Here is a 69,571-nt window from a genome sequence, read left to right as displayed (position 1 = left end):
ATCTCTTCTTCAGCTATCATTAAGATGCCAACGTGACAGAGTTCGGAAACAATACTAGTGCTAGTGGTAGTTTTCATTCAAAAGTTAGTCTCCAGATGAACTTTGTTATAAAATTCATTCCAAACAACCAAATCCACTGAGAGAAGAATCTTTTTATTTACATATACTAGTATTTTAAATTTTGTATAGATCTATGAACAAGAAGTATTCATATTATTGATCATTGGTTTTAACTATATAGTCTATTGAAATGTCTTTCTGTGGTGAATTTTATTCATTTTAGGTCAGTTGAGTCACTTGGTCACATTTAAACTTCTTAAAAAACTACATGATCAATTGATACCGTTTTTGTTTAAAAGCAGCTCTTGGATACGATAAGAGATATCTGAATTGCGAAAATAGGGCCTTATATCATTGTTGTGGCCTCCTGAGCGGGGCCAAATATGCAAAAAAAGTCAAAATGTCAAAAATATTTTTATCTACTCCTACACATTTGGGAAAAACTAAATGCATATGGTTACAATGTCCATAGAGCCTCTACCAAAATTATGAAATTCGTTGCCATTGGGTCAGGGTTTAATGCCCTAGAGCCGGGCCAATATTGTCATCTATGAAACTGTATCTGAGAATCTTAGAATATTTTCTTTTCTACCCCTATATACATGAATATTTGAGAAAAATTAAATGCATGGTTATGATGTCCATTAAGCGCAGCAGGAAATTGTTAAATTCCTGGCCCCAGGCTGGGGGTTCAGGCCCTTGGGTAAATCCAATATGGCCACATAGTGAAAATGTATATTACACTGTATAATTTCTTCCGTAATTTTACAGTCGTGGGAGATCAATTAAATCCATGGTTATAATGTCCTCTTCCAAAATTGGAGGCAGAGGTTTTGGTTTTTTTGGGGAGTGGTGGGGGGTGGAGGATGACAAGGGGTTGGGGGGGGGTGGAGGGTAACAAGTATGGCCATTTAGTGAACATTTAACATATATTTTTTAAGGTCACTTAGGTAACATATTAGTATACATGTATATTGCTGTTGGATATGTGTAGTCTAATAAAATATTTTACAATTTGAACCTCATCTTATTAACTTTAATTACCTGTGTGTTGTATGCTTTAACGAAACATAAGTATTATAAAAGACATTTAAAGGCCTACTGGTCTCTTTTTACAAAAAAATTACAAAATGTTGGCCCTTTGAGCTTGTGTATAGATAATTGAAAAAAAAACCTCTGATCGACTGTTTCCCACTCCCGCTATTGTTTTAATGCTTTGATGTTTACAAACATCAAACAACACAAGAGGAGGTAACAGTCGGAGGAGTCTCGGATTAGTGTTAAAAACATGAAAGTTAAAATACATGGGTCGCCTTGACAGGTCCATTTAAGGGCTATGATCATTTAGTGACTTTCAAGGCCGTGGACCACTTGTTCTATTTCTTTTGGACTCTATAAATAAAAAAAAGATAAAAATTTTGTTCTGCTTTTTGTACTGGGTCAATTCTGATCGGCGTATAATTCCTAAATCCGCATTTATCAGATGTTGCCAATCACGTGATACAGGTAAACAGACCAGGAAGAAAAAAACCCCAACAGATTCTAGACTCGCCATGTTGGATTTTAGGGTTGGTTTATTTATGTTATTTTATTTAAACAGAAACAAATTTTGGCAAGCATAAAGACTGCAAGCTATGAACGAAATTCTCCCGATAATACAAAGGGTTTTAACGTTTATTTTGGATTTCTTTTTTTCAATACTATTACAAATAGTAAATGTAGGTCAGATGGTAGATGGGTCAAAAATAAGTACTTTGTACTTTGTTTTGGTCGGTCGAGTATAGGCCATTTTATCTGTATCATACCTATAGTTCATAGATCATTTTACAATTACGTCAAAAATTAGAGTGTGTTGTCTCTATATAAATACACAGGTATAGACGTTTTATGGATGCATTGAACATTGATATCAATCAAGCATTTTAAGTGTCAGTGAATCAAATTATTCTGCTTGAAAATTTATATTTCGTGATTTTTTTCCAGGGATGTCTTTAGGTAATGTGACCATGGACGAGAGTTGGGCCCAGGATGTGTTACGTTGTCATCTTTGTGAGAGCCCGGTCCCCCCTTTGTACTGTGACATTTGTCACATGCATCTGTGTAAAACATGTGTGGGGGAACATATCTTAGATACATCCAAAGAACACAAAGTGCTGTCGTTTGAAAAGAGAGGATCTACTCCAAAATGCTCAAAACATTCTACAAAACAATGCGAACTACATTGTGAACAATGTAACATTCCAATATGTACACTCTGTGTTTCGACTGGGAAACATTTAGGACACAAACAGCTTGATTTTACTCTGAAAAGTCTAGAAACCAAGAAAGAAATTTTGCAAAAAGATTTACAAGAACTAGAGAAATCTATTTATCCTAAATACATAGAGATTGCATCTAACATAACAGTACAGAAAACCGAACTGAAGAAAAACACACAGAAACTGACAACAGCTATCGACAAACATGGAGAAGACTTACACCGTAAAGTAGACACTATGATCCAGAAATTTAAATTCGATCTTAATGAAATAGACTCGAAAAACCTGGCTGTTTTAAGTAAACAGGACGAAAAAATCAAAAGTACTATTTCGGAAATGACACAGAGCATTGTTGAACTGAAGAAGTTACTGGACTCCAATGATGTCAGCCGTGTCTCTGCCTACAAATCCAGAAATGATGAATTCAGAAAATTGCCTATTAGGTTCATATTGTCCGTACCAAAATTTTCTCTTAAGAAGATAAACAAAGAACAGCTTTATCAACAGTTTGATTCTCTGTCAGCGTTATCTATCAAAACAGAAACACATGGCTACCCCATGGAATCTCCCGGTGCTGAGTCCTCTCCCCCAGACAGACCGCTGAAAATGTAACCACCGTATCCACCGTATCCACATCCTGGATCAGGACGGGCAGTTCCTCCGCTTCATTGACAATTGTCGTTTACAGAGCAGCAGGGGTACATTACAATACATTAGCGAGAACAGAAACCTAGATATCTGTGTGTCAGACTTTAGAGTCAGTGCAGTAGTGGTGGTCAATCAGGCCGGGAAACTCCGGTTTACCTACACTGGTCCTCCCTCTACTACCAAGGGAGAATTTGATCCATGCGGCATCACAACAGACAGCCAGGGTCGGATCCTGACAGCAACCAGCAGATATATTCACATCCTTGATCAGGACGGGCAGTTTCTCCGCTACATTGACAACTGTCGTTTACAGAGCATCTGGGGTTTATGTGTAGACACCAGAGACAATCTATTTGTAGCTGAAAAGAGAAAGACAGGTATAGTGAAGAAAATCCAGTATTGCGTACAAAAAATCAGTAAAACAATTAAACTTTTTCAATTTGATCAATTTGTTGCCGATGCAATTGTAAAACCGCGATTAAATAACGTTTAACAAGCTGTGCATAAATTTTGTAAATCAAAGATCGTTTTTTAATAATAAAGCTATATATAGAATGTTGTTACAAATTATTCATGGTAAAGTATCAAGTACAGTTCAGCAGATATCTACACAAGTGCAGCGTCATTTCCCGCCATATATTTGAGAGAAGAGACGTAACTGTTAACATTTAACTTGTGGCAATATAAGTGTGTTTGTGTGTGTTTGCTACGGATATGAAAAACTATATACAGCGATTTCTTTACAAGTTTGGTGTTAATATCTTTAAAATCAGCTGAACATTGTAAAAATTCAAGTAATTTCAAAGTCAGATATCTTGAATACGGGATAACCCATTTCTATTTTTGCTTACAGCGGGGGTCATTTTTCTACGGGGACCATTTTTCTTCATGTTAAACATGAAGAAAAATAACCCCGGTTTTTTTTTTCTTCAGAAAAATCCAATTACTTTACAGCAAGGGGGGGGGGGGGGGGGTGTGGGGTCATTATTCTATGTCGAAAAATGACCCCGGTCATATTTGTACGGGGGTCATTATTCTTTTTTATACTGGCAGACACGGAGAAAAGCATCAAATTTATTACAGATTAGGCGTCCATGACAACCCTCCTTTTCATTAAACTTATATAACTTTATAAATCCAACATTTAACGATCTGTTGAAATGTGAACTAGACTTCATTAAAGTCAATGATATACCCTAAATTATACCACAGAAGCGACTTAAAATGATGTCTAGCCGATACTCATTTTAATGGGAAGCGACTCCATTATGTATAAAATTCTAACCTCCGGTAATGCTAATATATTCGAGGTGTTTTTTTATCGTTCTGGAAAGGCCTGAGAAGTTGCGATTGAGGTGTAAGCGAAGCCTGTGTTGCACGACCTCTGGTGAGAGAATGCATGCTTCAGTAACATATTTTGAGAAATTTCTCTAATATCACCAGATAAGCTATACATGCTAATGGTCGTGCACCCCCAATTCGGTCGAAAGATAACTTAAGGTCTGTAAAAGAAAGTTGTAAGTTATCAAGCCCTTTGAATGTAATTCACATTATAACCGTATTTTATTGATTTTGTTATTTTTCGCCAGGTTAGCTATATATGTGAACTATTGTTCTGGGACCCCATTCTGACAAAGGATGGAGGTTTAAGTGTGCGATTCTAGATTTTAAATTTACGTTATGCGATGCTAGATTTTAAATTTACGTTACTAGAATATTCACAGTTATATAAAAAGTGAACCGACCACAGAATAGTATTAGTAAATAGAGTTTGCTAGTGTACTTTTACTTCTGATTTCCCATTAATTTAGTGATTTACAGAAAATCGATGATTCAGGAACATGTATCAACAAAACTCCCCCTTTAACAGTACTCGGTTTGATGGTACTTTTGTCTTTGCATTAATATCAACTATTTGATATGAAACACATTATTAGGCTTATTAAAGTACATTGGGCGTACTACGTGTATACTTTTCATCCTTTTGATCTTCTGAATCTCATTCCTTAGTTTAATATTCAATTAATTTGAAGTAGAAAAAGCATTTGTGGTAAACAACCTGCCTCCTCGGCAGTTCAGAAAAGTCAAAGATGACATTTCACAGATTTCTGCAAAGTTTGTCATTAAATTTTTTTGTCTATGTCCTGTCTCCAAAATTGCTGAAACATAATACCATTTGTTGATACAATTACATTTAATTTGCACTGATTATGATTGTATAGAATATACCTAGTAAATGAATATTAAGATAAATAAATACACATATAACAATAAACATGTAAATAAACGCAGAACAAAATGAATCAAACATGCACCTTATTTTTTGTCAATAGGGGAGGTAGAAGAAAATTACTTTGCCGGTGTACGATTAATTCATCAACATCATCAATGAAAGCAGTACATGATATTTACACAATTGCAATTGTATTATACACAATTGCACTTTTAACTTCGGACTTCCAGTTTTACATGTATCCACGTACCTTAGGGTTATTTATTCGGAAAGGGAACATATCCAAGATATCTTCATAGACGTACTGTTATTTTTCACTCGAAAAATTCCATAGGATCGGAAACAAATATCCTGTTAAGTAGAGCGGAATACCTCGCACAATTTCAATGTCTACTGCAATACAAAATCTCCGTAAACATAATGTTTTTAGCCGTGTATTGAAACCTGTTTAGCCAGTGAGGCGTCTTGGATTTTTTTTTAATACTTTTGAATAAACGTTAATTAACATCATTTAAACTCTGAGGTATTAAATTATTGTAAGAGGCCATAAATTCGTGCCCCTTTTGTTTTCCTCGCTTACCTCGCAAGATTTAGTCCAAGATTCGTGAAAAAAAAAGATGAATATAATTTAAAATCATAGGAAGATATGTATGTTATTATTAATTTAGCGTAGCAAGTCTAAATAATCGTCCAATGTGGCACATAATATTAGGGAAACGACTCATGGACCTCTGAGGATAAGCAAAATGTAAATCGAGGATAATAAAAGAAGTTGATTTTTTTTTTTCAAATAAAGCTGCATGTACACAGGAGAGCTCATTAAAACGTTTTGACATTATTGACCCCATATTAGACGCATCCACTATACCAATGCGTAAAAATTATGAATGACACATTACATCGTGAAGTCCTGCTTTATGCTACCATATCCGATGGTTTGAACGCACCGGTCCATGTATCCATGGGAAGGAGGGCAAATCAATTGTTTGACATTGGTATGAAATTTCTTTAATTTGAGGTCAAGATTTAATAAATGATTCCAGACTGTCTTTTTGGTGCTAGAACCATTATGACGTCATTTATATCTTGAATTTCATTAACCTGTATGCACCTTTCATTTACGAGATCCTTAAGATCGATTATTTTAGAAAGAATCTATCAAATTAACTTCCAGACTTATTTAACGTTCATTTCATATGTTGCGTGTCCAAGTTTTAATCCACTTGTCCTTGTGTCTGGTAGCGTAAAGTAAATTTCTCTCTCTCTCTCTCTCTCTCTCTCTCTCTCTCTCTCTCTCTCTCTCTCTCTCTCTATATATATATATTTGTTTGCCATACCACCTTAAACCAAAATAAAAACATATCACAAAATCCTCATCCATACAATACTTTCAATGATACATTTCTGATACCATTGAATGTAAAAAGTTCAAAAGAACACACCTAAAGTTAAAATGTTATTTATTTGCTCATCTTTTTCCGGTGATATAAAGCATCAATTTCACTTTCAAGGCAATTTGTATCAAAATACTTTTATTTGTATCAAACTACTTTTATTTTGGTATTGTATTGAAAAGTAATGGGAAGTTTAATTTAGCAACATCCGTGCTTGTTGAAAAGGCCAGAAAAGCATATTTTAAAATGAAAAAAATAATTGGTATTAATTGGTATTAATAATCCATATAAGCTCTTAGAATTTTTTTTTTTTTGATTCTATTATCATTTAATATTTATTCGTTTGATGAGATATCGGCGCTTCTGATTGGTTGAAAAATTTCTTTGATACCTGCATCAATAAAATTTTGCCGGATCTACTTTTCTCAACTGTTCTGATCTAACACTATTTATAGAACGGTAATTTCCAAGATAAACAATGTCAACAAAATGTAAAGTTGCGTCTGTTTTATTGTCAGCAAACAAAATGCAACCTTGTGAATATAAAAGCTTGAAAGTTTAACCTTCAAAAATAAATAAAACACATTGTTTGATTCACGAAATAGAAAATTAAGCGTCTTCTCACGATTTCGTCTGCTTGAGATCAATCAACATTTACAGCGAGGGCGGAGGCTGGCTGTTCCTTTTTGCAGGAATATTATAACGAACATATAGGCCTATAAACTTTCACGGTAACACTGCTGTTCAAATTTGGTAACGATAATTTTTAAATTTACATACGTAGATGATCGGTCATCAGAATAAGCGTCGTAAAGAAAAGCTATGAGTACTCAGTAATGCATCAACTCCTTCGGCGCATTCCAAGCGGCATATATTCCATTTAAGTACATCACTTGCTATCTAGTTACCACAGCGTTTACAAAAGTCGCTTATACATACTATTCTTTGTCGACATATCAGCTATTTTCGTCCACGATCGCCTTTCCTTGGATGGTTATGTCCAGTTGCATATTCCAGCGATCTCACATGAAAACTAGTTTTATTACGAGTTTTTCTGCACAGTGAATAATATCACAAGCTATCGCATGTATTTTCCTTTCGTTTTCAATTCAGTCGGTTCAGATTTTAACTCACTATTTGTGTTTAATCCATTAATTCAGCACAATAGCTCTGCATTAGCTGAAGGCGAGTCCATTTTGAATATTGTTGCTGTTGTTGTTTTGTATTCATACGCGCCGCTTCATTTACATTATTTACATTTCTGATCAATGACACTTAACAATTTTTTATTTGAAAATGTTTTATTAAATGATAAGAAATGAAGACAATAATTTTTCTATTGATCGACGTATCAAAGAAAAAATTGACCGGAAAACTTTTTCATCAATGCGCTACGCGCATTGATGAAGTTTTCCGGTCAATTTTTTCTTTGATACGTCGATCAATAGAAAAATTATTATCTTCATTTCTTAAGTACTTCCTGTACTTCTTTATTGTTGTGAAATATGGGGAGTGGATCTCTCATTGAAAGATATTTCAGTTATCGAAAAATTTTATGTACAATTTCTTAAAGATATACTTGGATTACATTGCAAAGCATCCAATGCTGGTTGTTTGGCAGAATTAAACAGGTAACCACTTTGGTCTAAAATCTCATTCTCAAGCAATAAATATTGGAATCACTTGATAACGTCTAATTCTTTGGCATTAAAATTATATCAGGGAACGATCAATTCCAATTCCTGGACTAAGAAAATTTATGGCATCGATATCCTAGATAATTTGGGATTCTCAAAAATTAGTAATCATAAAAGCACAATTCAACACTTTTTACCAAACATAAAGCAAAGAACCATTGACCAATGTATCCAAACATTTTTAGTTCAGAAAAATTTCATTTTTTCAAAAATTATATATGAGAAAAAGAAGTCCTTATGTTGATATACTCAGGAAAAGATCGGAGAGATCCTCTATTAGTAGAATAAGATAAGTGCACATAAACTTGCAATAGAAAGTGGTAGATATAATGCCACATTTAGGAATGAAAGATATTGTAATGCTTGTAAAACTGGTGCAATTGAAGATGAAACTCATTTTCTTTTTCAATGTAAAGCCTATTCTCATCTAAGGAACAGCTATTTTAGTAATTTTTATAAGATAATTAAAATAAATATTGCCAATAACTTGGACAAAGAAGGATACATTTTACATGTATGTTTAAATAGTGAAATACATACTATTTTAAAAATTACTGTTAAATTCATTAATGACTGCTTTGAACACAGATGTCAATTAGTCTAAGGAAATGTTTAACTGGTCAATATAGATCATAAAAATATATATACTGTACATGCAATTATTGTAATCATACAATGATGTTCCTATATATCCATTGGGCCTTTGCCAAATATTGTAATTGTGTTTGTGCCAATAAAATATTTGTATTTGTATAATAAATAATTAACAGTAAACTGGCTTGTATTCCATTTCTTATTCCCAGTTTAATGATATCATATGTTTACATTTATCTTAAGTTGCTAATGAAGTGTAAAGACGAGATTTTACGTGCACTTCAAACAACCTGTTTGCAAAAAAAGATCTTTTATGGACAAGTTGTTAGTGGGTATTTAGCAACGATTGCTTTCAAACCTTTTGTAGTTATCGTAAAAAACAAAACTTCATAATTCCGAAAGTTAAAAGTACTTAAAATGAGTGATCATTTGCTAGCATTTTTGTTTTGTTAATTAGAGGAGAAAATGAAACAAATTGGTATTTACTTGATAATGATTGGGATGTTTCTTCAAATAAGTTTGGTAAGTACTCTTCTTACAAAACGTTAGTTCCTTTATTAAACAATGGGTACTACATTAGTGTATCATTATAATGGTAAGGTATAGTATATTGATCATATTTTACAATGCTCAGAAATAGGTTTAATAACGAATAAGGAATCATTCTTTGAATATTATGAGGTGATAATTTTGGTCGAGGCGTGATCAAATCCAAAAGAGCCCGAGGGCTTTATGATAGATTTGATCCAACCCGACCGAAATTATCATCTCATGATATTCAAAGAATGATTCCTTATTACTTATATTTATATAATTTTAAGCCATTGTACGATTAAATATTTAAATATGAATAAGCAAAACCCCTGGGGCCCCAATTATACGTTATTTGAAGTTATGGGTTATATAGTTCCAAATTGATACGTAGTGCTATCATAGGCAAAGACATTGGAAAATGTAAATAGTTTAAATTAATAATCCTGATAATTGTATTATTAAATTGTATTAAACGAATAGCTTTCTTTCAATGCATAACACATACGTACAAAGAAAACCGTGCTGTTAAATCTGAAGTTCTATTATTTAAAAGTCACATTCTTATATTCTAAAAATTCGATTAAGAAAAAAAAATCAAAAACACGGTTTTGATACATCATTTCTAGTAATCTATACATTTTCCCGTTAATGTTTTACATGATTTGTTAATGTGGAAAGCAAAGTCAGCATGCCAGTGAACTTATCTGAAATTTCCTTATAATTATTCAGTTGTCATTTTTGGAGCCCTTTACTGGGTTATATTATACACGGATGACAAAATCTTCTTTTCAAGAACTACTGCACCTGAAATGCCAATAATTAAATCAAAGCCTCTATATAAAGTGAAAACTCTAAATAGCGAACGATGTTTCAAAATCTTCTCAAAAATTACAATGCTGTGCGTCGTGATATTACTATAATATAATTTAATTCTGGTTGTAACGCCTCATTTGAATGGCTAAACAAATTCAAATATATCGTATAACATAACTTGCCTACGTCACAATACGACGCGCGTGCGAAACGTATTAATCTGCTTGACGTTATGTTTAAATTTTGTACAAATTAACATATTTTAACTAATTAATGGGCCTTATTATCTGATTTAAATAGTAGAAAATAAAATTATAAGGAAAGAATTTAATTTCTACCTATGTTATACGAGTATAGCATAACTTGGAAACAGTTTACGCTTTTTTTATAAACCGCTTCCCGGTTTATAATGCGTAAAATGCCCCAAGTTATATTATATCGTATAACATAGGTAGAAATTAAATTCATTCCTTAAGGAAGGAGTCTTCTCGTTATCAAACATACTTCTTATAATAAGAACTTCCTGAAATTCTGACACAGTCAAACGGATCATATTACCGATTGAATCAATTTAATCAAATTTGACCTTTTTGTTTTCGCATAAAGGTCAAGTCAAGGTCACTACCTTTTTCCTCAACGTAAAGGATGATAAAAATAAGTGTAGCTCTTTGTAGTCCTGTAGACATTTGTTTAAGAAGACTCTATACTTCAATGAAATGATAGAATATCAGAATGTTTATCAGCTTATACTACTAAATTGGAATAAATATTCATACTAAAATTGATATTGCTTAGCCCGCATTTCCTCTAATTTTCTTAAATTTTTAAGAAATTTTGATTATTTTTTTTATGCTTCCAATAATAAAATATTTCTGATTTTTATGTATAATGAAGACTTTATATAAAGATATTAATTGACAGAAAAGCTAATATGTTGACCATTTAATAAGAGAGAAAAACTTATTTTTTGTGATTTTTTCACAAAAATCAATGTATAGAATGGGCGCTTTAAAAAGCTTATAAAAATGTAATTTGATAGAGAAATCATATTTTAAAAACATAATCTGAGACCCAAGTATCATATCATTTGTTCACATTAGTAAAAAATCCAACAATAAAGTTATTGTTTTTAAAATGCTAAAACAGACTCATTAATCTGCAGCAATTCTGAATTGCGAAACATGTGATATTTTCCTACGCCAATATTATGCCAAAAATATAGTCCTTGTTAGATTCTAAACATTGATTACTTTTTCTATGCCAAAGTTGTATGATATTAAAAAAGAAAGAAAAATGTACTATTTCAATTTCCTTTCATCTTGATTTAATGAACAATTAATCAAATTTACGTTTTACAAGTCGAAAACCAGAAAAGACTACTTCCTTAAGTGTAACGTGGATGAGGCAGGCGTTCTCCAAATAACAGTGAAAACAGCTTCAATTTAATAAATTTGTTTACAAATGAACAAATGAAATATACTTACAATACCACTTTCACCTCCACACTCGCTCACAACCAATACTCATTCAATTTGACCTTTAATTGATAAACCTTACTTTATCAAAATCATGAAAAATATAAATATTGAAAAAAAAATGACAGACAGAGATGCTTTACTGTTATATAAAATTATAATAATTAATTGCAAAATTTGTCAACACCTCACGTGATCTCTATTTCTTAACTGTCCAGGTTTGTCATTACGATATTAATAATGATTATCGAAATGTAAGATGAGTAGATTCTTTTTAACTGCACAATTTTCAGGCAATATCAAACTGAGGAGAAATCTCTACAGATGAACGGCGAAAATGATATGAGGCTAAAATGCCCGGTAATTTGCTGCAGTGTTGATTCTTCGAACTGTGATTCCTTAACAATTTTTGGACCCAAGAAGCATTTGCAAGTTTTATATATGAATAATTATTGAAAATTGTTCAACATCTTCTTTGAGAACTCCAATACTACAAAATGCAATATTTAACTAGGCAAACATTCTAGCTGATATAGTGCAGATTCTAAATAGTGACCTTTGGACGGGGGCCCCAAGGATATATTCAAAGTATAATATAAATATATAGTTTGCAATTTGTTTTAAATCATTATCCGATCTCCTCCAAAAAAAAAAATCCGTAATAATTCTGTGGTTAAAAGTCTTAAAAATATATTTTATTTCGAACTGCACTGCTAAAATTTAAATTGTTATGCATCCCGATTCTTAAATGTTGAATAAACATCTGCTGAAACAACACTGGCTTAAACTGGCTTTAGGAGAGGACTATCTAAGTTTTAGAACTTGTGTCTTATCCTTTTGATTTATTCAATAAAATATGTTCAATTCAATTCACTGGCTTAAATTGATTTGACTTTATAAAGCTTCTAATCCACTTTTGTTATCTTTGAAACGCTGATGCCTGAGATAATAAAATCGGTCAGTAAATGCATCTTAAAACTTCGGATATGTTGTCCACAAACTTGATTTCAGTGACCTTCTTTTCATGTTTTGTTTAATGTTTAGTTAAATCGTTTAATATATGAGAAATTTTGTAATGTTTACACTATTAACTAACAGTTTTTTATTTAAAAAAAAATACCCAAAACAAAACAAAAAACAAGAGCTGTTGTATATAGGTTAGCGATGTGGCCCATGTGTCTCTTGTGTTCTTGATGCATGTACATGACTTTGTACATTCATTTAAATCAACGATTTTTTTTCTTACAGCCGACAATGGGCATTGGAATTCAACCGGTTGTTAAACACTCTCTTCAACAGCCACATCCGAGATCTTTTGATAGTAAAACGGCGCCAAAAAGACAGATCTGGTTTCCCCTTAGTCCCTACGACGATAACGGGACTATTTTCTATTGAGTAATAAAGATAATTGTTGTAAAATATTGACAATGTAAATCTAAGCGTTGTTATTAAACAATCAAGAAAGTCAAAAGAATGGCTGCAAAATATTTGTCTATTTTATCAAAGATATGTTTAACATGGAGTTTATTTTGGGTTTTTTATAGATTGAAGTAGATGCATTTTAGGTAGGTCCCTACTCAGGATTTTTGTGGTTAGAGTAAGGTTTTTTTTCATTAATCAAGTAGAATAATACCTTACGTTATAAAAAAGCCCCAAAAATACATGCCTTAACTATTTACTTTTATCACTAGAGTCTCCAGAAGATGCATACCCCCTTCTTCGATCACATGATTTCAACCAAAATCATTATTTGGCTCATATTAAAAAAAATATCAAAGCAAAATAAAGATTCAAATGTTTTATTTAATCATTAATAATGTAAGAAAGTAATAACAAGTGTGATTATCATTATTTAATTGATTAAAATTGAATTTTTTAATGGAATGTTACAAAAATGCTATTTCAAAATTTTTACATAATTTCACATTTTTTAACTTATCTTAAAAATTTTATGGTTAAACACCATTTTTTAAACTTTAAAATATTAGATTTATTTCCACTGCAACTAAAAAGCAAAAAAAATATAGTACTTCACATGCTTCTTTTTTTTTCTACGACCTTTAGAACACATATACCCCCTTATCAAATGCAGCTAAAAAAAAGTGTCACGAACGCAATTTAAAAACACATCAGAAAACAGCATTTTATTTCTTACGCGTCTGGGTAGGGATCCACCTTAACTAAACATTTTTGACTGACAATACAATGTATGTATATCATAAATTACATAACGTAGTCGGTCCCCGTATTGATACAACATGTAAGGGGTCGTTTCCGCATGTTTCACATTCTTTCACCAGAAGTCATGCTCCACAAACTTCGCTTACACCTCTGTCAACACCCGATGTACAAGATTCTTCTACAAATTGAAACGATAGACAAAATGTCGTCAAAATCGATGTATTCACTTATTGTATCTATAACTGTGATTATAAGTAATTTAAGCTACATTTATTCATTTTTATTTCAAGGTTACTGAGAGAACTATATTTTGCGGAGGTAAAAATTAAAATCTGATTACGTGATCCAGTTTGACAGATATTTGAAAGTTTTGAAAAATTAGTTTTTGCTCGCTTCTGATTCATTGTTTTACACAAATCAGCAGCAATGTCATCCCATATGATAATTTTAAACTTGACCACAAAATCTTTGTCTCCAAGTTGATTGTACATGAGAAACGAATCAACAGTGCCATGTGATCGCTATGTTTTGATCATGTGACAGACTTTTTCCGGCGTTGACAGAGGTGTAAGCAACTTCTTGGGCCTCTCCGGTGTAAAGTAAAATAATGACAAGTATTAAACCATCAACCCAACAAGCCCAGTTCTTAGCTCGCCTGAGCTGAAAGATCAAGTAAGTTTTTTTTTATCACATTGTGCCTGTCGTCCGTAAAGATCTGTCCGTCCTTCTGTCCGTAAAGTTTTCACATTTTCAACATCTTCTCCAGAACCACTTGAAAAATTTCGGCCAAACTTTGCACAAAGAACCCTAAAGCAAAAGAAATACAAATACTGAATACAGTATTTCTTATAAATATTTGGTCATAACTAAGTTTATGTTGTTTTAAATTGGTTGGTTTTCCATTACGTCATGGTAATACCAATGAAATAACACTGAATTCGGAAACCTGCGATATACCTTGGCATACATGTACATAATTGTACATTTGAGACATATCTCCAAAATAAAAATTCCACTGTACGGGTAAATGCTGCTTAATCCGGGTATACGTAGACTTTTAATACACCATGTGCATAGTATTAAGAACATTTGTTACAAACTTGCAACCCAGTGATTTCAGATTAATGTTAATCATTTTTGGACTAAGTAAGGCTAGGGGTTAGTAAATGAAATAGTATCATAATTTGTACTCCAGAACATGTAATTCATAAATTTATAAGTTATCAGAATTTCGTGGTTTTTATTTAATCAGATCAAGGTGAACTTTCTACAAAACCTTTTAATTAGAATAAGCAATACACAAGGAAAAGTGAATGACAAAGACGACGTACGCCAATGGCGAAAGAACATTTAATCTGTAACCTTTCATTCACAGAACCACTATATACAGTACATACGGACTCTCTGATCTTTGAAATATTTTTATCAAATGATCTTATCAATTAAGGTCGTGAACGATATTTAGCGGAAACATGGCCGCAATTGTTGTGATATGTACAGTTCTCATATATGCTGTGCTCGTAGCACAATGTCAGGTCTACGTATTCGAACACATCGAAGAACACGAGCAGAGAATCTCCGTCCTCGAATCCTCCACTGCGAATGCCACGACATGTTGTAGTACCTTAAAGAAAGAAAATGGGTTGCTTAAAAACCAGAACCAACAACTGATGACCATGATGCAGAACCTATCTTTACAGGTTTTGCTTCTTCAGCAGAAGGTGGACTCCTTGACAGCTGTTCCAAGCACCCCCCTGGCGCCACCAACACCACCCCCGCCCATGACTACGGTCTCCACCCAACAGACCACCACCCCGTCAACTACAACAACAGGTAGCTTATTGATTTCATCTCCTCTTCAGTTCTTCAATACATAAACCAATTGCTTCTTCTTCTCTGTATAAACCTGTTTTTAGGTGTTTGTGGTTTTTTAACTTCAAACACAACTTAGTGTTACATCCGAGATCATTATAGTAATTCAGATCATCATCACACCCGTTACAACTTTATATATATCAAATATTCTACATAAAACAGTTGTTACTTGGTCCTTTGTTTTAAAATCAAGCTCCAGGAATATCGATTTTCTATATTCGGACCATTTGCATAGTCCATACCCAGGTCAAAAGAATAATTTCTGTTGAATCATTGAATTTCCTGGTGACTCATTTTTCGTGGAATTGATGGGTACCTCTTATCCACGAATTAACACACCCCTCGAGTTAATAAAATTAGCGTTATTTTGTAGATAATACACGAAATTACGTTCTCACAAACCTGTAAAATTTAAGCAATTCACGAAAATTGGCCCCCACAAATTTTGATGATTCTACAGTATAGGAGGATAGAATCCCCCCCCCCCCCCCCCCCCCCCGATGTCCAGAGATTATGATGTGTGATAGGATTAGTTTGGTGGTTTTTCTATTGCAAAGCCTTACAAGAAAGAAGGGGGAGAAAGATGGATTTGGAATTTTCATCAGAAATGCCATCGATAATCCAATCGTTGTCTCAAACAAGCAATATATTCATCAACTGGTGTTTTCTGAAGTCTTCTTGTTTAAAAACCATTACCTTTTACTTAAAGATATTAGTTTTAGACGAAAATGGAAATTGAGAACACGTTCAAAGCTTTTTTTTAAATAGAGAAATGAAATAATGACAATAAACAAATAAAAAAGAATTTCATACTTACAATGTACTAGAATATTTCAAATGGTGAGGATGAAAAAAATGTATTGATTGCACGTCAAAGTAGACATTTTTGAATTACACTTTACGATCAGCTGAATTTTGCATTGTAAAGCAACAATTTAAAAACATACATGTATGCATATTTAAAGAGTTTTTAATTGATCATTTAAACATAATAGCTGCTACACTACCACGTGACTGTGCTGATTGGGCCGCCAAAGGGGAAACACTGAGCGGGGAATTTGAAATTAACATAGAAGGTGAGTATTAATTAGTAAAAGCTTTAAATCTAGTGCAAAGACGATAATTACAAATCATTTTAGCATGCACGTAAATATGCTATATATAAATTCGTACCATAGCCAATAAATCTGCCTTCCCCGTTTACATTTTTATTTACATATAAATTTTCTAATATTTTTGTACATGTATATGTTTTTGTTTATGTTTATCGTTTTTAAAAATAAGAACACAAATTAGAGAGTGAGAAAAAGGGGATGGAGGAGAGAGAGAGAGAGAGAGAGAGAGAGAGAGAGAGAGAAAGAGAGAAAACAAGAGAGAACGTAAAAATTAAGAATTTGAAATTAACATAGAAGGTGAGTATTAATTAGTAAAAGCTTTAAATCTAGTGCAAAGACGATAATTACAAATCATTTTAGCATGCACGTAAATATGCTATATATAAATTCGTACCATAGCCAATAAATCTGCCTTCCCCGTTTACATTTTTATTTACATATAAATTTTCTAATATTTTTGTACATGTATATGTTTTTGTTTATGTTTATCGTTTTTAAAAATAAGAACACAAATTAGAGAGTGAGAAAAAGGGGATGGAGGAGAGAGAGAGAGAGAGAGAGAGAGAGAGAGAGAGAGAGAGAGAGAGAGAGAAAACAAGAGAGAACGTAAAAAGAGGCAACATTTAAAATATATTAAATTCTAACCCGTATCTTTTACAGGAACGACAAAACAAGTTTACTGTGACTTGGATCATGACGGTGGACGGTGGACGGTCATTCAGCGTCGCCGGGACGCTTCAGTGGATTTTAACCGGAACTGGACCGACTATCGTGACGGATTTGGCGACATAAATTCCGAATTCTGGCTCGGCAACGAGATCATCCACAAACTGACTTCCGCCGGAAATAACGTCCTTAATATCAAACTGATGGACTGGACTGGTACCATCGTCTACGCTCAGTACTCGGGGTTTTCTTTGGACGGAGAATCAAAGGACTATACACTCCATGTCGGCACGTACTCAGGAACGGCAGGTATGTCTAGTTGACGAATAACCGCTAACCCAGTTTTGCTTTTCCCGTGCAATTTTTTTTTCTGATACCTGGGGGGGGGGGGGGGGGGGGGGATCGGAGGAGGTTTGTTGCTTTCATTACTGCCGAGATGTATATATTAATATTATTTGAAATAAAGTTTGATTGTATTTTTATCTTCGATCGTCATTTAAATTGTGAATAAAGTGTTATTTTTGATAATCATCAATCAATCTAGTTTGATACCTCGTCACACATGCGTACTATTTTCTGTTTTCCAAACAGACAGATTTTGTTGTAGAACGTTTTTATCTAATAAAGTAGTGTATCTTATATTGAACAGATATAAATGGAGTTATTTATTAACGATTATTGACATTATCGTCTTATTTTTAGGTGACTCCTTTAATTACCCACAATCCAGTTTGCTGAGCCATTACAACCACCGGTTCAGTACCCCGGATCACGACAGAGATAACTCATTCATGAACTGTGCGCAAATTCTCAAGTCGGGATGGTGGTTCAATTCCTGCTACAGGTCTTATAATTTTAATCTTTCTTAAACAGCTACTAAGACGTACGATAGACTTCGCACACGGTTCGGAATGTGTTTTTGACGATAAATTTGTAGAGCAAATTAATGCATAAAAATGATTGTTCTTTGCACCAATATGGAATAAAGGGAAATATTTGGAAAATACAAAATACAATATTGCAGCTTTATAAATCTGCAAATTTTAACAAATAAAAAGATCATTCAATAATTTATAATTGATTTTTATTTTAAATTACTTTTAAAAGCTCCAACTTGAATGGGGATTTCCTGAAGGGGGTACCCTACGGACCAAAAACCAACGGGGAGGTTGCAGGACAGCCTACTCTTGAGGGGACAGGCATTGAGTGGTATCCATGGAAACAGAAGCAGTATTCAATGGCCCACGTGGAAATGAAAATAAGACCAGTCTAAACCATGCAATAAATGATTATAGTCTTTTGAGTCAAATGTCAATTTCTTTTTATTCACACGTTAATCTACGGAATGGCATTAACGGCGACATGTCAATGAGGAAAGATAACTTGTCTAAGCTTATTCTAATTTAATAATATACTTCGTAAGTTTGAATTTCAAATCTGAATGGAGTTATTCTTCCCTCTTCAAGTGAACTAAGGAAAATTCACAGGGTCATTTAAAATCAACGTATTACTGGGAGTATGCTCTTTTTTATTTCTTAAAATCACTGCATGTAATGAGTAAAATCTAGATATATAATTAGTTACAGTGTGTATACCATAAACATCATCCGGGGATATAGGGCGGTGGGTCGGGTGGATCCGGACCCATCCATGGGAAAATCTATTTTTTTTAAATTTACATGGTAAAATTACCGACAATGTAAAATACGCCTAGGTACCATGATGGGTATCCCTGGCAGGACAATGCCTCTCAAACTAAGCTTTTTAAATTGACATTTTTGCTTAGCGACTGAAGAGTAATGGTTACAGAAATAGTGAAGGGCGTCAAACCATTAATTGTTTTGGCATTGTGTCTTAATACACTAAAGACGTGGTGTAATTACTTTTCGAAAAATACAGTTAAAAGAGAGAGTTTTGTGGTCTTTATAAAGAAGAGTAACTTGATCTGGGATTGTGGGTTCGAATTTGACCAAAACAAACTTAGCCACCGGTCAATCAGATGATGTGTCGATTACGTATAGAGACTCACCAAGATCACGTCTGGTTACGTCACGATATCAAAATGTACAAATATATATTACCATCAATAAATTTACAAATTGACAGACATTTGTATTGTATTCCATCAGTTATATTAATTTTTTTAATACACTGGATGTAATTTTATAAAACTAAATAGATCATAATCGTTTGGTGCAAAAATGGATCCAATACTGGTGCAAATCAACAGGATAATCTGCTGACTGAAGAAGACCCTTGTAAATTCATCGATACCTTTGAGTGGGAATGTTGACTGTACGAATTATATTGACTTTTCCCCCAGGTCTGGGTACTTTACTATTGCAGTGTTTACAGACCATTGCCACAAGACCTACCCACATATTTAACCCCAGTCTCATTATGAATTCAATGGTCCTTCCGATGTGGTGTTGTATTTCTGATTTACTGTTTGCGTTCTCTGGGATTTCTCTTTGGTCTTTGGATGACGATTATGAAAACTGCGCAACAGGTTGTACAGTTAGCGATGATGTCTCATGGTTATCTAAGTATCGAGGAAATTCTGGTGAGCCAACACTCCTCCTTCTGTCGTCGCGTGGTCAGATGTGTAAATAAGTTTTATTAACAGTAGGTTTGGTATGTTAAGGATTGCTAAAGTTTAAGACTTTTATCTTTATCAGTAATATATCTCACTTTTATATCAACTATAACACTCCTTGGCGTATTGAGTCAATATGTGAATCATTTTATATTACTTTCAAACATTGATTTCCTGAATTTTTTTTTAAAATATGGCCTTCCTCGAAAGCTACCAATGAATATAAAAATAAGATATCATTTTTCTTTCGAGTAAGAGTTGGGCTGAATCTAATTTGATAATTTTGTTTTATCTGTTAGGGGTTGGTTTACGTTTCTTATCTTCTTTATGTTAAAGGGGTATATTATAACCAAGTTATTTATACATTTTTATGACGCAATTTTTGTTTGTCATTTTGTGGAAAAACTGTTCGGTTCATCATTTATATCTGTAAAAAAAGATATTAGTTGACACTTTTAATTTTTCAAATATTACATTGCAGGAGAGGTGCATGATAAATATATTGTATCTTGTCCTATTTTCTGTGAAACGGTGCATAAAACCTGCTACCATTAAAAAGTACTTTAATATCTGTTATAACTTATATTCCACATAAAATGAAACATTGCTGACATTTTAAAGGTTCCTAGGCGGCAAAAAGATGAAGGAAAAGATCGAATTTTTGTTTTAAAATCATGGTTTAAGGATCTTTACAAGGTCATGCATATTCTGATTTAATAATACACAAAAACGTGTCTTAAAAAATCTTAGATAAGCATAATAAGTGTTTCTTTATGTTATGTTGAAAAAGACAAAATGATATTCTTGAATCCCTAGGACATCCTTGGGTCCTGTAGTTTTCATAGATTAAAGACTTCAATCCTAGGAACCTACACCAAAAAATAGGATGGTCGTGGCCAAATGTAGACTTTCTTCCTTAAGACGTGGCCAGATGTAGACTTTCTTCCTTAAGTCGTGGCCAGATGTAGACTTCCTCCTTAAGTCGTGGCCAGATGTAGACTTTTTTCCTTAAGTCGTGGCCTGGTGTAGACTTTATTCCTTAAGTCGTGGCCAGATGTAGACTTTATTCCTTAAGTCGTGGCCAGATGAAGAATTTCTTCCTTAAATCGTGGCCAGATGTAGACTTTTTTCCTTAAGTCTTTCTTCCTTAAGTCGTGGCCAGATGTAGACTTTCTTCCTTAAGGCTCGGCCAGATGTAGACTTTCTTCCTTAAGTCGTGGCCAGATGTAGACTTCATTTCTTAAGTCGTGTCCAGATGTATACTATATTTCTTAAGTCGTGGCCAGATGTAGACTTTCTTCCTTAAGTCGTGGCCAGATGTAGACTTTCTTCCTTAAGTCGTGGCCAGATGTAGACTTTATTCCTTAAGTCGTGTCCAGATGTGGACTTTTTTCCTTAAGTCGTGGCAAGATGTGGACCTACTTCCTTAAGTCGTGGCCAGATGTAGACTTTCTTCCTTGAGTCGTGGCCAGATGTAGACTTTCTTCCTTAAGTCGTGTCCAGATGTGGACTTTCTTCCTTAAGTCGTGGCCAGATGAAGACTTTATTCCTTAAGAAGAAGTGCTTAATACAGTGGTAAAAGAAAATATTCAAATTTTAAAACTAGTATATTTGGATTTTCCTTTACCAAATTAACGTTTATACCTTAAAGACCATTTCTGAAAAGAACTATATATGATAAGAGTTAAATTTGGCCCCCATAATTCGCCATTTTTTAAGTGTTTCGGGTACAATAAAATGTTAACTAATTTTTTAGAAGAGTTGATATAAAATATATTTTTCATCTATTTATGTGATTTATTTGCACTCACTGGCAGTATATGACGTCAGAAGTGACGCAATTTCTATAATTCAATCAAAATTGGCCAACAATTGACATTTTTCTTATATATTTACGAATGGGAAATATAGAGCGCATGCTTGAACAAGTAAAATTTTTTTGTCATTTATTAGTCTTGGCTAGATACATCTCTGATTAAAATATTTTATTTGTTCATGAATGCGCTCTATGTTTTCGGAAGGAAAAACTGCTTGAAAACAAGCTGTTTTACGCTAAAAATGCAAAAAAGGCGGGAAAAGGTTGTCTTTACAATGTCATATTTCTAAATTGTGGGCACTTGAACCAAAATGAATATTATGTAAACACATCACATACATATCTGTATTAAGAAAACAAAGAATGATAGTAAAAGGATGATGTTCATTTTAGGGGGCCATTTTAGGCCCTTATCATATATAGTCCTTTGTGATAAATCTAATGGCTAATTTGTTGACCACGCAGCCTCCTGAAATTAAAACAATGAGATTAATATTTGGTTCAAAAATTCTCGGCCAGGTTAACGAACTGTCTCCTCGAACGTGAACTGAAAATGGTATCCAGATATAAAAACGTTCTCCATGGTAGGTACGGTCCAGATTGAGTTAATTAAAACATTTTTTTGTTATTTGTATATTAAGTTTGACTTGTTCTGGTTAAGTGAACTAAATTGACTTTGGTCTACTTAAGACTGTTATATTTACGAATTCTTCCCTAAAAATATTTCACATACAAGTTATTTTAGCTGAACATTTTACTAGAACATGTATACTTAATAATGCAGCATAATAATAGATATCAGAAGAAATATGAAATTAGGTTTATATTGTTGTTATTCAACAAATTTAATTGGGGTTTTTTTCATGAGTTTGAAATTGACCTTGACCCACATACATATAAGATTATGTCACGCTGTTACCAATTGTCCGTGCATGTAAGTTTGTTAAGTGAAGATTTAATATATTTGTTTAAGTGTAGTATCTAACAAACTCATTCCTTTAAAATATATTGGACTTTATAAATGTATACTTAAACGTAACACTGGGAAAGAGACAAACAAATGAAATGATAATTAAACATTATATTTCAAGCATTGACCAAATTGTCTCTCATTTTCGGAACGATTGAGGATTTACGACATTGTTCCTATCGAAAACGAGTCCATAGAATCATCAAGTGAAAAATCACGTGATTGAAGAACTTGTTGGTTTCTAACCTTTCTGGGCAGCGGTACCCAGCTTTGATTGCTGTTAGTTTTAAGCCTTTCTAACGGTACCCGAGCAAGTGTTCTTTATTAAGTCGGTAGTTCCAGTCAAGATGATTAAGGCCCGTATTCTGTTCTCGACATTTTGTCAAACGATGACAAATTTATAGGTCTTCAATTCTCGTTGGAACTGGCCGACCGTGCCGAGCTACTGGCGAGAGGGGTAATTCTAGTCCCTCCTTGATGGGACGATAGCGACGTTCCGCTATTGTTGTGGCTGCCAACAGCGGATCATTATGTTGTTCACAAATTTGTCATCATCGTCGTCCACAATTAATTTTTAACACGCCAAGAGATTAAAAATATTTACGAGACAGGCTTATAAAGCCCATGATGCTACTTTCTCAATTTCTTTATTCTTGTACTTATTGTAAGGGTACAAGAAAGGTAATTTGGATTAAAATTCATTTTACTTGTCACCCGATACATATGTTTAAAGCGCATGCTTTTCATTCATTGAATCCATTTCTGTGCACTTTTTGGAATTACTAAATACACGATGGACCCCCTAAAAGGCCATTGGAACCCCTCCGTTCCCGGCTGCTATTGTAGAACAAACGAGATCTCTTTTCGTTCCCCGCCTCCTTATTTTGAAGAATTGTTCGTATAAGAATAAGGAACAAATGTGTATTTGACGGAGAAAATTGGTATGTTGTTTGCTTCTTTTCAAATGCACCAAGTACCTTGAATATACCCTGCTATTGTTGATTTCCTAATTAACTAACCAATATTAAAATCTTTTTTCATCATTTTGATTATTTGTATTCGAGAGAAAAAAAAATTCTTCATTCTAATACATATTTTATTCTAAAGCAGAGCCAATTATCCCGGATAAATAAATAGTGAATTTATAAGCGTTTTTACGCTAAGGTCATGAACACTGTGAAGATATGACTGATATAATATTACTTAGACATGATTTATACATTCCAACCAAGATTAGAGTGAAGCGATGAATGCAATAATAATTTGGTTCACACAAGAAATATCGTAAATAAGTTAAAAAAAAAAAATTATCTATATAAATCTTGAAAAAATCGCATGAACTCATATTTTATCGAGAAATGTTTTTATCCTCTCTGAAATTCATCTGAGTTTCTTTTGGTTCCTTTCTTTTAATATATATCATAGACAGAGAAATAGTTATTGCTTAAACTGGTAAACAAAATGGTTGTTGACAGATATCAGGGGTTTTTCAACTCGTAGATGGATATCGAATTTTAAAACAAGTTTCGATCTCCTTTTCACAACTTCCCAATCCTGTAAATCGCGCGGCTCAAGGGAATCTTTGGATACCCCCTTAAATCTTGCCGCAAAATCTCGCACCTGAGTGTTAAAATGTATTAATGTACCACGGCCCAGCACGCCGGCTATAAAACAATATTGACTCTGACAATAAGTCAATAGGATTTAAATATAATCCATTTAAAACCAACAATAATAAACAAATGAAGCTCTCTTGTGATCCCCGACATGAAAGGCGCTTCTCTCGTTCTAGTACGCTATGCTTTTACAATCTCCATGCTGAATGGCGAAAGAGCTGTACAGGGCAGACCGAAAATATAGTAGTTTTGATATTTCAGCGGCGATAACATACAGAATGAGTTCATATTCCATGCAGGAAAAGCGTCTCATTGTTATAACGTTCCTAAACATAATACCCTTAATGTTTCACTTAGCACAAATTAATCTATATTATCAATTTACAGTGCAACTTTTCGGTATAGCAATGTCTTAATATAATTTAATCAAATTAATTATCTAATTATACACGGTAGTTATTAGCGCGAACTCCGGAGTCCAAGAACAATCAATTTCTCAATCAAAGCAAAGAAAAAAATGGCTGCATAATTCTACACGAACTATCCCACAGTTCTCAATGAAATTTATTAATAGAAGAACGAAAGCAATGCAGATCTTTGATTTGAGAGTACGGAAAATACATTCGTCTTTTTATGAAATCAAATATCAATTGAATAAAAGCACATGTATGTGGGATATCGGACTAGTTTCTTATATTCGTTGTGTTTTAATTTGCAAATCAAATTATAATTAGCATTTTCCATTCATACCATTGGTGCAACGGCTCTTTCATCAATAACTTAAACTTATTTCCCTTAAGACTTGTGGGAGTTATTTGATAAACTCTATGGCCTGTTTTTCTTGTTATCTACTTCTCTTTAACGCTTATGAAATCAGATATATAGTTCTTCCTGAATAGCAAAGCACACTCTTAGACATAACTATTTTTGTTTGGGCGTAAAGGTCGGTTTTGGTTATGACAATTGCAATGAATCGGGGGAAAAGAAGTGGGATGACAAGGTTTTTTTTCTCTCTCCCGCAAATGACTGAATTTCCCTGCAAAGAGCACGAACGAAGGAGTAAACCCGCCTCCCTCCCTCTCCCCGAAATTACGTGGAGAATTGGACAAATCAATTTATTACCCGTTACAAACTTTGGTAGATTGTTTTTGACAACCACCTGTAGGTATAGCAATCTCGTACACAGAGAACAACAGAGATGTGATAGCGGCTGATTTACATTCAAAGAAAACAATTCATGAAACAGCAAGTGGTCATGATATTGGTGCCAGCGATGGCGGCCCAACTTTAACGTGTTCGATTCAGGCGGAAAAAAAATATGAAAATCTGCTTACTGTCACATGATAATAAAGGGAGCTTGCCGAGATTCCCGGTGGAGGGAGGAGTTTTCTTTACATAGTTCAGAGCCATTAAATCTTCATTGGATATTTCCATTGTGAAAGGGTTCTGTTTGATTGAGCGAGACATTTTCTTGAGAAGGGTTATGATTGACAACAGAGGTTCCTAGGGCAATTTTTTTTTGTTTAAATTAATATTAAGTCAACTTTCTCTCCCCCTTTCTTTCTCTCTCTCGCTCTTTCTTTTGCATCCTTACCTTAAACAAGTGTTCATTTCTCTTTTCTTTTTTTAAATGTACGAAAATTATACCACTACAACGATTGGCCGTGTGTTCAGAGATTAATTTTAATCTCAAACCAACAACTTGTATAGGAGGGATATTTAAAAGAAAACGAACCATTCGTGGTCAAACGGTGCTGTTATGTTAAAGCGTGGAGAACACGATGGCTGTATTTTAGCTCAGAATTTTCTTACTGTAAGTCGGTGAAGTTGAGTTGAGCAATTTTCACTAAAAGAAGAATCCAGGGGGGAAAATGTTAACATGAAGAACTTCAACCAAGATGACTTTGGAACTTCACCATTGTACGACATAAAGGCAACTCTTTCAGTGTCCGTGACCAAAGGAACTTCATTCTTTAGAGTGGTTCATCATCCCGTATACTGAACCCTAAATATTCATCCATGCCTCATCTGAAAGTTGTGTCTGAAGTTTTTTCTTTTTCCGAGTGACATCGGATTTCTAAACGAAACGAAAAAGTTTTTTTTCGATCTTCAACAACAAGGAAAAAAATAATGTTATCGAGATCATTCATTGATGTCAAGTTTTTGAAACTTTTGAAGACATTACCGTGTTTTGAGCACCACTATCCCGGTTGGAACGATGTGTAAAGCAAAACTGCAGGTCGCTGGAATCTTAGCCATGCTACTTTATCACATGTTCTTTATAATTGTGATTCTGCCCTCTTCCATTTCGAGATCTCGGACCAGGCTTTCACTCTGGATTGATGAGAGACAAATAGCTAGCTTTTTCGGTAAGTCGATTTTATGTATATACAAAAACGACAACCTCTCTCAGTTTTTCTTTCACATATACATAAAAAACAACGATCACAGACGTAAACGCTGTAACATGTATATTTCGTGTTCCGATCTCAAGAAAAACAAAAATGTCATCTGCTTTCACGATCAAGGAGAAAATTACCCCCTTTTGTCGATTTCTCCGTTTCCTGATGAAACTGATTCTACGGGATGTTTGACAGAAGAGCATGTTAGTTTCAACGATATCGCTACTAGTCGACACCAAAACATTCCCCAACACCACTTATAGTTCCATGCTACAAGGAGAGAAAAAAACCCAAAGAACCGCGTATCTAGAAAAAAAAACCTTTGAGCCTTCTTTGATTATTTTACACTAGCTGTCCCTATAGTTTCGAAAGCGTTAAGAAAATGTTTCCCCCCTCTCCGAACTAAAAGTGCCTGATAGCAATTTAGATCGCTTCTCTTTATTCATATTTTACGATCGAGAAGTGAGTTGATATTTTTCGTGTGTTTATACATACCCTATATTCTTTTTTCTTTATGATATATGTAAATCTATGAGAACTAACGGTGAGTCAAGTGTTAATTCATATCGAAGGGCTCAGGAATAAATATCTAGATCATTAATGAATGAAGATTTACTGCGGTATAGGTGTACGCGTTTTAATTAGGCGCACGAGCCAGACGTTCTCCCAGTGAGCTATAATGGATATTACTCAAAAGCAAATATAACCGTCAGAGTTTTAACATTAGTAGATATATAAAATACGGAAAGGTGCTGTGATGTTGTAATTATCTCTTTTTAACAAATCATGGACGATGGGCCACATCATTTATAACATACGAGTTCTAGGGTTTTTTTTTATGCCGTGTATGTGTTTATCTTTTGGATAGTTTGGGTGCGGGGAATATATATAAACAATTGCTTAATGAAATTATGAAGGTTGACTAGGTTTATCCTACGGCTAGACGCGTTTAGACTTCATTTCGTAATAATCAGAATATTTTTCTCATATATAACGTTTATAACACGTGCGAAGGAGTTGCTTGTAAAATAAGAAATATCGCTTTCATTTTGACGGTTTGAGTAACAAAAGAAACATTTTCGAGTCCAATTTCGTACGTGCGGAAGCCGGTGAAACAGTATAGGAACCTACTGGCAATTCATTTCTGAACGTGCCCAAAATGTCATTCGAGAGAAATATAAAAGTTATTTAAAATGCGAGCAGGTTAAAAGATTTCGGCAAATCAATATTACAAAAGACCAGTTTCGGGTATTACATGGGGTTTACGCTATATGAATTGCAATAACCCAATTAAGATTCTTTTTCATCAAAAACCTGATATCAATTTATACTCAATTGTTAGTCAACGAATTTGAAGTAATACCGTACTAGAGCCACGATTTGATCATGTCGATTGTAAATAGAGAGATAATTCCTATTTCAAATGATATTAAGAGTTATCGTATAATTTAGCCGATTTGTAAATATACACAACAATTTTCTGTCAACATGGATGATTGAAAGAATAATCGATGCGCACTTTGTGAGGAATTTGAATGACTGGTGGAATTTTAATAGAACTTTGCTTATTTACAGAGCGCCCGATTCAAAACTAAACGGTCTTGGACAGTTATAGTGTATTTGGCAGGCGAAAATGGCCACAGCACTGATGGAATTATCATTTACAAGTTGTAACCTTGGCATAAGATGTTTCTTAAGGGGTAATCACCTATTTAGAAATTCAGACTCTTAGGAATCTGCCCTCTGAAACCTTTTCTTTTTACCTTCATCGGGACGGATTCTCGGTGTAAATCCTAATAGCTAGAACCATTAACTGATATTTTTTGCCGGAAAGCTTCCTCTTGACAGAAAAGTGGGTGAAAACTCAGCGAACGATTAAAGGAGTTCTTTTGATCACCAGAAACTGTTTCATTGGAACAGGAGTTGGCCTTGTTTTTCTGTTCCGATTCTATCGAGGTACTGTAGGACAGTATATGTATATATACCTGTAGGCAATCAGCGATGAAAATCATACAATACATAGAAAATCCTCTCACTTACTGCAGTGCCTGCACTTTTAAGAAAACTGTTTTATTCCGCCATATCTACGGTATCTGTTCTGTCGGAGATCCTTAAATTATTAAAATGTCACTTTTTAGTGAAATCCATACACGCAAGAAGGCTCATTTTTATCAATGAATTTTTTGCTCCCGTTATGAATGGAGTTAACTCGACGTGAGTTATGATCAGTTTGCAGCAACGTTTTATTGACATTCCGTGCCATTATAAAATCATATAAATGCTTATCTTGTATCTACACAATGCACAACGCTACATTTTATGAATTTTGATGTTGCAAATCACACATAGGGATGCTGTTGCATTTCTTGTATGAATCTGTCTGTTTGTTTGTCTGTCGTTCACGCATAATCTCTTCTATTTTGTGTTCTCAATCTGTCTGTCAAAATATATTCTCTCTATTTCTGTTCAAAAACTAACCAAACATCAATAAGTTGAAATATTGGGGTTTATATAAACCAAACAAAAACTTTAAATTATAATTATTTGTGAATCACAAAAAACCCCAAAACACCCCCAAGAGCATTTGTCATTTGAACCTCTGCAATGAATACGGATGTTAGAATGGGTAACTTATATTTGCTTTTTTTTTTAACTGATATTCTCAGGATACCCGTTGGAAGTGTTCATTATCAGTGATGGATCTGTCGCTCCATATCTGCTTGATCCCAACGTGGAGGAGAGTATACCCGTCATTCCACCGGAAGTAGAAACCGTTAACCTCACGTGGGAAGCTGGACCGGATATAGTAAGTTCTCTTCCTCTTCCGGACAAATTAATTTTTTGTACTCTTTATCATACTAGTATAACTAATGGTGATATCGCATGACGTTTTTCTGTGATGATAAAATTGACATCGGCTGATACAGTATTTATACGATGATCATCAAAAGGCATAATGTTAATAAGGAATGACTGATATTAAAAAGCAAAATGAGATAAAAATTCAAAGTTTCATAAAGATTTTGAGAAAATCTGAGATGAATCGTGTAAAGTTTCTGATGCTGATGAAATAGTTAAGGTTTTACTTAATTGACAAAGACGGTAACATTTCCATTTTGTTTTCCATCGTGAAACATTTGTTTCTAGCACAAGTGTGTGGAAACTAACCCCGTAAATTTCTACCCTTATTTGTCAGCGTGAAAACAAAGATATCCTTTATCTAACCTAAAAATCACATGGATACAGAAATGGGGGTCCATTCTTTTTCTTCGCCAATTAGTGGTTTCTTTCTGTAAAGTTACTCGAGCTCAACCAGCGAAAAGCAAATTGCCCGAGTCTCTAAGAACCCAGCCGATCGCTCGTAAATTCATCCGTTTAAGACCTGAATACAAATCCCTTTTCAACACTATGTGGAGCCTTTTTACGGACGCTAAGAAGATAATGCAAATGACACTGAATAGCGATTGAATGGCCGTAAAACCGAAATCCCTCCAAGGAGACACAAAGATCGCCACAATAGTATGACAAAGGTTAAGACCTCTCGTCTCCTTATCCGGGGCAAACATCAGTTTTGACACATAAAAAAGTGTATTTGTAACGGAGTGATATTTTTCCCTTAAAGCCTCTTTGTCACGTATTTTTTTTCTTTCTCTTTCCCTCTTTTGCTCTCCTGGCTTAAGATTTAACACAGTTTATTTATTATATTGCAGAGAGAGCAAGATTTCATTTTCAGAAAGTTGTATGAGGGTCTCTAATAGAGAGAGAGAGAGAGAGAGAGAGAGAGAGAGAGAGAGAGAGAGAGAGACACAGACAGAGAGAGAGAGAGAGAGAGAAAGAAAAAGAGAGAGAGAGAGAGAGAGAGAGAGAGAGAGAGAGAGAGAGCGTCTAATTGTTTACCACAGATTATGACTTTTCCGACCTTGTACCTAGTTATGAACAATACAGTTTAAATGAATTAACAGAACGCGGGAGAGAGCAGGGAAGCTAGTGTTTCACATCGATAGGGTGCACCCTTTTTATTTTACTGTTATTCATAGAAGTGATTTTGACTAGGGATCGTTTTTCTTGTGCTAAAGTTCTCAATCACAATTGATTAATACAATGGTCCGCGATCTTTGCAAATCTTCCGAATTCAATGCCTAAGTTTATCCAGGACATTTTAGGCATGTCTCAAAGACAAAAATATGTGCATTTGAAGCACGTGCTTCAAAATCTCAAACATTCAATACTAGAAAATCCTTTTACATCAATGCAAAATTTATATAACGTGAAGTGGATATGCGCCGGGTATCAACTTTCAAAGAGAAGAGCAAAAATTTTAAACCCTCGGTGCATTGATATTTTTTTAACCATTCAAAGGGTGTAGAGAACTTAAAAAAACCTTGGTACAAAGCGTGTGTCGCTTGCGTCATTGTCATCCGTGTTTTGACGATGTTCATTTTCAAAATTGGTTTTTCCCTTCATCGTTATAAGGAATTGGACAAAAAGGGGAGAATTTACACACGAAAGATTCAAAATTGAAACAACAAGGCAATGAAATCATTTTAAAGGGATTCTTTCGAACAATTACATCAAAGTGTATTGAAAGACATGTCATGAAAGTGTAGATTCTAGCAGAGAAAAACAGAGCGACGTCACGAATACAAAACGCTAGGCAAATAACTTATTACTCGCTATTAGGAAAGCGATACAAACTCCGCCAAGCACTCGACAACGCATATAAATATTTGTGCAATTGTTGAATCAACATTTACCGAAATGACAGGAAAGGGGCAACAGATTTGGAACTAAAACACGTTTCTTTGACGCTCGTAATAAACACGAGAGCCGGCGAAGGATGTGGATAGGTCAAGTGGGCTCAGCCATGGCGGATTACGGAAACACCTAAGTTTATGTAAAACACTGAACCCAAACTGATACTGTAAGATGTTTTTGCCATAATTCTTTCTACATATGGCTGATGTTTTATTAGGAATTGATTTCTTTTGAGCGAAAGTCAATTGTAGTGTTTGCATGCTTGTTAGCAGAATAACAATCCGTGAAACTTTCGTAAAAGTACCTCAACAGGATCGTGAATCACAGAAATAAAACTTGAATGAAATCGAGTGAAAATAAACTTATCACACCAATAGAATGGGTTAAAAAATTAGGTTAGATGTTCAACTCGTAAAATTTAAAAAAAAAAAAAAGTTTGTATGGAATAAAAATAATTTATATTCAAAAGTATACCTCCTTCCCGTTTAATTTAAGATGAAATACAATTAAAATTAGTTTTTTTTTCGCTTTTTCCGGTAAACAGTCTGATCCTTTATGCTTGTAACACCTGCGATACTCGTCACTATACGATGTCTGCCTACAAAGAAAGAGATTGTAAATGTCTTGTTATATTCAGAGTCCCTGTCTTCTAGGTAAACTTAACTTTTGGTTAAGAGAATATAACTAACAGTAAATTGCAAAGAAGACATCGACTTTCAAAGACGATTTTTCCCTGCAATATTGGTGTCAGGGTTTTCTAGAATTTTATGCCAATGCTTAAATCGTATTTGGATTTTGAAACACTTTTATATTGAAATTCCAATTTTTTTTAAAATTCACACAAGAAACCCATACTCTTGGTCTTCATAAGTAAGTTAAGTAGTGTTTTTATATCATACACTTGTTGATGACTGACTTGTATAGTTCCGGTTTTCTGTGATCTGTATATACATGTACTTGTTGACTGAGAATCAACAATATGTTAATCAATTTTCTAATATTCTAACTCTTAATTTTTGTCTTATGCACTCATTCAGCCTCGACAATATCACAATTATAGCTTCTCTACCAAGGTTAGGGATAGGAGCCTTGCTTTAATTTTGTAAGGAAAAAAAGGCAGGTAGCTGTGTTTAAATGCAGAAAGGTAAATTGGTACTCAATTTCTTTAGTTGTATATTGCTTGTTGATAACTGATTCACTGCTTTTGTTAAGTTCGTTGGCGTGATGTAACAAATTGGTAATGATAACCAAGGACGAATGCAACAGTGCAACAGTGTTGCTCTATTCAGTCCATTTACCGGTACGTATCTTTGTGAATGGGGTTTTTCTTTTTTTCCACGAAGTTTTAATTACGGTCCAATTAGAGCGCTTTCTATTCGACTTGGTCCGTTACAAAAACAGTATAGAAATGGAAAACTTAAGAATAAAATATGAAATAGACCTGTTTTTAAATATAACAGACGTAGGAGGAAATTGGTAAACAAATATTCGCCCGTTTTATTTCCAGACACCCCAAAAAAAACTCCAGGGCTCATTAGAGTCGGTGTCGAGACACACGCCATGCGATTCGTATTAACACTGCATGAGCTTTACTGTAATAGTGTCTGGGTAATTAGCAAAGGTCTCTCTCTCTCTCTCTCTCTCTCTCTCTCTCTCTCTCTCTCTCTCTCTCATTTTATCCATTTATAAACGAGAGCCTATGTTTGCGATACCAATAGTAGTTCCCCAGCTTAACAGTGACAGATGTTTTGTTTGTGACATTGAATTACAATGGGTTTTTATTAATTTCCTTCTCTAAAAATCATACATATGGCGGATATCTATTGATCACAACGTACATTACAAGATCCACCTGTATAATTTGATTTAATTATAAGTGATGGCAAGTTCATGAAGATTGCTGCACTCTGTTTAGCGACAGATTTCTCTCGAGGGAATCTTGGATCTTGCGAGAATCACGTCTGCTAGGAATATGGTAACCGATGGATGCAAAGTGCAAAGAAGTGAATTACCAATGAGAGACATTCACAATAGTATAATGACAGAATAACAGAGTATCTTCCTATTCTCTAAATAGAAAAAAAGTCAGAAAATTTTACTTAAGAGGCATTGAATAAGGTTTGGTTACACTTTTGATTGAAGTTGTTCATAACTGTAGTCCTCTACTCAATGCTTTTTCCCTTTTGAAAGAAAACGATTTAAAAAGAAAAGAAAACTATGTCACCGAATTTTTAATCAAATTCAATTCAAAACGGTCCGTCGTCTCAATTTTAGAAGAATATCATTGTGGTTTTTGAGAGAGTACATTGCATTGTAGTTATCGTTAACTTATAAAAAAAATCGGCTGGAATTTCGTAAAATTATCGAATGAAATTTGGAGGACGTTGTTTATGTTGAAGGAGATCTCGGTCGCCTTTAAGGTAAAGACTCTCCATGTAAACTTGTAAGGTCCTCGAAATGTTTTATTAGATGAGCAAATACTGATAAATCTGTACGAACATCTTAGACAGAGATTTAAACAAAGATATCATATATTTCGAGCAGCTCTTGAGCGAAGAGCCCGATATTCACTTACTGGGTATGATAAAGCGCCAGCGATTCAATAGCAGGGTGTGACAAGCTGGCAAATAGGCTTTAAAAGGCAACGCGTTAGAAAAATTGAAACGTAAAATATGAGCCCGATTCCTTTCTCACTTTTGATAACGTCAGCTCTGTCAACATATAAGAGATTTATATTTGATAGCCACTGATTAATATTACGTCCTCCATTTTTTCTGCTGGTAGCGTTACGAAAGTTATGTCTCTATACTTATTTGTGGGTCCAATTTTTTTTCAATAAGGTTTTCAACTCTTGGGTTTTTTTTTCATTTCTCTGCTGCATATTACCTTTTTCCCCATAATGTTTCAAACATTTTTTTTCAATTTGAATTTGAAGAGGATAATAAAAACGAACACTTGAAATTGTTTGTCGAGGAAAAAAAAACTATTTGTATTACTACAATTGAAAACAATTCTCAAATGAAAAACACCTTTCATTATATGTAGCTGCGTAAAAAAAACCACCATATTGAAAATGTGCTTATAAAAAAATTCTAATACATTTTTAATTCAACACAAGATGTTCCTTTTCGTCTTTTTTATGACAACACCTTTTCAACCTGTTGATAAGCTTGTCTTCAAATCGTGAAGAAAAAATTGAAGATTCAACTATAAATATATATGTGTAGAGAGGGAGAAAGTGAAAAAAGGAATCTGGGAGGGGAGAAAAACTTTCTCTTTTTTATTTCCTGTGGAATTTGCTTGAATGAAGCGAGGCATGTGATTGTCTCGTTTGATATGAATCTGTGGTGCATTCACGTGAACAAGAATGTAACGGCGAGCAGGGTGGGCAAGCTATGGGCTCACAATGCAAGAAAGCCAGACAGAATTTTCTCCTTTCATTCACTAGTTTTGGGTTTTACTCTTGAAGGCCGCGTTTCATTGTTTTCGAGACTGAAGATGATTTAAAGAGAGTGAAACCAATCGCCTGAGAAAAAAGGGGGTGAGAGATAGTCGTTACAAACAAATGCATTTTTGCCATATTCAATGAAATGGAATTTGGAAATATAAGTTCTTCAGGATTCGTTTCCCATATAATCGGTGTAATTTGTTATCTATACGTAATTTAATTTTTACGACCTTTCTGGTTCTGAATTCTACCCCCATGATACTTTCACCACTTCTTTGATTCATTAACTTCCAACTAGATTTTTTTATTAGCATTCCATGAAAAAAAAAATTATTTCATCTCGGTCTCAGACTTTTGTCATGTTATGGGAACTGAAGCACGCGCTAAAAACCCTTATCGATATTCTTAAGAGGTGTGTTCGATTGCATCTGTTCCGAGTAAGTATATTAGCGTGCGTTTGATATCGAGTAACCAATGTACGGCGCTATCGAAGTCGTGCGATGCATCTCTATCTTTCATACATCACTTAAACGAGGTTGTCATTCAGATAGAATAACTTTGATTTATGATCTGCGTTCTATGTCTTGTTTAGACAACAGAAAGAGTTTAATAGAAAATGGGTTGCATCAATTGCTTTCTCTAGAACCCTGTGTATCTCTTCGCCTCCACTTGGGCCACTTGTTATATCAAGAGGTTTTCTGATCCAACATTCTTGGATGCGTTGTTCGTAACAGCTTTATGTTGGCATTTTTTTTTATTTCAAGACAGCAAACATTGCATGAAAAAATTCAGACAACGCTTGGAATATAAGTTCGGAACCATCCAATTGTTATGAACGAAGTGTTATCAAAAAATACAAGATAAAAATCTAAGAGTATGAGTGTTTTAAATCTTATTTTAGAATAACATAATGGAATTTATATAGAAGGGGTGGAGGTTTAACTTAAGACGGAATTCTCTAATTATATCTAATAACTGCGCAATTTTTCTAAATAAAAATTATCTGGAACGTTAATGGGTTTTATTTATTAATAAGTTATAAAGAAGTAGGTGTTTTGGGGGTTTATAGTAGTACATATAACGTAAAAAAAAGTTCAGATCTATCAAGAAGTTTACCCGAAGACGGAAAGTTCTCCCAAATATATCGCACAATTATGCAATTTTTGTTATAAGTATCTAGAACATTGATGGTTAGTTAATTTAATTTTTTAATAATTCTAAAAGAGTAATAAATTAAAGGCTTGTAGTAGTAATTGTCACGTTGAAGAAAAAAAATGTTTTTGTATTTTTTGTATTTTTTTTTTAACTTCAAACTTTTATAATCACGACTGACGCCCACTCACAATGGAGATTTTTAAGGACTCTTCGTGTTTATTTGTTTTTGCTCCGTTGAGAAGAAGTATGAGTCAATGGGACGATCAGTCCACCGACAAAGAAAATGATTAAACTGTGTCTTTGACATCTAAGAAAATGCTTAGCTGCAAAAGAAGACCGGGTCCTCGCACGGAATGGTTTCCTCTGAATTCGTTGCCATGTACTCAATTGTACGTTTTTGGTGGGTGGGGATAGATTGTGCACGTGTTTGCATAGCGTAGAGACACTCAAATATTGAACGAGCGGAAAAGATGACACCTCTGAATGCCATGTTTGTATCATTGACGAATTTGGAGTTTTTAATATTGTCCGTAGTCTTTGTCTGGTGTGTCCCGTGCGATATCGCCGGGGTTTGATTAATGGCTGGGATATGAAATAGGCGTGACGAAGGGTCTCGAACCACTAGGTATGAAATCTCGATCAAATGGGATTAAACGAGATTAAACTGTCATAGCGTCTCACGCTTGCTAACAAAAATTACAAATTAATTGGGTTTAATAAACTTCAGTGTGGCTACTTAAACAAGAGTTAGGCGTCGCAAAGGACATAAGTTTGTTTAGAAACAAATTGGTGAAACCATGTCGCAGGAGGCATTTGCTTTAATGGTAACATGTAGCCTCTACATTTTGAGCATCGCTTTAAACTATTTTTACAATTGACAAATCTACTTTTCAAATCTCAAATACCGAAAAAAAAAATTTAAAAAATTAAACCATTTTAAAGTTACCTTAGAAATTGATACCCTTCATATTATCAATTTATTGCATGGGTAGGGAATTAAAAGGAAAAATATAAAGAGACGTAAAAATACAAAACAGTAAATATTTTTAAAGTCATCAAAAAACCCTTCAAAATTGCTTTAAACTTTCTTATATTCTTCCAACAAGTTTTTAATGATCTTGTATTTTAGGTGGTCCGGGAGAGGGGGAGGTGGCAGCTTTTTTTGTTTCGTTGCAAACGCAAATGTGAAACAATATTAATAAAAATCAACCTATGTACATACAACGTATAGAACCCTCAAACACGAGCTTTTTTTAACATCCTGGGCGTTAATTTTTCAATGCAAAAAACACATGTTTTACCATAAAACCAGCACATTTCCCTAAAAATAATATAAAAAAAATCTTCCCTGGCCTAAGCCTTTTTTCCGGGGAAGCTGGCTTTTTCTTGTCGAATCTTCCGCACATTGACTCGCTATGTTCTAACGCCGTGAGGAAAAAATGGCGTAAAGGGCACGAGATCTTAGCGTCTGACATTAACGCTTCTAGTCACATACAAGGCGATTTGCATACGATCGTCCAAAGAAAATGACGGTTTCTCTAATTGCTGCCGGCTGTTGCAACTGCTGTCCGCAATTGCTGTGCTCATACCACCCCTAAACCGGAAGTCGAGAGGCGATGGAGCGAAATGGCTTGGAATTGACCTTAATGATTGGAACGGCATGTTCGGTATTTTTAGAGTGTTTTATTTAAAAAGTTGTCGACGGAAACAACTTAATCAAATCACTTGTGAAAATGTTTCTATTTTTAAACTTTTTCTTGAAAGAAGTAACGAGAGAGAGAGAGAGAGAGAGAGAGAGAGAGAGAGAGAGAGAGAGTATTGTTAGTGCAGAAACTAAAAGTAAATTCGTGACCAAAGCGTGATAACATACCAATTGTTGAAACAAAAATAAAAGAAGAATCTCAACGTGCACCGAATTGACACTACTTAAAAGATTGTCGCCTGTAAATTCATCATGGCCACATGTTCTCCTAATGGATACAAAGCAATATCAACGCCCCACCAGATACAATGTATTGAGGTTTTTTATAAGGCTAATCCCTCCTTTTCAGATTCAGTGCAGATACAAGATAATCGGTAAATTAACATGATAATCAGCAGATTTAGCCATCTTCATTCATTTATCGTTCTCAGTGGTCACCAAATTACCATCAGACGTGCCTCATATTTTAAAAAATCATTCGTTTAGCTATTCACTATTATTTAGCAAAAAAGATACTTCATTTATTTTCACTTTCAAATGTCAATGTTTTCCTTTAAGTTTACATAGAACTCTTCTATTAAAGGAGATTTATGCAGTATAAAAATGGCCACGGCCATGACGCCCTCTTAATTCAGAGTCATTTTCAGCGACCTTATTTATTAACTCCATGGTTCAATTAGAAGAAAATAAGGGAAATGGTGGGTGTAAAGATAAAATTTTAAGAGTTCTTTTTTTGTGTGTGTATAAAATTGATTTTATTGTTTAGAAACATTTTGCCAAATGCGATGCCTTTTAGCACGTGTTCGTGAATGAATCGAATTATCTGACAATTGGGATACATCCTTAATTTAAACGATTGATAAAAAGTCTGGGATCAACTATTTAATTGAATCGGTTCAAAACTACTTTATACCCGTCAAAGAATTAGAAATAGACTATGGAGAGAAGTTTGAGTGGCACTTACCTTATTTTAATTGATATTAAATTGGTCATTTTATCTTCATAAACGCCTTTAATTGAATGGTATATAAATATGACACACTTGCGGCTATAAGTTATTTGGACTATTATATGGACTATGTGAATAAGTTACATTTGGGGTTTGGTACTTAGTCTAGTTTGTTGTAACCTTGATGTACTTACGGACCTTCTATTTTATTTTTATGGAGGCTGGTTGATCACTAAATTACCCGTCATACCTGCCTTAAAACTTATGATATAAATTTTGGCTATATACTTTTTATCAGTAAAGAAAAACACAAAATTTGACCATACTTCTTTATATGTTTATACATCTTATGTAAAGATCTCTTCGTCTAAAAGATATGAATAAGCCTCTAAGAAATTGGCTACAACCATTTTGCCCTTTCCTCATATCATGTGAATAAATGTGAATAAATCACGTAAATGTCCAATGTCAAACTTAATCTTTTGTACTTTTTTTATCCTTGGATTTTGATTAATCGATTCTGAAATGATGAAACTTTTGTTAATATGATGTCACACAATGAGTTTTTAATAATCATTGAAGGTCAAATTAACACCAGGCGAATTTAACGTTTAGAATGTACATATTAGCATATCGTACTCAATTGTATGATAGCTTTGCTAAATTGGCAATCATTAACGATTTTAGCGTATAAATTGACCTCAGTGTATGAACTTATGTATGCTTTGTAACAACGCATTTTATTATACTTTCATGTTAAATACTGAAATCTGATTGGTTAAGACGCAGTTGATAATCCGTTCTATTACCCTCAGCGTTAGCAACACACTTGGCAACGGGTAACATAACGAATTGTTACATGCGCGTAAATGATGCGCGTACAGTTCGCCGTAGAATTCAAGTCATTCCAATAGAAAAGCAGTTAAGTTTTCTTTAAAATTGACATTCACTATAATTGAATAAATAGTGCCTGTTTGGGAGGATAACAGTTGAAATCGACACCCCTCAAAAACCATTGTCAACCTCCGCTTTGCGTCGGTTGACAATGGTTTTCTCGGGGTGTCAATTTCAACTGTTACCCTCCCAAACAGGCACTATTTATATAATGGTTGACATTATGATTTTGTGTTCACTTTCAGTTCACGTACTGGTTCGATGACCTACAGTCCATGGACGAGAGCCTCTTGTACCGACCACTTCTTAGCATTCCATCTTCTGGCGTGATTCCTGGAGGACCAAAGAGTAAGTGTGCCACGTAAGGTGTCTGACGTCATCATCAATTATATAAAGCCTACCATTTATATGTACAAGACATGTTTCTCCATACTGTATCTTTTCGATATAGTCTGTCCCCCAAAAAAGAACAAGGAATTTAAATAATGTAAGTTGCTATTGAAGAGGAAATTAAAACTTAAACGAATCTTTAAAATAACAAATCTGGCGTCGGCCATTAATATGCTCTACCTTTTCATCGAAAAAGGGTGGTTACATAATAGAATCGTCATCTGCCTCCCTTTAAATTTACTTATTTTATTGTACAGTATTGTATTGTTTAGTCTAATTTACTAAACTATGCTCACTTTGACTCGTCAAAAGTACGGAATATAGATATGAAAAAAGAATTCAAATTCGTAAAATTGCAAATAGAAACTGTTCATATACGTATAAAGCTTATGATCCTTGAATATATAATCTATATCTAAAAATGTCGAGATGATATCCACGTTAAACTATAATACGGGCGATGACATTCATTACATGAAAGCTATGCTAAAGTAATACAATGATGTGTATTACAAGTATTTCAAAAATGTTTTACATTTGGCTGACATTGTGATAAACTTTACAGGTGCATAAGAAATAATCCACTGTTATAAAATACCTTATCATGTTCATAGCTGTATGAAGTGTATCGCTTGATATCAATACACCGGGCCTATGTTACGGTTATTAGGTTATTCCGCCGCTTATAACAATAAAAAAAATAATCCCCTACTCCCAAGGCCTCCAGAAGTTATCTACGGAGATAACTTGTTTATACATAGATGTAAAAATGCTTGTATCATGTCTTCAGCTGATTCAGATTGCTATAAACTTCTGGTTCCTATCGCAAGCCGTTATAAATATTACATAATTAAACGTTTTGTCCCACAAATATCCGTATTATCGCAGATTGCATGTCGTTCTGTGACAGATATGAAGATTTCAGTGATAGCTCGGAATGGGGAGTTGAAGCGGTGCTGTTGTTGAAACAGATTGTATTTACAGATGTACAGAGAGAGAGAGAGAGAGAGAGAGAGAGAGAGAGAGAGAGAGAGAGAGAGAGAGAGAGAGAGAGAGGCACATCAGCAGAAATACTTCGGCCTCGTGGCCTCGGGAAGTTCTTTGAATTATTAATTTTTATGACGGGGTGGAACGCACTATCTTGTTTAACAATGATACATGTAGCTTTGTTTGTTTTATCTGTTGCTTCAACAAAAGAAAAAAACAATGCTTAAAGAGATAGAAACAGGAAGCATATCTTGCCGGTGTTTAAATATCTATAAATGAATGATATATTCACATGCGACAACTTTTTTTCTCCTTAAATTAGTTTAATCGTTCATTTATGCATGTATTAAACTTTTTCCGTTCCCCTTGAAGCAAACCATTCAAATCTTAAAGTCTAGTTTTTATGCTTCAAATTCCATGACACGATAAAAAAAATTACTTCGTTTATATTTCGGAAACAAATGACAAGTTCTCTGACTTTCGTTTCATCTATAGGCTATCCGAGAGAATCATTTCCGAAAATTAAGAATTTTTATTTTAGTTTAAATGATATTTGAAAAACGTATATTCGTGGTCAGTGATCGTATTAATTAACATCATGTGTTATTAGATTTGTTGATCAACTCAACGAACGAAATCCGTGAAAATTGGTATTTTAGGTGGCTCATTACACCTCGAAATAGTTTCTTATATCGGTAAAAAAAATTACCTGCTTATGATAAAATCATCATGGTGGATAAGAAATATATAAGTACAAAATGTGCAATTTTTGATGCACCATTTTATTTTTAATACTTTATTTCAGTAAAAATGAACAAAACCCCCAGACGGATTCGAACTCATGATCTGCAGTTTACAAGCCCGATACTTTTACCACTCGATTGATAAAAATAAATAAATAAGACATTTAAATCGTTATGTTGTGACGAAGTGTCTTGAAAAGTATAATTATAGGTGTAGTGAAGTACCTTAATATCGACAGGTGAGGTACCTTAACAGGTTATGATGAAACAAACTTCCATACTAAAAAAAACCCCATCATCAATGTAAGCTGAAATACCTCAGCAAGCATTGTATTTTAAGGCACACATATTGCCTCGGTTAAGGAGGATGATTCTCTATCATCTGTCTTCGTGTCGTTTCTTGATCTGTCTGGCAAAGTGATAAACCAAGCAAACAAAATACGGAGAGAACTAATTAATTATCACAAAGACGCGTTAACTTTTAAGAGGACCTCGAAATATCCAAAAGAAAAAAAAACAATCTGCCACTGAGAAATAACTCCCCAATAAAGCTTACAAAAAAGAATATACTTAGCGATAAAAAATTAACCCGAAGTTCTTAAAGAAAAATCATTTACCAATTAACTTCAAGAAATCAAATATTTGATCCGAATCTTTCTACATGTGTTTCCAGTTTAAACGGTTTTCATGACGGTAGTAAAATGATAATTATGTATAAATGTATTTAGGGAAGGGAGAGGAGGGAGTAAAAAAGTGAGTTGAATATATCTTTAGCTTGTCAATCGACAAAAAATTGCAAGGAACCCTGTTATGTTATGTGACAGAACAGAGGTTAATTTTGGTTCATTTTCCTGCCGCGGGGAGGGAAAGTTTGCCGACATTGCTCGGGGATGGGTTTATCTACCGCCTGTCAAACGTGGATGGATTAATACCACTGATTTGTTTTGTTCCTTGCTATAAGAGAATTTTGCCAATTTCTGGGTTTTGTCTGCGTATGATTTCGATCTTGTCTGCAAGGTGAAGTTGTCAAAGCCGAAGATCTTTCGAAGTATAGCAGGAAAAAAGTTGTAAAAAAAAATCTCATTATTTTGCGTTGAAGTCTATTTCTACTGGAATTCTTGATTTTATAGCTATCATTTTTAGCATTGCATGTTTTTTTATGGATTGTATCAAGTAAGTTCACCTGAACTATAAACTAAAGCATATTTGAAACCAACATTATTTATCTTACAATGTTTCTTTAATTTTTTTAAACAAATCTATGTATATTAAGGATTAAATCTAATAAATATATCTATGGTTAACCCCCCCCCCCCCCCCCCCCGCTTGATGAGTTTTTGGTTTCATCCATGAAATTAATGCTATTTACATTTGAAAATCAATATTTTAACAATCAAGAAATAACATGAATCGCATTAGACTAATGTTAAAAGTCGATAACGGTAAATATTCCGGAGTTCTCCTTATGACGTAATGCGACAACCGAAATATTTTGATTTTTTTTTTACAAACAACACAAATTGTTTTAAGTTATCTTATTATATGTTTATATTTCATCATAGCGTTTACGTTTCGTATATGATGAAGATGCATATCACTTTTTCGTACTCACACAAGACGTTTAAACTCAAGAGTCGATTATGCAGCTAATCGGTTCGTTTCACTCAATCCAAGCGGAATCTAATAACACTATATTGTGCAGCTAGCGACAATGCCATCTAAAAAAGAAACACTTACCTTTCAATTGGCAAGACAGAAATTTTCTAACTTATGACGTATGCATATTCTATGCTCAAGAGGTTAAAGGAAAATGAAAATATGTCGCGCAAACAGTTTCGCTATTGTTTCTTTTTTTCTGTATTTTTGTCCTTCTCAATTACCCTCCAATCTCCAGATTTAGGTAACCTTCCACACTCCTTCAGCCATCATTTACCAGCTAATTTTTCAGTGCTACATGCCTTTGTCGGGCTATATTAAATTTGAATCATTAAAAATTTAGGAAGCCTCCTGGAATTTCTGTGACACTTTGAAACAAACAACCTCAAGTGGAATAGCTTAGATTTCAAGTTGCCTTAGTGTTCTTTCATTTTATCCTCGTAGAGTTTCAAGGTCCCTACCGGCGTTCGCCTTCGAAGCTTTGCAGAATTTCAGAGTGCTTTGAGTGGCATTTGAGAACGCATACGGTCTGTCAAAAATTGTTACATGCATATATATATATATATATATATATATATATATATATATATATATATATATATATATATATATATATATATATATATATATATATATATATACCGGTATGCCAAATTATTAAAGTTTCATAGTAAACAAATTTTACCATAAAACGCCTTGTATTGCGTCAATACCTGTTATAATTTTCCAGGTTACAACATATATGCATGGACTTATCTTTATGGAACAATATCGTGTAATATGAAACTGTTATGATGAAGCTAGAGAAAGTCGAGGTCTCTGATAAACAATTATGTATGACACAAGTGATAAAATAAATACATCACTTTTAAAATTTGTTTTACTATATGAACATTTAATCATTTACGAAAATTGAACTACCCCACCCCCTACCCTAAATAAAAAACGAAAAACGCAGTCGAATAAAATTTAAAAAAGTTAAGCAAAAGGTTCATGTGGTATATCTTACGCTAGGGTTTCGAAAATATGGCGTTCGTCTTCGAATCTTTTCGCTGAATTCCATATATCTTTGAGTACTATCGTGTGATTGGGTATGGTCTGCGGAAGAGAGAAAGCCCAATAAAAGTTGACAGCCAGACTCTACACAGATGCTAGCCTTCTAATGAATACAGAGGTTCTGTAATTTATTTTCAAAACGTGTGAAATGTGTTCGGAACAATAAACATGATTGAGACATATTAGTTCTGGTTTGATGTTTCTGACGTCATAGCAATAAAATGAAGAAGAGAAGCAGAAGAAAGTTTTTTTGTCAATTAAAATAACAAATTTTGCAGGAAAGTAGTCGCTGTGGTTTCGTGATGCTTAGTGTGTACTTTTACAGTTCAAAGTCCAAGGATTTGATTACATCATAATTTACATCATGGCACGTGACGTCACATCTACTTTTATACATCCGTTTCCTTGTGTTGTAGTTTGCAGTAGACACCTTATTTCAGGTTAAAGTTTTCCTCTTCTGGAATTTTCAGGAAATGTCTCATTTTGGACGGCTAGTTTAAGCGATAATTAACAAGGTTTACAATACTGCCACGATTTTTTTCTAATATGCAAAGAGTACGCGTGCTACGTTTAGTGTGGGCGCCATTTTAAAGCAAGCTGCGTGTATATTTAAAATTATGAACATTTTTACATAAATATTTGGTCTGCATATTTTTTTATAAACCTAATAAAGAAAGCGGTTGCAGATTTTATTAGAAATCATGCAACTTCAACCCGCCAGATTATTAATAAACATCCACGCTATTCTGATCTATTTCCAAACTATATTAAAGAATTGCGATGTGTTTTGAAGTTTTTCAGATGTCGATACCTTGTACCGGAAGAGATACTGGGATAGCGGGATTGGAGCTGGGATTACAGATCTTCAATAAAAATGGGAGACCCATCAGGGGATCCCCCATGAAGCTGAAACTAAAGAAACAATGCAATGCCATAGGTCAGTGAAATTATTTGCAACTCAGACGAAAGAGTGCTTTCTGCATTACTTTCGTTTTTTTAAAAAAAGACTTAATCAGACATTTTGGCAAAATTGGATATGTTTTGATTTCTTCTATGATTGTATCAAGCTCCTTTTACTGAAACTTGCAATAAATCGTATCAGCTTTGAATTACGATTTGACTCGGAAGAAGTTATTAACCGGAACTTAATAAAACTACATGCAAAATCCAAATGCTAAGAAGATATATATCCGGATTATCTATATTATGAACATTTTGCTTCTACACTGTCGGCCCTCCCTGTGTGATTTTATAAAGCTATAAATTATCTTAGGTCAATAAAAATTAAATCAATTGTAGAAATAATTCTTCATTTTGTGGTGTTTCAGTGGCGTCTGATTTGTGTAACTTTGACTGTTTAAATGGAGGGCGGTGCGGCCAGTACGGCTTCTGTGAGTGTGCCCAAGGATTCCTTGGACCTCGCTGTGAAAAATGTAAGAGACACAACTCTAGTACAAAAAGACATTCATTTGTTATTAATGATATTTACTCAATTAAATGGCAGCCCTTTTTTTAGTTATAATTTTCTCTCAATAAATAAATTTAAATCTCTTAACAATACAACTACATTTTCTTACTATTCCTTTCTGGTAAAATACGGGAAATCTTGTAACAAGACAAGAGAGAAACGTATTTGATTTATTTCATATATATCTACAGAGCAATTTTATAATTTTTACAACTCAGCAGATATTTACTTATTTGTTGCACTACGTAAATTACTACGTCTTTTTTCTGATAGTTACTGATGAATTTTCACCTTTCACAGCCATGTGCGACCCCGCGTGTGAGAATAACGGCACCTGTATGTCGCCGGAAGTGTGTATTTGCCCCGACGGTTTCTCCGGTAAAAGATGCGAGAGGGGTAAGGATGGGGCTAGCAATCAATGTATGTTGTGCGTTTGCTTTTTCTAATTAAAATGCATGTGCATGGAAACGAGAAAAACAAAATTTGATTCGACAAGATATATCAATCAATTTTTAAAAGACTTCATTAAAATTGATGGCTTCAAAATACAATCATTAAAATGACATACTTGTAAACGTTGTATTGACGTTAGATATTTTGCTTTAAATGTCTATTGCAGGTTTACATGTAAAACAACCAAACATATTTTGCTTTTATTTACTGACCATTAATCTACCGTGTTAATAACTTTTGTACGAAACTGTGAAACGCTCAAAACTCATATATAGTATCGTTTCCATGCAAATGATAGCTGCGTGTTTGAAATCATTTTCTTCATTTTAAAATTTAAGTAAAAAACCTCTTTTAAAACTTTTTAAACTTTTTTTAAACAGCTCTGTGCAAATCGCCTTGTCAACATGGCGGCCGATGTATTCAGGAGGATGTCTGCTGGTGTACATCCGGGTATCTTGGCAATGCCTGTCAATATAGTAGGTCGTTCTAGACTTCTATTATATATTGTATTAACTGAAAAAGAAAATCCTTTATAAAAATAATTTTCCCCCTTATTTATTTGAAGTATAGTTATTTTTTTTAAAATTCCATACTGTTCAAAAGTTCCGAGCCATAATATGCATTTTTTTCATTGACATATATAGTTTCGTATATTCCTTACTTAAAAAGTTTCATCAAGTTTTTTGAATTAACATTAAATTCGGCTGTATTAATATGTCTGGCAATATATTTTGACACGTTGCAGGCAAGTGTAAACCCAATTGTCAAAATGGTGGAACTTGCATAGGTGTAAATAAGTGTAGATGTCCAGTTGGTTACCAGGGTAACTTATGTCAACAAAGTAAGTCTAATGCACAAAACCGGAAATAAAATTGATACGAAATGATCAAACAATAGTGATTTATTTGAATCTAATATAAGCATGTAGATATTAAGTGAAAACAACCTACAACAGAAAATGAGCAGTAGTTACATAAAGTATCTGTCAAGATAAAAGCTATGGATTTGCACTGATGTTGAGGGTATCATATTCCTTAGAACGACCTTGTTTGATAATTCCTAACACTCTAAAGCATGCACCATAAAACTTGCACTTCAGCAGTACTTGTAGCAACGAGAATGTGTTCTTGATAACAAATCCGATTGTTTATTCTTCAATAATAGGAAGAAGTCGGCGGAGAAAGGGCATTAAAACTGGGTACGGGGGAAAGAAGAAAAAGAAGAAGAAGAATAAACGGAAGAAAAAGAAGAAGAACAAGAAAAAGAAGAATAAAAAGAACAAGAATCTCAGTGATAAGAAAACAAATAATCCCAAAAATAAGAAAGCAAGGACTCGACTAAAACTTAAACGTATGTATGATCTGTTCATTGATCTATAGGCAATATTTATTGTCAGATAGATTAATGAATTGACCCATAAGCATTGAGTGATCGTAGGAAAAACGCCATGGTTTCATACCTCAGTGTTGTCTCTTTATTTGAAAACTAATTAATTCCAATAAAATTCTTATACTATGGGAGGGACATTTTTATCAACCATTTTCTTTAAACTCAAAGAATTGTTCATTTGAAGCTAAATCCATATCATATCTTTGTAGGAAAGAAAACATTACTAGCAGAAATCACCAGATTTGCAAGACGAAAACGTAGAAGGCAAGAAAGACAGCGCAAAAGAGCGCAACTAAAGAAGGAAAATGCTAAACGGAAGCGGAAACCTTTTGTGAGGTGATAAAACCTAAAACCGTTCCGAGATGGAATATTTTTCTACGGAAATGTTAGTGCTCTTACTTACACTACAAGTGCATTATGCCGGTTGAAATTATACGGGTCTCTAACTGACGCAACAGAAAAAAGGAACTTATGTGAAATATAAGTCCTCTCCTCATTGTCTGTGATATCCATTGTAGACGAACGAATGTGCAAAGAGAGCATTAGATGTATTCATTATTTATATATGCTTGTTAATAATATGTGACAAAAAATATACAATAGGCATGTACTTGAGCATATGTTATGTTCATAATTTTTGCATATGCTTCCACGGAGACTTCAGATATCAAAATGCAATACAATATTCTGAATAAAGAATTGTCAGTGAAAATTAATGAAAAGTTAACAATATTCGTATGTATACATCTTCAGGCATCTTTAAATTAGCTAGAAAGTTCATAAGTTGGCATTTATTCACAAAGCTGTGAGATATTGCCTGATTAATCGTGAGGTAAATCAGGTTTTTCTTAAATGATTTCTTGGAAGGAGGGTGTATATATTTTTTTTTCATAGTTAAAACCAATGATAGGTAACCTTATAAAAAAAATTACAGTATTATGCAAGAATGGTATTCAAGTTGATGCATTAACATGCGACATTATTTTAAGCTGAAGTATTATAGATACATGTATGTACTTCATGTATTGGTCCAAAAAAAGAAAGATACTTTGTTGAAACCTTTATCTTTCTTTTAATAGATATTTGTTAATGAAGTTTTAAGAATCTCTCTCTCTCTCTCTCTCTCTCTCTCTCTCTCTCGTTAAATTGTCAATATTTGACGTTTACACAATGAACAGGTATCAGTTTTTCAATGAAAGCAATGAGTTAAGTAATATTCATAAAAACATTGTATATTTAAATACCAGAACCTACCACACATTGCAAAATGCCTTTTATTATTTATATTTATGAATAGCTTCGTTGCTATTTTGACAAACATGAAAACGAAAATAAATTATTTGATTCTAAAGAGATGCATGTTTTTGTTGGATTTTTCTGTCTATTTTTCACTCACCGAGATTTTGTAAAAAAGAATCTGTTGAGAGCGTTCGAAGAGAAATCTGAATGTAAGACCTACATGCCTACAACATTAGGCGTTTTTTGCCTAATTCCATCCTCCAGAACGATCCCATGCGCCACCTTTGCTCTCCTGGTATCCGGAGGTCTTCAAATTTTTATTATTTTCATACAATATCGGGCTACTTTTTCCCAGAACGCTTTTCTGCTTCAATTTCTTGCTCGATTAACGAGAATTTTTTTTTGGTGGTGTATGATTAATGATAACTGCCTAAGACAATGCAACCGAGGTGATGGATGAATTACAGATCCCGCCAAATGGCTTCAGTTTCGTGCGCGGAAGGCGTACAATATGTATATTGTGAGTTGAAGGATGTTTTTGGAACAATACAGGTGGTAATTGTGGAATGTTTTGTCAGATATCGGGGCGATACGGTGATGAAAGCGATGTTCCGCATGATTGGCTTCTTAACAAGGTCCTGAAATGTTTTCATTGCCAGGAGAACAACCCCAAATGATCGCTGATGATTAAAGAGAGGCGGAATGCATGTTTACCCCTACATATAATGTTGAGAAAAAGAATTTTATCGTATTTTCTTTATCTTTAAGATTAATGGAGCAAGACAAAAGATAAATCTAACCATTTCGAAAATCGTTAATGTTTTGGATAAACAGCAATTAATCGAATAGGAAAAAAACCTGAAAAGGTGAACATAGGATAACGTTTGCAAAATCGCTGAAAAGTTTTTATGAACGTTTGTTGACTAAAATCTTTGTAAGAAATAAAAACCAAACATAAAAGTTGATTTGAATGTGAGATTTAGAAAATACCAGAGAATCAGCATAGATGAAGATATGTCGCTGTTTTTGAAAGGTGTGTTTGTTTTTAGTTTTTAACATTGGAAATTTTTTGTGTTCATAACGGTTTTATGAGAATTTGAAATTTTGAAATCAAATGAAAGCGTCGTCACTTATAATTCTCATCGACAAACTTATATTTCATATTATTTATACCATATTATCTAATAACAGGTCATCATATGAAGAAACAAAAAAAGAAAAAGAAAAAAGTATCTTTTTTTATTCTGTTTATTTTTTCACATTAAAATAAATTCGCCATTACAAATGCCAGATAATCCAGGTTTTAGTACAGCTAGCAGCATTACCTTGAATATAACAAAACAAACGTACAATTGTATTTTTCACAGATTTGTCGAATTGTCAAAAGTTCTACTGTGTCTTTAAAAACCGAATCGAATGGCTTTCTTTAAATTAAACATGATACCCCTGTCCCTATATAACATGTATATCGCTTTTATATTCACACTTTTTACAAACCATATGAATTTGGTAATATGTATATACATAATGGGCAAAAAAAGTGTTATTGCCCGCTTAATAAGTTCATATCTCAGACGCTAGTTTATGCAAAATGGCGGCAAATGTCAAATGCATACTTTGAATTGCAAAACATTTTGATAATGATGTAACCCGTGGGAAATCTTTGAAGGCAGCAAAAATAAAAATGTGATTGATATAAAAATTTTATAAAGATGTATTACATAAACATTGATGAGTATCATCAATATTCTTTTACACAATGTCAAATATAAAAGAAGGATTTACTCATACAGGATCTGAAGTTACCAACCTTCTTTGGTTCGCAAATTCACTGACCATATATAACATGTTCATGTATAGGTAAGGTCTCTTTAATATTGCGGATAAAGATGTCCCTTAATTAAAGAAATAAATACATGTAAAGGACTAATCAAGGTTTAAATATTAATTGTTATAATGATATTGTTAAATACTAATTCAAAGAGAATATTCAATGTACTTTTTAGTAATTGCGTGTGGAATGAAAGAAAGATAATTAAGCGCAGGAAAACTATTTGAAAGCGACAAAAAATTTAATGTAAAATGATTTTAGAGAAGCCAGCAAAGAACAAAAACGAAAAAGAAATGTTCAAAACAAATGATGCACTTCAATACTCAAATGAAAAAAAATGAATTGAAATTGAGTATTGCAGGATTAAGAACTACCAGTATATAATTTACTTTAATATTGGGAAGATTTATTCTAAATGTAAAATTTTAATTTAATTTAATAACAAATTTTAAAGGAAAACATCAATTTTAGTATGATCCATAAAATACAGTTCATTTATTTGTTCTATACAATATACAATACATACATGTACTAACGAAAACGCGGCTTGAGAATTTGCAAGTATTTAAAAGATTAAAGTTACATGTACGTTTTTCTATTTTTTTTTTAATTTTAGAATAGGCATTTAAAGAACAGAAAACAACATAGTTCATAAAGATGCATAATTTTTTTCAAATATGTATGAATTTAAATGTAAGAAAATTCGATGAAAATGCATATTCAATAACAAATCAAAAGTTAATTACACACATTAACGAGACAACATGTTATGATTAAAAGCAATATCTATATTGATTGTGGAAACAACAGCAATCATAATTAAAACATAGCTACTATATATATATGTGTGTGTATGCGAGTGAAACATCTATGAGAAGGTTTTCGATATTTGAAGTATGTATTAAATAGATTTTGAAAATCATCTTTCGATATTTGAAGTATGCATTAAATAGATTTTGAAAATAATCTGATTTACTTTTCAAATGATAGATTTAAATTAATTCAATACGTACGATTAAATTTTATTTAATGCTATTAATTTTTTAATAAACCTAATAATATACCATGCAGAAATGCATGTACAGCTAAAAACATTCCGCAATGGCTACAGTATCTGTACATTTGTTCTATAATAGATTATGATAGTTTTTCCTTGAACTTTTAAGACGTTGACTGGTAAACAAAAGAAAAGTACAAAGTTATGTCCTATAGATTAAAACGCTCGTCTCATCCTGATAAGATGATCACGAAATCCATGTTGGATCAAAGCCATCGCACCAAAATCATAGCCTCGAACTCATCAACAAAAAATAAGTTGTTTTAGAGGCAAATTTGTTTTCTCCTGAGCTTTAAGATTAAATCAAAACGTCTTAAATCATCATATATCATGATTTACCTAGGTAGTTTATTAGGTGTACTATTGTTATTAGAATTTTGCACTATACCAATATTTTTTCAAAGAATATAAAACAAAACAGTTTTAATTTTGGGTTTTTTTACCACAGAGTTGTCGTAATTATGAAGATGATAGTTGTAGAATATTATTTATGAAATATCAATAAGCATCCAAAGCATACAGTCATAGTTTTTGTCCGTGTTTAGTGCTTAAAGGGACTTGGACACGATTTGACTTAAAATTTTCAAATTTTATTTTTCCATTTTCAATGTTTATACTGAAAAATATAGAAGTTACGAATGCTATGTCAAAATTTGAAAGTCAAATATCAAGTTATAAGCAAAATACAGAGTTCATAATTCTTTATTTTGTAAACAAACCTCGAATATTGTCATTTTTTACATATGTGCTGTATTGGTATAAGTTTCAATCAAATGTATCTTTCTTTTGTTGAAAATAGTATTTATGAAGATACTGAATTAGTTTAAATTCTTGTTACAAGTCATTATATCTAAAAATGGTAATTCTCTACATTACATTTTTTGTAAACAACTATTAGACTCGAGCTTTGTTTACATAACAACTAATTCTTATCTCTGTATCTCGCTTGTAACTTGACTTTAACATTCAATATTTTGGTCAATCATTTAAAATGCAACAGTAAACCATTCTGTATATAAAAAATAAAATTAAAATTGGTGATCTCAAATCGTGTCCAAGTCCCTTTAATTGAGAGAAATAAATTAAATATTCGACAAAAGAATAACTGCTTTAATCATACATAATATATAGTAATAGTCTGTAGAAACTACAAATCTTTTTCTGGCTAAAATAAATATCATTAAAATAAATATCATTAATATTTCCTAAAACTTAAAAAAAAACAATTAATCTAATAACATTATTGTTGTAAGTTTACATCATATTAAAACAAAACAAAAATTTAAGAAAGTTATTTTGATGATATATAAAATTTTTATGAAAAATTCTAATGTACTTCATTAGTTTTATTATAATTTCTCACATGAAAACTGTAATTACAGACGCTAATGTTATATATAATTTTAAAAACTTCTGTAAACGTAATCTAATGTTTTTAAAGAATTGAACCATAATCTAAGGCGATGGCCCTAGGATCATGAAGCAATTTTAGACCTATTAAGTAAAAAATTGTACACTGTCTTAATGTCTATTGATTGAAAACACTGAAAGAATTGAAGTGTTATTAAAAGTGTCTCGATATAACGTTGTTTATTAAAATTTTCAATTGCCATTATACAATAAACCATTATCTTATAAATGACTTAAATTTTGACTTGGTGTACATTAAAGATGTCTTGATGCTGCCTCATGATCATAGTAATAGACAACCAAATCCATAGAACTATTTTTATCTCATATTTCCTTACTATTGATATGACTTATGTGGTTATTTTCTCAATTTGGCAAACATATACCTGTTTTGTGTCAAAACTCTAATATTTTACTAAACGTTTTTTGGTAAGAAAATGCGACAAGAGCTGCACTTTACTACAAAAGAAGAAAAAGAAGAATCACGATTAGAATTACATTCAATATAAAATATAAGTTAAATTGTTATTTATAAAATAGCTTTACATACAAAACTTTTGTCCAAAAGCCTTTCACCGAGAAACACAAGCATAACAGTCTTCAAAGAGATTTACGGATTAGGTTTTGATATTTTTAAAATGTAAAAGCTTTTGTTTTTGTTTGATGTATTATTGTGTATCTTAGAGAGCATTGGCCTTTACCTAGTTAGTTAGAGATTTCAAATCTTAAATTGTGTTATATAAAATAAAAAATAATTCTACTATTTTCATTACAACCCCTCCCTAAAAACAAGACACTTTCTATTATAAATCTACGACAAAAAGTAAACTTTCAAAGTTTCCTGTTCAAACTTTTCATAGCTTTACATGTATGCACAAGATAAACATTTTCTTTATTGCAATTAACTAAACGAACAGGAACTTTTATATGAATTGAATCAAACATATTCCTGATATTAAAAATTTACACATGCCACCAGGTTCTTTCCTTTTTTAGACCAGTAACCCTGTCCTTAGGAAAGAGTGCATTCACTTCAGGTTCAAAAAGTTCATCGTCGTATTCAAGTATCTCTCCAACAGAAGCGACACCGAGTCGAGATAAATGGATTATCACATTAAACGCCAGTTTGGAACCAAACTTTGTACTGCAAATTTACTCAAGTTAACAACGGTGCCAGTTATTTTCAGATGGCTCATAGACCGGGCATACATCTTGTTTTAAAATTCTTAATAAATTTTCTTCTCGTAATGATATTTTGGGAAGTTAACAAGTGTGTAAAATAAAAATGAAAAAAGGGTAAAATGGGGTTGATGCAGATGTTGTAAAACAAGAAATATTAAGAAATAATTGTACGCGGCATGACAAGGATGTTAAAGAATCAAGCGTTTAATTATGCACCGATGGCTTCGGTTATATTCGCGAAAGATCCTTTAATAAAACAAGACCCTGAATCGGGAAGCAACCCAGCTATTATCCAATATCTTGTTCTCCTAAATCAAACGCAAATTAGATACAATTCTTTATCTCTGAATCAGGCAAGCTGCGGTTTTCTGCGAGACAAAATTTGGCAATTTCTACTGTGAGAGTAAGTAGATAATTTACGAAAGATGTATTGCCTAGAAGACAGGTATGTGTTCGTCCTCTAAGTAGCAAACTATCAATACATCTATTACTATCTCTCTCTCCTGCTCTACTACTACGAACTTGTATACTGATCAAAGACAGGGAATCACACGGCAATAATATTTTGCTTATTAGGGGAGATAACCCCGCTGGGACGCGCGTGTTCGATTAGATTGAGACTGTTTTTCTTACTCATACTTTTAATTTGTTTTTATGGCTTTTTAAAAGAAACGACGCTGCCTGTTGTTTCAAAAACTTTGATTTGATTTGCAATTACTCCGAATCACACTAATCTCCTTTGACATCTCAGTGGTAAGTGTTTACATCTGAGGGCGTGCATGATGATAACGTTCAACATGTGTTCCCGCCTTAACTTTAAAATCTTCGTAAATAGCGGGGATCCTAATGATTTTTAATACTTTCTTTTTTGGCCCGATACGCTTTCTAAGTGCAGTTTTATTGTTTATCTGCAAATATCATTTAACCGTAGATTAAATGGCTGACACAAGGTGCTCGTCGAAATCGGATCACAAAAATCTCAGTGATTATGTATTAATTTATCTAGACAAGTGGTAGATTGCGGATGCCCAAACTTCATCTCAGTAAAACTCGCTCAGTTGGATGGGGTTTGTCTCGAAGAATGACAAGTAGACTCTTTATCGGGCCGATCTCACACGAGTAATGGGGAAATTATATACATAAATGTTGCACAGACAAAGTTTAAACAAGGTTTATCAGCCGAGGTGCCTTTATTTGACAACTGAGAAAAAAATATGGTTAAGCATCTCACCAATAATATCTGCTACACTAGACGCTCTTTTTTCTAACCCCTTTCTCTTTTTCTTCTAGCTTTTCGTCCAATTTTCTCGAATGATTTATGAGTCTGGTGCAGAACCCTTCCATAGATCATAAAACTAGAATGCATCAAAAGAAGGGGTTCTATCTTGATTAAGAATCTTGTTAATATTAACGGAGTTTAGCTTGCTGTCATTAATGTAACGAACTTCACATTTTACGGGAATCAAAACAGCGTTCTTTCGTCTGGCTGTGATGGTGGAGTCACTCCGCGTCAATGTCTCAACGTATTTAGGGAAACAGAACAAGATTTACAACTTATTTCAATAATGTTATCAGAGGTATAAAGACAAGTATTCTTAATTACATTACTTCCTTACTTTTTAGTGTAAGAATAACTTTTCCTCTTTATCAGTTGTCTCGAATTTTTTCTTCTTTCTTCTCTTTTTCTTAGTGGGTTTTTCCCCACTCTCTTTTTGTTCTGCCTGGTAAATTACTAAATACTATGCCAAATCTTGATCGACACATCTGTTCTGTGTTTGACAATTTAAAAGCAGACGAAATATTTCAGACAGAATATTTTTTTCTCAAAACGTAAACTTTGACTTATATTTCTTTAAATTGATGCTTGTCTACAAGATGTGTTTTTGAGGTTGGGGATTTGCCATCGTAAGTTTGGGTTTGTCAAAAACAATTTCTTATCCTATTTTAAAATTTTAGTCTTTATGAATTTTATAATTGTATTTCAAGGCTATCAGTTTTAGATAAAGTGTTTATGACTTTTATTATTTTACTACTAAAAGTACATTCATTATTTTTACACTAATCTATAAAATTAATTCGCTTGGCAGTTGGCACTCATGTGGTATTCTAAATATTCTTACATATACCAATATCATATGTCACCCTTTATGGTTAAAACCATATGAGTATATCATTGATAATAATGGCAGATTTCTACATAAAGATAAGAAAATATGTCAAGTAGAAATGTATAAAAATAATAATGGCATGACACCATTTTTTTTTAATTTTGGCACGCTCATAATAGATCTAACCCAAAACAAATATTATTCAAATTATGGCTAAAACATCGTTCTATCTTATTTCCTGCGTTAAAATATATTACAAATACTGACCTAAAAACCATTTTTTTGCTTTTATTTTTGAACGTATTTGAGGCATAAGGACATTTGAAATCGGGGTATTAACAAAAAGGACCTTAAATGAATGTTTTACACAATAAGTATCCCATCTGAAACTAGTTTTTATCATTGTTACAGCGTTTATTTAATTTACGTTTTCTTAATAATTCATAATTTGCTTTCTTTTGGTGAGAAATTCTTTTGTTAAGAATTTTATATCAACAAATAACACATTGTTCGACCGCAGTATGATAATTAACACACTGAACAAAATAAATTTATAAATATTACGGGAAAAACACTGTCCACCAAATGAAGTATATACGTTGTAATGTATTGAAATAAAAAGTATACAGGATTTTTAAATGAAAATCAATTCTAAAACAAATTTTTCTAATTTTTAAAAGATATCGTGCACCCTTTTGCAGCATCTTGAGGTATAATTCATTAACTTTTCAAATATTGTACATTATATGATGTATATGTTTGTTGAAGATACGCATTATGTACGTTTTCAAAACAAAAACCACTTGATTAATGCACTGTTGCAGTATACTAAATGTGAAATGAAGACACAAACAAATCAACAATGGAAGCAAATCATTGCAAAAGAGAGACAACCAATTTACGGTCATAAGTGTTTCAGGGAAAAAAATATACCATGGTTTGATAGAAACACTTCATATACTTCATGTGTTATTTATTTTCTTTAAAGAGCTTCGATCCTCTGATTTTGGGTATCCATTTTGTGTCACCTCTAGTCTGGAAATTCTGTGTCATATATAAATTCTACTTGTAAATTCCTTTTTTACAATGCCAATTAAACTCTATTGAATAAAATAGTGAAGAAAAAATTCCATATTTAGAGAGTGTAGTTAGGGACTATATTTTGTGGTGGAAGGTTTTTAAGAAGAAAATGAACATTTTTCATAACTAAGTTGTTTTAGAGTACCGTAATTTTAGCTTTCTTATTTTCCGTGCAGAGCAAATTTTCAGATGGTTTATGCATTGGGATATCTTTGTATTGTTTCAAAAAACATATTTAAAAATATTTCAATATTTCTATCAACATATATTGGCATGTTTAAGTGATATTTCATAAAATTAAAGAAAAAATAAACTCCGATTTACCCCTAAAATTAGCTTATTTTATGCCGTATCTCAAAATTTACATTATAGACCCATACTTTTGGTTTTATTTTCTGAATATTTTAGTTTCTTTTGACAAGTCTGTCATAATTTGAGAAAAAGTTTAAGACTTTTAAATTATTTAATTGCATGTTGAATCGTTTATGAATAAAAATAGTATTTTCCAGTGCAAAAAGGTCAAAATATCAATAAGGTGAAGAAATTGCAAACTCTTTCATTATGATAATTTTAATTTTATTAACTCTAAATAATGTAAATTTGTATTTGAAACCATGGTTCATTTCGATAAAAAAATATAGAGGGAAAAGCGATTTATGTGCAATTTGCACTTTCAGTGCAGAGAGGTCATATTAAATACACCGTAGCACCGAAAGGAGCATATAGACCCCAAAATTTTGTTTTGAATTTTGGTTTAGATATGTGTGTAGATATTTAAAAAATACTTTAGAAAATAAACTTAGAGACTTTTGATCGCAGGATCCAACGTCCTTAAATTATTATGTTGATATGTAAAAAGTGCATCCGCCAGATATTATTAAAAGATATACATGTATATACATATCCAATGTTATGTTAAAAATGGCGTTTAATTTTCTTCTTTAAAAATAAAACCTCATATATCTTTTCAGTGCATATTATTTTTAAATGTCTCTTAACTTTCAATTTGTGTTAAGGGTTTATAAATTCTGTATGTCTTTTAGGATAAATTCTCCACTTAACTGTCTCTTTATTTTTCATAAATGTTATACATCATATGAAATTTTAGATGGACAATTTATTTGCATATTAAATGCGTGTTGACCAAACAACAAGGGGAAAAGCAGGTTTAATTTGCGTTTGAAACTCATTGTAACTGATTCTGATGCAAGTTCTGATCTTTAAATTTTTTATAAAACAAATGAATCTTAAAACTCTTCCTTGAGGAGATTGAACAGAATTGTAACTGTAGCGGGACAAATTCTTAATATGTCAAAGTTGGTTGCTGAATATTGTGATAGTACAACACAATTCAATACAAGGAAAGGGTCCTCTAATGATAAATTGGGAAATATCTATACCTTTTGTTTATTAAGAAGTATTATCAAATCAACTTATTTATACAAAAAATAGACAAGCAATAATTATTTTAAAGTAGATCCAGTGTTCTGTGACGTCACACTTTTTTGTAAAACTTTGAATTCTTTAAAAATTGTGCAAGATAGATTTATTTATTTTATGTGAATATAATCACATGGATGTAATTAGAATTATTGGTAGGTTAAAGATATTTTCGCACTTAATTTTACACTAAATTTCCAAATTTTTATATATTCTATCTATGCAAAGGGGAGATAACTCTTTTTCTGACTTTTCTGTCAGTTGTATGTCTAAATGCTATAGTTTTTCTTATTCCAACGATTAATTTTAAAATATTTTTGTAATTTTAGTTTTCTGATAAAGTTGACATTAAAATTAAACAAGAAAAACAAATTTCTGCCTACAAGATTTTACTTTTAACAGAAAAAAAAAATACATTTTTCTAATGCTAAAATATGCTTTAGTTTATGTTTATCTGGCATCTCAAAAAGTGTGATGACATGTATATTTTTTCTAACAATTGATGACGTTTAAGTCTATTAAGTCGATATCAGTTCGGTTTTTCAACTTTCCTCAGAGAATTTTACGAGTATGGAGCTACCTTAAGCATTTTGCGGTGGTTTGCATTAATAGTATGCCATTTCATTATTACCAGTTTGTTTCACGGTAACATGATTATGTTTGTCTTGTTTCGAGTACTATTTACTGTCCCATATTTACTTTACATAATCATGTGTATTATTAAAGCAAATTGGACAGATATTGAATTTAATATCCTTATCAAATACAATGTATACAAAGTGAACGGTATGCATGTACTTGATATTAAAATTTGATAATATTCCTCATTTATGCAATAGCATTTTAGTGCAGACATATCTTATTGGATACTTTGCCCTTTATAAAAAATCTTGTTTTTGGTTTCTCTTTCATCTTAAACTTCAGTTAGTAGATGATTGATGACATTGTTGTTTTGACATTTGTGATATATTCAGTTGTACTTTTATTATACTTAAGGTGGAAGGCTACATCGTCACAACATGTCTGACATCCGTTCGAAACGCCATTTTGTTCCGGATTGATAATATTTTGTCGTGGTACAAAATAGCTATACACCGTTAAATTGAACTCTTCTTAAGAGGGAGGTGATATAGGAATAAAGCCACCAAAACGCTTATAAGTATGTCAATTTTCTTCCTGTTTAAAGCTTTAAACTAACATTGATTATCAGCTGTTTTGTACGGAAAACGTGGAATTTAAATAATTTATTGTATCACCGCTATTGGCCATGCGCGGATCTAGAGGGGGGGTCGGGGGGGTCCCCCCCTGGAAAATGAAAATTTATTAAATTTACATAGTAAAATTATCGCGAAAATATGCCTCGGACCCCCCCTGGCAAACACAATTATCCTTCGGACCCCCCCCCCCCCCCTAGAAAAATTTTCTGGATCCGCGCATGTTGGCAATACATTTTAGTCATGTCATCTGCAACAGACGATCATACATACCGTAAGTACGATCTCTTGAATTGATCCCAATTTCCAAAATGTAAAACATTTGCAGTAAACTACTTGCATTGAAACTTAGACATTAAACTAATGTTTTTTGATTAAAATAGATAACGCTAGGTATATGTAGCAATAGCAGTGGAAGCCCGTATTTGCAAGCCAGTTGAGGGAAGGACAGAATTCTGAAAAGGAGCATGTTTTTCATTTCCACACGTACATGTGTATCACTATGGACATCTAATGTATGTATAAATATGCGTATGGTTGTTGTTTATAATTGCTATTGTATATAAAAAAAAGTAAAAGGCAATTTCACTACTAATATTTTGTTTTGAATAGTTAAATATATATAATGCGTTCATCAAAAATATAACTTTTCATCTTCAAATATTATCATAAGCACTACACATCTTATATATACACATGTACATATTTAGCATAGACTTGTTCCTTTTTTTAATTTTTCTTCGTGAATTTTATTAATTAAAAAATGGTCCCAAGATATTTGAGACCATGTAAAATAAAGAAAGACAACTCATAAACAGGATCTTTCATACCAAGATTTTTGCAATAATTCAGTATTTTCTTTAATTTTTCAATTTCATTCAATTTCTTTTTTTCATCTTATTAACCAATGAATATTGTTTATATTTTCAGATTTTTGTGGGATTTTGTCCAGCAGTTTGCCTTAAAAGATTTTTTTTTATATTTAAGTTTCATATTTATGTGGATTCCAATAAAAATAATACAAACTTCATTCATGATGATTTTGTCTTTTATTTCTAAACTTAATGACATTTCACTTTCATAAGAAATTTAAAACAGAAATGTTAACAAATTTGATAAATAAGGGGTTATCTGGAACCAGACTGATGTTTTAAAAATTCTCTAGAAAATAGAGTATTGTATTTTGAGGTCTATTATTGTTGAATATTGTGCCTATTATTAGTAACAAATGTATGCAACAAAAATCTCCTACACTTATTTGGTGTAGAGATCCACCTTAATTGAAAACCTTCCACAATATTTTTTTTCTTTATAAATATGTGGTATATAATGTAGATAATACTTGTATGCCATTAATCATCCATTTATTGAACAAACAGGATTTTTCTTTAAAAAAAAAAGCTCATTTTAATTCTTGGACAGTTTATTCAAGAAAACAGAAAGAAACAATAAAATCACTCTTTTAAAATTTTGTCAGAACAAAAATCTCTGTTTACAAAATTAAAATAATACTTTTCAACGCATGTGTGCATATCATCAGTTTAATTTTAATCTCATATCTCTCTGCATGACCTCTCTCATAGAAGAATTCTCTCTATCAAGTGATAAGAGAATCACTAAAACTCCAGGGCGCATCTCACAATCATTTTTTTTTCATTGGCACAAAATGTATGCTACTGCTAAAATTAACTCAAAAGACTAATTAATCAAACATAATCATGCTAAATGATAATACCTGACGTATATCAATAACTAAGGTACATATAATACATGTATTCAGCACTGTGGAGGGACAAATATTTTGTCGTAGATATGATTATATGTATATCACAGATAAGCCTGATCAGCCGAGCATATTTGTCATTTGACAACAATATACAGCTTAAAGAGCATTTTAACTTACTCAATGATTCTAAACTTCTACAATTCATGTTTAAAAAGGAAAGAAGATCGTTGGTCGTGGCTATTTTTAAACCTTTTTTGTCTCAAAATGAAATAGATTTTTAAATCATTCTTTATATATAATCAGAAATCAATTATTCAGTTAATTTCATTTAAAGTAAGACTAATCGTTTTACCAACTTTTGATCACATCCTCCTTGATAATTTCTAAAAACTAAAACGTTATTGTTTTATTGCTTTTCAAACTAAAGTGTTATTGCTTTATTGCATATCAGTTTTTGTTTTGCTGTTGTGCAAAATGAGTTCATTTGAAGAAAATGTGAAAGAAAATGATGATAAGTAATACTATTCATAAAAAAATAGAACCCATATACCAAGTATACAGAAACAAACCCATATCATAAAATTAACGACGTAACTATTAAAATTACATTAAATGTTAGTTTGAACAAAAAATGATAATGATTAAATGTGTTAACGAGTATTTGTTTTACCTGCAACAATTTCATATTTAGGCCTACAGTAACACTTAGGGTAAGTGAATGACATTTACTTTAAAATAAGATTTCTTAACATATTTAAATACATAAAAAGTACAGTTTACTTTGGCCCAATACATTTCAAAGTTCAGAAAAAGAGAGCAAAATTATACACTATTTAAAACAGTCGCTCATTCAATATCCAGCATTAGAAACCGGAAAAGGAAGTGATGTAACCGGAGACCAGAATGCGCGCGCATTCTATAGAATGGTACATCCCCAGCAGCACTGTTGTGGGTAGTCGGGGGCGTGGACCTTCCTCTCCAGGCCGTAGATCCAGTAGCGAGTGCTTACTTCGTCCCACGTGTAGTGTACCTCAGTAACGGGAACGGCTCTTAGTTGTTGTCGCTGTTTAAGAATGTTTGAAATTGTTTTAAAAAATAAGATATCAAAACAATGAACAAATAACGTTCAGATGAAGTAAAAACTTTTTAAAAAAAATGAAATTTCTCAAAATTGTTTGAAAGTGATGAGAAGTATCGAAATTCAAAAGTCAGTAGAGTGATTCCCTGCTTACCTGTTTAAGTAATCTCTCGTTAGGGAACGCCCCTTTGTGCTGGTTTACAATTCGGATGGAGTTCTGATTGATCTCAGCAATCGGGTAAGAGGTTATTGGGAATACCTATCAAAACAAACGGCAAACTTAATGTACACCTTTTCACACAGTTTCTTTAAACATGTTTCAATTTTAATTGACAGTTTCTGTATTTCACAAAATGACCTCTCTCTCTCTCTCTCTCTCTCTCTCTCTCTCTCTCTCGTTGTTTTACAACTATTTACCTGATCCAGAACTTGTTCAAACACCATCTCGCCGCCTACTTCTTTGACAAGATGGTCAGGCATGTCCGATCGCTCAATCACGTGCTCTCCTAAATGATTTGTACTGCAATGCAAAATTTTACATTTGCGAGATCAAAACAGGACAAACATTGGCATAAAACAGTAAAAACATCCTGTAAATTATCTTACATCAAATATAATTTCTTTTAAAAAACAATTTATATTTGCATATTTTTAAATCGAGTTCAACTTCAATTATTTTGCCTGAAAATCGATTTTGATTTCTTTTCTTTTGTTTTCTTACAAATATTTCGTATTTACAATTAATATTGACAGCAGTTGATGGCACGGCAAACTGGTACTTTATTACAAAATTACACCACTTTTACCACTCGTAAATTAGTTCTTTAAAGGTTGAAAAAATCTCATGCCTAACATGAGAACTTACAATGTAACTACGAGTCCTATGTGAGTCTTGATGCGGGACTTGGTACTTACAATGTAACTACAAGTTCTATGTAAGTCTTGATGCGGGACTTGGTACTTACAATGTTACTACGCGTTCTATGTAAGTCTTGATGCGAGACTTGGTACTTACAATGTAATTACGCGTTCTATGTAAGTCTTGATGCGAGACTTGGTACTTACAATGTAACTACGCGTTCTATGTAAGTCTTGATGCGAGACTTGGTACTTACAATGTAACTACGAGTTCTATGTAAGTCTTGATGCGAGACTTGGTACTTACAATGTAACTACGAGTTCTATGTAAGTCTTGATGTGGGACTTGGTACTTACAATGTTTCTACGCGTTCTATGTAAGTCTTGATGCGGGACTTGGTACTTACAATGTAACTACGCGTTCTATGTAGGTCTTGATGCGGGACTTGGTACTTACAATGTAACTACGAGTTCTATGTAAGTCTTGATGTTCCTGTAACCGTCACACTCATCGCACGTGATCCTACCGTCTCCACCGCATCTATGACAACTGTAAACCACAAAGCACAGAACTTTATGACATACTTAACCAAACACGGATACTTCACGAATTTCACAAGAAGGTAAGTTCAATTTAGATCAAAGACTATCTGAAATGTCATTGCTTTTTAAATAAAAAAAATATGGATTAAGAAATAATCTTTCTTGATGAAATTCTTCTCACCTACAGATTCCGTCACCATGACAACGATGACAGGTGTTACGGACATGTTGACCTGTGTTAGGATCAAAGTGTTCGTGGAACCCCCGCCTATCGCACGCCTCACACTCAGTCTGACCCCAGCCATGACACTCCCAGCACCGGAAGTAACCTTGGGCGTCACATCGATGACAGGGCTGTTATAAATTATAATATTGCTAAAAATTTCCTACAATCTTTTTTTTTTTAAATCTGGGAAATTTTTTCACAAGTTACTGCTCTTACATCTATATTCAGTTTTGTAAATTTGAAGGGTGGTTTTTTTTATTACTTATCCTAGTGCTGAAAAGCTTCAGAAACATAAAAAATGCAGATAATATGAACGCACAAAACTGAGAGATCAAAAAAACCTTACCATAAAACGACGCAAAGCGACATAAAACGGGAATTTTAAGAATGCTAAATACTTTCATAGATTCAAAAATAAAAATAAATCTTACCCGGACGGTGGCGGTATGCGGGACCTCCATCTTCTTGACGTGTGTGTGGAACATGCTGTCCGCCAGACAGTGGATTTGCCAGGGTGGTGGAGGGATGCCGTTCTCTGGGCCGTCCACGGGACCCCCACGGTAAGGCACGTGCTGAAACCCGGTCTTCCTTGCCTCCGTAAACGTCTCCAAAGTGTACTACAACACAGATAATTCAAGTTATTGTTTATATGTATTATCAAAATATTTCAGTTTTGATTTTTCAGTGATTTGTTTTTTCTGTCTAGCAAATTAATTTTGAAAATGTCAGATGTTTATGCAACGCTGATTACAAGTGAAGAAAGCTTTAGAATACCGCAGAATTTAGTCACCCTGATGACTCTTAACAAGCGACGACTCGGGGCTTATTATGTCATATATAATAAACATTGATAAATAATTTTATTTTATTTTTTTATTTATTTTTTTTTTTTTTGTTGTTGCTAAAATAACAACTAAGTTATTCTCACGTGGAAGGCCGTCAGGCCGTGATGATGCGTGATCTGCATTTCCTCTGCCGGTTTGCTGCCATAGCAACAGTTTTCTGCCACGTGATCTAACATGGCTTGTCGACAGGCTCCTTCATCCAGATTGGCAATGCTGATTTTTAAAAACAAAATGACATAAGTTTCCATCCAATAAACGTTTGAATGTTAAAAATTTTTTTGACTTCAGGATTTTAATTTGAAAGTTTAACCCGTCTATATTTGCAGTGGAATTACATGTAAATAGAGGATGACCTTAATGCGGATATCGACAAAATAGCATAAAGACCCGGCAGTAACACTTTTGCTGATTTATCTACTGTATAACACCCACAAAGAAAATTAAACTACAGAGCGGTGTAGTCAGAGTATAAGTTATTTAATTAACTAATATCAATCCCTTTCAGTACTTTGATTTTTAATGAAACATTGTACTCACTCTGAGAACTCCATTGGCGGAGGTGGTCCTGAGGGGGGTGGGGGAGGAGGGGGAGGGGGCATAAAGTTCACTGTAATAAAAAGGTTATATTTACAATATACTGTATAATTCATAATCACATTACGTTTCTTATCTTTTTTTCGTTATACGCGTACATATATAATCATATACTGATTCACAAAATGCTATTTGTGTAGCTCCCTTATAACAAATGCTATGATATGTACTTAATTAATAAACTTCATGCATGTATGATAAAAATGAAACACATTAGTATTAAATATTTTAGAAAGCCAAATAAAAATTTTGTTTTCAGCACCTCCTTAGAGAACCCAATACAAAACTGTACGTTAAAACTTGAAGGATATGACACTTACTCTGTCCAAATCCTCCGACCTGCTCATACCCCGCGAATTGGGGCATGCCCTGCATCGGAGGCGGGGCCATAGGGGGTGGTCCGCCACCCCCGCCTGCACGAGGGGGACCGTTTCCTTGCCGGAAATCCTGTGGTGGGGGTCCCATACCCGGTTGCCATTCTGTGTTATAAAAATTCATAAATAAGATTTCAAGTTATATTGTAACTCAATTTTAATTACAGGTACAATTATATTATATGGTTAAGATGTGCAGGTATCAAAATAATTGAGCACCGGGGAACATATTTCTTCATAGGCTAGATATTTTTACTGCTCAATATATAATACGTGTGAATTTTGCACCTTTCAGTACCAAAAATGCGAATTGAAATAAGGTATGGTAAGTTTAGGTAAGGTTTGAGTTTCAAATACTGCTATCAACAGGGTTCATTTTTGTTTGTGCTGTGTTTTTTTCAGTTTTATTCTTGTTTTAGAAATTAAATTTTATGCACTTACGTTGGGGCGGTCCACCTCCATATCCACCTGAAAAAAAAGACAGAAAAAAACTAAGATTCATCTATTATTCCTATTTAATAAAAAAAAATTAATTTCACTGAGTCTGCAGCATAATATAACTATATAAATGATAAATTATATCATTCTGTACAATTGCATAAATCTATACATGTATAAGAATGAAATACTTCATTCGTCTTTATTACAATGGATAATTCTATAGTATATCTACCTGGGATTTTTATTTTTATGAATTAGACATATTTATTTTCTTTCAATTTTTAATCTAAACAATTAATAAATGAATCTGATAAATACACGTATCATGTGGGGTTTTCCTTAAATGACCTGAATTCAGCCCATGACCCGAGAGATTTCACGATTTTGAAATCTTTAAAAAGAATTTGAGTTATTTCGTCACGTTAAGCCCTCAGACAAAACGCCGTGACGCACTCTCGTTCTGTTGGCCATTTAAATTAGAAAAGTTCAAAGAACACTTTACAGAACCATTAAATACGAACGATCGATGCAGCTTTTGAACCTCTTAGTATATGTAAGACTATTTATATAGTAGATTTCTTAAAATTATTACGAAATGACCTTGATACACTGAATAAGATTACTTAAAAACCTGATCAACTATTGGTACCAGTTAATCTTTGTAATGTTTTTAGTACATGCATTTTTCAGTCCCTATTTTATTGGGGGGGGGGGGGGGGGGGGCTCTCAGCCGTGTTACAAACCTAGCTGCCCCTACTATTTCGCAATTTGAATCGAATACTAGGGTACATTAAAGGTTGTAAAGCTAGCTAATAATGAATTTGGTTCGGTTTGCTATCGGTATAGATATAAACACAATATATATAAGCGCTTTAACCAGGTTTGTATTGAATATATTATCGTGAATCGGCTAAATAGAAGGAAAAGAAGCCTCTTGTGAAAGCTGTCTTCTTTCACCATAAAACTGATTTTTTTTTAAACCGCTGCATTTAATATCATTTTCTCCAACTCAAATTGGAAATCGATTATTTTTATAATATAGGCTAGTTCTAAACTCTGTGCACTGGCTTTGCAATGCATGCGTTGGCCGTGCCTATAAATAAAATACGAAACATTGACAGCCCCAATACGTTTACTATGATAGCAGACTACATGTAATGTTTTTGGCATGATCGATGGATCAAGCGAACATCCAATGCCGACCGCTTTAACAGAACATAATTTTATGTCATAAATTAATAAAACTAATGCAGTAAATGAAGTAGAAACATACCTGGATGCGCCATGTCAGTTATAAGATTCCGTTACTACAGACGCTGCCATGACAAAACCATAATATTTATAGCGGGTAGGACTATGGTGCGCAAGTATGGGTATTTAAAAATGGCCGCCGCCACTGTTTTCGGATTTGACAGAATTTCTAAATGACTTCAAGGGTTATTTTAACAGATAAAAATCTTCTCTTCTAGTAAACGGATGAAAATTTTAAAAGAGTAGATTATTAAGTAATATTTAGCAGTTTAGGGGCTAAACGTTATCTGTTTACATTAAATCATATCTTAAATTGACTTTAATTTTTTCATTCAGATAGTTATAAGAATTAACAGCTTTCTTTCGCAATTCCAGTGTTCCTAAAAACTGGGCTTGACGGAAAAAAAAGTAGAAAAAAAGCATATTACTATTTGTTCATACATGTACATCGGAAATACGCAATATATCATTATAATTTTTTTCAAGCCTGGTTTTCGAAGCCTTTATATTCTGCAAGCACGGTACCAGAGCAACCACTGCTTTTCCTTAAAAAGTTTATTGTCCCATGATCCCCTAGCCTACGATTTGGGACTCAAATTCACGCGCGGATCCAGACAGTTTTCCAGGGAGGGGGGTGTCCGAGGCCTTTTTTTCTAATTTAACTACATATGTATGTACATGTATTAAGTTTGAATTTTCCAGGGTGTCAGAACCCATCCGACCCCCCCCCCCCCCCCCATCCCCCTACCTGGATATTCAAGCAAAGGATCATGGGACAAGGCTAGCAAGGAGCATATCGACCAAAGCGTGCCGAATGTCGAGGTTCAATTTAGGCGACGAAATTAGCCGAGCTTTTCAAACGAGCCCATGTCTGATGTTGCCGATGGAATCAGGCGAGGTTTGCTTGCGGACTTCTATAAATATGATCGCCTAATCGGTAACGTTGATATTATACGAAAAGAATATATTTCGCATTACTGTAACCACTAAACATCGCGGCTCTTTTGTTTATCTGAAGATAACTAGAGAATATCAATAAGTGACTAAACTGCATTCAAAGAAAAATCAACGAAATCAACGAACATA

The 69,571-nt window shown here is 33.2% G+C and overlaps 3 protein-coding genes and 1 long non-coding RNA gene across 7 annotated transcripts; 3 read left to right on the top strand and 1 right to left on the bottom strand.

Annotated features, from left to right (window-relative positions):
* The first annotated feature begins 15,337 nt into the window (after window positions 1-15,337).
* On the top strand, window positions 15,338-18,846 carry LOC128160018 (fibrinogen-like protein 1). The gene is made up of 5 exons (XM_052823260.1): window positions 15,338-15,720; window positions 16,758-16,838; window positions 17,538-17,852; window positions 18,246-18,387; window positions 18,651-18,846. The coding sequence occupies exons 1-5, from the start codon at window positions 15,360-15,362 to the stop codon at window positions 18,814-18,816; spliced, it is 1,065 nt and encodes a 354-aa protein (XP_052679220.1). The 5' UTR covers window positions 15,338-15,359; the 3' UTR covers window positions 18,817-18,846.
* A 7,767-nt stretch (window positions 18,847-26,613) lies between these two features.
* On the top strand, window positions 26,614-49,336 carry LOC128160016 (wnt inhibitory factor 1-like). 4 transcript variants are annotated; one of them, XM_052823258.1, is made up of 10 exons: window positions 26,614-26,910; window positions 29,610-29,749; window positions 40,092-40,194; window positions 45,472-45,615; window positions 46,007-46,111; window positions 46,447-46,542; window positions 46,980-47,075; window positions 47,345-47,440; window positions 47,764-47,949; window positions 48,198-49,336. In XM_052823258.1, exons 1-10 carry the CDS (start codon window positions 26,760-26,762, stop codon window positions 48,326-48,328), a joined length of 1,248 nt encoding a protein of 415 aa, XP_052679218.1. In that variant the 5' UTR covers window positions 26,614-26,759; the 3' UTR covers window positions 48,329-49,336. The 4 variants fall into 4 exon arrangements, with proteins under 4 accessions (XP_052679218.1, XP_052679216.1, XP_052679215.1 ...); XM_052823256.1 differs by having other exon boundaries at window positions 46,447-46,566; XM_052823255.1 differs by having other exon boundaries at window positions 46,420-46,542.
* An 11,506-nt stretch (window positions 49,337-60,842) lies between these two features.
* LOC128160021 (uncharacterized) lies at window positions 60,843-61,579 on the top strand. Its single transcript, XR_008240226.1, has 2 exons — window positions 60,843-61,064; window positions 61,480-61,579. It is a non-coding gene; the product is annotated as an uncharacterized LOC128160021 (long non-coding RNA).
* Window positions 61,580-61,942: 363 nt separating this feature from the next.
* LOC128160017 (protein SSUH2 homolog) lies at window positions 61,943-68,628 on the bottom strand. Its single transcript, XM_052823259.1, has 11 exons — window positions 68,508-68,628; window positions 67,235-67,261; window positions 66,740-66,898; window positions 66,363-66,432; window positions 65,909-66,038; window positions 65,412-65,597; window positions 64,936-65,108; window positions 64,669-64,761; window positions 63,771-63,873; window positions 63,508-63,612; window positions 61,943-63,338 (listed from the first exon to the last, which is right to left on the bottom strand). The coding sequence occupies exons 1-11, from the start codon at window positions 68,518-68,520 to the stop codon at window positions 63,192-63,194; spliced, it is 1,206 nt and encodes a 401-aa protein (XP_052679219.1). The 5' UTR covers window positions 68,521-68,628; the 3' UTR covers window positions 61,943-63,191.
* Window positions 68,629-69,571: the final 943 nt, after the last annotated feature.

The sequence above is a fragment of the Crassostrea angulata genome, chromosome 8, assembly GCF_025612915.1.
Source record: "Crassostrea angulata isolate pt1a10 chromosome 8, ASM2561291v2, whole genome shotgun sequence".
Taxonomy (NCBI): Eukaryota; Metazoa; Mollusca; class Bivalvia; order Ostreida; family Ostreidae; genus Magallana; species Magallana angulata.
This window is presented reverse-complemented; position numbering and strand designations above follow the sequence as displayed.

What these genes read in the sequence shown, in the direction of transcription:
- LOC128160018 (XM_052823260.1), top strand. Translation starts at nt 15,360, where the DNA reads ATGGCCGCAATTGTTGTGATATGTACAGTTCTCATATATGCTGTGCTC. An exon ending in CCCGTCAACTACAACAACAG is followed by an intron (nt 15,721 to 16,757) that starts GTAGCTTATTGA and finishes TAAACATAATAG; the next exon opens with CTGCTACACTACCACGTGAC. An exon ending in CACGTACTCAGGAACGGCAG is followed by an intron (nt 17,853 to 18,245) that starts GTATGTCTAGTT and finishes TCTTATTTTTAG; the next exon opens with GTGACTCCTTTAATTACCCA.
- LOC128160016 (XM_052823254.1), top strand. Translation starts at nt 26,760, where the DNA reads ATGTGTAAAGCAAAACTGCAGGTCGCTGGAATCTTAGCCATGCTACTT. An exon ending in GGGTAACTTATGTCAACAAA is followed by an intron (nt 47,441 to 47,763) that starts GTAAGTCTAATG and finishes CTTCAATAATAG; the next exon opens with GAAGAAGTCGGCGGAGAAAG. An exon ending in GACTCGACTAAAACTTAAAC is followed by an intron (nt 47,950 to 48,197) that starts GTATGTATGATC and finishes ATATCTTTGTAG; the next exon opens with GAAAGAAAACATTACTAGCA.
- LOC128160017 (XM_052823259.1), bottom strand. An exon ending in TGGAGGTGGACCGCCCCAAC is followed by an intron (nt 66,899 to 67,234) that starts GTAAGTGCATAA and finishes TTTATAACACAG; the next exon opens with AATGGCAACCGGGTATGGGA. An exon ending in CCGCCAATGGAGTTCTCAGA is followed by an intron (nt 66,039 to 66,362) that starts GTGAGTACAATG and finishes TTTAAAAATCAG; the next exon opens with CATTGCCAATCTGGATGAAG.